Below are 72089 nucleotides of genomic sequence, written 5' to 3' on the forward strand. Positions count from 1 at the left end.
TGGGAGGAAATCTACTTGTTTGTTCTTTGTTATCTTAAGAGAAATTTGAGCTTGAAAGTTTACCCTAATTGTAATATATAGAGTTTAATTGAAGGCATATAGGGCTAGAAACTAACAGGCTAGTGGATAGCCCTAGCAATATAAATGTTTTTTTTGTCAAATGCAGAAAACAGAAAAGAGTTAAATAATAAAAGGACACTAGGGAAGTTAAAAAGATTTGCCAACAGCTGAATGCAGTTGGTGAGGAAAAGAAGATCTTAAACTGTAGTGTAAATGAAAATTACCCTGAGAGCTTAAGAAAAATGCATACATAGTCCATGTTCCAATTCCCCAACATTCTGACTCAGATCTAGAAACTGTATATTTAACACACCTCATTTCTGATTCTGGTTCAGGAGGCTGAGAATCGTACTTGGAGAAACTTAGAACATGGTACACTCTAATTATCTGAAACCATGAGTTTGACTCTGCTATTTCAGAATTACTCAGTACTTTGCATAATCCAGTTACTGGCAAGGGTTTCTGTAGATGTGAAGCCCATGGGAAAAGGATAATGTCAAGATTTTAGGCCTGAGAACTTCAGAGAAGAATAATGGTAGTAACCAAGATAAGGAACATAATAATAATAAGATGTGATATGGTAAGGAATGAAAGATGATGCGATTTTTTAAATGTGTTGTAGATTGGATTTTTTTAAAGGGTAGAGAGGAATGGCATAAAATACCAACCCTAGGCCATGTATGGCTCTGAATATGGCTGTGGATGAGGGAGATAAGAAATCTAAAGACCCACCTATTATTAATAAATACTAGGAAGCTAAAATTAGGGTGTGTCAGCAATGGTCTTCCTCACACTGGAATCCAGCATTAAGATGACCAGTACCTGCAATTCTGCCACACAGGAGCTATCGTTAATCTGTTACCCCTAAGAAGCTCAAGCCACTCACTATTCTGTCCACCCTACCTACAATAGTCCTTTAAAAACAATTTTAGTGTAGATCCCACACTTGTCATTTGTAACATTCACTTCAGCATTCGAAATGTGTCCAATTGTTTATTTTGTTATCTCTGTTTGAACCCAAGTGAAGCAAAGATCACATCTTATTTGTCTATTCTCCAATAGTCACAATTTAGCACAGTATTAAGCAAGTAGAAATTCTAAACAATTTGTTAAGGTTTTTTTTTTTTTAAAGAACAAATATTAACTTTGGCCTCTGGTCAGGTTTTGTTGTTGTTTGTTAGTACCTGCTCAAGCCCAAATTCCATTTTAGTGATGTCAAAGTTAAACAGGTGAGAGAGACATTTTTCAAGATTATCATAGTAATAGAAAACAGAACTCAGAGCTCCACTACCCAGAAACAAAGAACTAGAAGAGACTTAAAGAGATGAAGTAGGGAGCATCACAGGACACTTGTGTTTACAAATTGAACATATTAAAAAGAAAAGTTCATTGTTTTCTCTTAGCTGCATGACAGAAGATAGTTCTACAACTTGGAACAAGGTGCCTCCCACTGAAAGTGGAACTAGAGGTGTTACTGCCTTTGTTCATTGAATTTCAAAACGATGGCTCCCTGGTCCTGAAGAGAGTCCAGGATTGTAAAACTGGCAAAAACTTTTTAAACATTTGCATCTCAAAAGGGCAGAGCATGAGTTTACGATGATAAGTTTTCTAAAATTAATGATCTCAGGTAAGGAAGGTCAGTACCTAGAAACCGGGAAGAAACTTGTCTAACACTCCTAACCTGAGCTGAGAGGACTATCAAGCCAGCCTTAATCACTGATTGGCTGAGTTTCTGCAGTTCTGCACCAAGGAACTCAAATGACGAACTCGCGATTTCTCACGGTTTCTTTGTGCAAGGAGTTGCTGAACATTTCACATTACCCTTTTTGTTGTTGTTGTTTCCTTTTTTTGATTTTGACCTATCCATAGACCTCGACCCCACTCCGGGCTGGGCACGTGCGCAGAGGGCACTGCGCCCTGACGTCACTGCACGCGCCTGCCCTACAAGTTAGCAACCGAAAGCGTCCGTAGTGGCAGTGGCTACAGAGATGTACGAACTTCCGGTTTTTCAGCCGCTGCCGCCCTTGCAACTGCTGTCGTCTCTGCCACCTGCCGCCGCCGGGTCTCTTCCCGGTAGTTGGTCACTTCTTCCTCGTTCCCCATCGCGCCCATGGTCCCTCCTGAAGCCAGGACGGGGGGCCCGGCGGCTCCAGCGTGGTGAGAGGCTGGCCCGGGGACGATGAAAGGCCTGCATTGCCCCTGCTGCCCCCGCCACCTTCTGGCCTCCGCCCTCCTGCTGTTGCTACTCCTACCAGGGCTAAGAGGGCCCTTGGCCGTACTGCTGCAGGCGGCAGAGGCCGCCGCGGACTCCGGCCCTCGCGACCGTGGACCGCGGACTCTGTCCCCCTTGCCGCCTGGCCCCACTGCGGCCCACTCCCCGGGCCGCGCCCGGGCAGAGGCCGCGGCGCCGCGGAGCGCGGAGGGTGGCAATGGCAGCAGCCCCGGGGCGGCGCCTGCGGCAGATGACCTAGCAGGGAAGGCGGGGGGAAAAGGCTTGGTGGGTGGCGCCGACACTAGCTCCGACACCGATGAGAAGTCCACGACCCAGCGGGCCCTGACTGTGTTGATGGTGGTGAGCGGCGTGGTGCTGGTGTACTTCGTCGTCAGGACTGTCAGGTGAGGCGAAGCCTCGATGGGCCGCCTGGTGACCTTCCAGCATGGCAGCGTACTAGGACCTGGTGTTGACCTCTCTCAGCTCCCACTCTCAGAGCTACCTGCCTACCTGAGTGAGAGATGTGAAGATGTCTTAAAGGCCTTTGGTGCCTTTGGGAGAATTTAAACCACCAAGTTGCTCCCTTTCATTTATAAATTATAAATTAGTAGCTCCCACCAAATCACTTTACTTTGCCTCAAAGGGCAGACTTCCCTTGAAGAAGTAGTAATCTTGTATTCAACCCCAATAGCTTGTAACGCTTCTCTCTTTCTATTCTATATACGTTGTCATTTTGCCTATTAGAATGCAAACTTCGGAAGGGCAGCATTCCTATTTAGTAACATAAGTCCCAGAGTTCTTTGTACAATATCACCACTTAATTGGAAATTAATATTTAAGTGGATTAATAGTACGTATTGCAGAAGAACTTGGTTGTTTTATCTAATGTACTTTGTACAATATCTCCACTTAATAGGAAATCAATATTTATTTGAGTGGAGTAATATTGCAGAAGGATCTTATGGTTATTTTATAAAATATAAAGGAAGAAAATTTCTTCCTTAACCGTGGTTTCTTAGCATTGGCCTTTCATCTACCCTCTAAGTAATTAGATTGTATGTTCCTATATTCCACCAGTTTTGACCTGGAAAAGTGGCGATTTTGTATGGTTCAGTCTGTGTCATACTCCTTATTAATCAGAAACATTTAGCATTTACCTTTCATGGCACAAAGTATTTCAATGCAAAGTGTTATCAGCTGCATGGTAAAATGGAAACCTGATAACCTCTGCAGCAAAGGAAGAAAATGTCATAAATATGATCCAGTTTTAATATTAGAGCAGATGTTTAGTACCCTAACAAAACTATAAATATTGATATATTGACTTCAAGTTTACAAATATTTTAGTGTATGGATTGATTTGATATTTCACATAAAACCTTTGTAAAATGAATTCACCTATAAATAATAATTCTGTCATTCAATAATTTATGACAAATATGTTTATGACATTATGTCAGACATAAACATTTTATTTTTTATTCTAGAGAGAGAAAAGAAGGGAGAAAAAGAAATGTCAGTTTGTTCCACCTAATTATGTATTCATTGTTTCATCCTTGCATGTGTACTGATCAGGAATCACAGCTGAAATCCTGGCTTATCTGGACAACGCTCTAACCAACTAAACTACCTGGCCTGGGCCAAAATGAACAGTTTTTAAAGCCTTACTATAGGATGCTCCATTGTGCAGTTATATAAATTTCAGATTTGGAACTGTATCACTTAAATGACACCTTTCCTTTTACCTAAGAGAAAGCTGACTCAGAAGTACAGTTCATTGTTTGCTTTGTTTGATCTTTTTCCAATTAAGGTGCCTGTGTCCTGACTAATGATAAACTTCTAATAAGTAAACCAGATCATTATGTTATAAGTACTGGGTTAAGGATAAAAGTATATGATCGCCACTTATTTTTTCTGCCACCCCAGATGCCTTATCGAGTAGAAAAAGAATTATATAATCCAATTAGTGATATTTGTTATTGTTATCAGTAACCTTCATTTGATGCATTCCTTTTGTAGCTGACATAGATTTATTTATGGCATCATTCAGGATATTAAAATATTCCAATCATGTAATAGGGTTGATTTGGAAAACCTGTAATAAAGTCTTTTTAAGTGGGTTATTTGGGGACCCCCTCTGAAGAGTTGATATATAAAGCCAAGAAGTCATTGTTAGGAGCCAGCCAATAGGAGAGCTAAAGGAGTTTCCTCCTTTATAAAATGGAGTAGATGGTAGATTTGTGGGAATGTACCGTTTATTGTTTTCCAAACTTGATATTTTTTTCATAAGTATTTATCCTCTATTATTTCATACATTTCTTTAAATGTATTTATTTAAACCAAAGTTTCCTTTAAAATCTGTTTTATTATTTTGTGAATAGGTGAAGAGGTAGGTGGCTTAAAGCCAACATCCATTGGCTTAAATAGCTGATTTTAAAAAGTAGTGTGTAAGGCACCGGTTCTAGATACAGGTAATACAAGGAACCCTAAGTGGGCAGGTGGAAGAGGGTTCCCTGAGACCTCTTCAGGGAATCTGCAAGTTGAAAACTATTTGCATAATAGTACATTCTCCTACAAGCTGGTAGGGTACAAGAAGTTCACTGATAGAGTTTCAAATTCCACATTACAACCAGCTTTTAAGAAACTTCCTCTCCTTGAGTTTTGCTATAGTAGCAAAAAAGAATCAACACTAGCATCTGGAAAGGCTATTCAAATTCTCCTTTCTTTTCTAAGTTCATATCAGTGTGAACCTAGATTTTCTTCATATTCTTCAACCAAACAACACATTGTAAATGATGGAATGCAGAAGCAAGTACAAAAATTTAGCTGTTTTCTATTTTTATGATTTTCCATTTTCTATCTCTTTCTATTTTCTATCTAGTTCTGTTTAACATTAAAGGGATTTGAAAAAAAAACTAAATTAGTGCCCTTTTTTAACATTTTGGCTTTCTTTTTGATAATATATTTTTCATGAGGAAATATGTGACCATGCAATGCATTTCTAAAGTTAAATAATGATTCTTTAATCTTTAAAAATAATTAATTAACATATTAAACCTTTCTCTCTCTCTCTCTCTCTCTCTCTCTCTCTCTGTATATGTTCTTTGGGGTCCTAAGTTTTAAGAGTATAAAGGAAACTGAAGACCAAGTGTTTGAGACCGACTGGTGTAAACTATTATCTGAGCTACCTACTATTGCTCATGAAAGCCAGCGAATCCAGACTCACTTTCTCTTAAAGGGAAAGTTTGGAGATGTTTGTGAGGTGATAAAGTCATATAACCACCAAACTGAGACTTTATTCTTGACATCAAGAAAGATTAGAAGAAAACTGAAGCAAAAATTCTTTTTTCTCTCTCTCTGATTGTTATTTAATGCCATCTGTGTACAGTTGTCACTTGAACAACATTGGGTGTTAGAGATGCGGATCCCCATGCAGTAGCAAGTCTGGACGTGACTTTTAACTACCCTGACTACTAATAGTCAGCTGTTTACTGGAAGTCTTACTGGTAACATAGTCAGTCAACACATATTTTGTGTGTTATATGTATTGTACACAATATTCTTACAATAAAGGAAGCTAGAACAAAAAATGTTGTTTAGGAAATTATAGTGAAGGGGAAATACATTTATAGCATATTTTTTTAAAAATCCGCATGTAAGTAGAATTGCTCAGTTCAAACTGTGTTGTTCAAGGATTAACATTAGTTCCTAGAAAGATACAGAGTAGCCTGCGTATTATGTTTTTGTAAATTATGGGTCTATGTTAAATTTTTGGGATGTATACCTATGGGGTGGGCAAAAGTAGGTTTATAGTTTATGTAGTTTTATATACTGTAAACCTGCTTTTGTCTACCCCTGTATATATAAATGTTATTGCCATTGGTTTTCTTCTTTTTAAATTATATCTTATTGATTATGATCTTAGAATTGTCCTGGTTTTTCCTTCCCTACCCAGCACTCTGAACTCCCTCAGGCAGTCCCCCCACCATTGTTCATGTAAATGTGTTATGAAAATAACTTCTTTAGCTACTCCATTTCCTATACTGTACTTTACATCCCCATGGCTATTCTGCAACTACTTATTTGGACTTAATCGCCTCACCTCTTCACCCATTCCCTTATACCCTCCCATCTGGCAACCATAAAAATGTTCTCTGTTTATGATTCTATCTCTGTTCTTGTTTGCTTAGTCTGTTTTTTAGATCAAATTATTGATAGATTTGTATTTTTTGCCATTTTATCGTTCCTAGTTTTGATCTTCTTTTTCTTAGATAAGTCCCTTTAACGTTTCATATAATAATGGTTTCATGATGTTGGACTCCTTTAACTTTACCTTATCTGGGAAGCACTTTATCTGCCCTTCCATCCTAAATGATAGCTTTGCTGGGTAGAGTACTCTTGGATGTAGGTTCTGACCTTTAATGACTTTGAATACTTCTTTCCAGCCCCTTCTTGCCTATGAGGTTTGTTTGAGAAATCAGCTGATAGTCTTATGGGAACTCCCCTGTAGGTCACTAACTTCTTTCCTCTTACTGCTTTTAAGATTCTTCCTTTAACCTTTGGCATTTTAATTTTGATGTGTCTTGGGGTGGGTCTCTTTGTGTCCATCTTGTTTGGGACTCTCAGTGCTTCCTGGACTTGCATATGTATGTCCTTCATCAAATTAGGGAAGTTTTTTTTCATTTTTTTTTCAAATACATTTCCAATTTCTTGCTCTTTCTCTTCTCCTTCTGCCACCCTATGATGTGAATGTTGGACCTCTTGAAGTTGTCCCAGAGACTGCTTATACTATCCTCATTTTGGGGGGTTCTGCTTTCTTCTTGTTCTGATGGGTTATTTTTGCATCCTTGTGTTCTCAATCATTGATTTCATTCTCAGCTTCATGCATTCTACTATTGTTTCCCTGTAAATTGTTCTTTATTTCAGTTAGTGTATCCTTTGCTTCTCACTAGATCTTTTTTCATGCTGTTGAGGTCTTCACTAAGTTCCTTGAGCATCCTTTGTTTTGAACTAGCAGTGTTTTGAATTCTGCATCTGGTAGATTGCTTATCTCCATTTCATTTATCTTTTTTCTTGAGTTTTGATCTCTTCTTAATTTGGGCCATGTTTCTATGTCTCCTTATTTTGACGGCCTCTTTGTTTGTGTGTGTGTGTGTGTGTGTGGTTTTTTCTATGTATTAGGTAGAGCTGTTTTGACTCCATGTCTTTGTATTGTGGCCTAATGTAGTAGGTGTCCTGTAGGGTCCAATGGCACAGCCTCCCCTATCACCCAGACTGGGTTCTCAAGGTGCACCCTTTGTATTGGCTGAGTACACCCTCCTCTTTACACACTCCTCTTTTAGTTGGGCCTTGGTTGCTGTTGGCAGATCAATGGGAGGGATTTACCCAGGCCAGTCAGCTGCAAGGACTGGCTGTGACCACTGACCACCAACCTGTTTTCTGTGGAGGGGTAGGGTGGCAATACTCCGACATAGTCTGTAGCTGTCCACTACATGCACTGCCCCTGGGGTTTCCCAAGTGGTGCAGGTCAAGATCAGCCCGCTCCTATGTTTTTCCTAGGGCCATGCTGCCTGTATTACAAAGCAATCTGAGATGGCTGCTACTTGTGCCAGGCTTGGGGCTCACTGAGGCCAGCTGTTGCTCGTTTGATAGGATTTAGGAAGTTGTGAAGGGAGCTTAAGACCAGCCATGCATATGGAAATGCAGCTTAGGTGGGCCGATAAATTGAATGGGGCAGAGTCTCTGGGGATCTCCAGGGAAGTCAAACAGCATCAGTGAGGTTGATACAGTCTCAGATAAGGCACCAGTTTGTGGGCTCTGGAGGGGAGGGTTTAGAAAAAGGGCAATGGCTTCTGCTTGCCTTGGCCCCAGACACTTCAGTTTCTCCCTGTTTTCCACTAGTAGTTTTCAAGCTGCTACCTCAGTGCTGCAGCTCAGAGGGAGCAAGTCTGAGTAGTTGAATTTGTGTGTGGATTCTTTAAGAGAAACTTTTTTGGTCTTCCGAAGTGTCTTCCACTGACTTAATCCCTGCTGGTTTTTGCAGCCAGAAGTTGTGGGGACTCATCTTCCTGGCACTGGAACCCTGGGCTGGGGTCGTGGTGTAGGTCTGGGATTCCTTGATCCTGAGATATCCCTCTCGAATTTTTATCCACCACACATGGGTGAGAGACCAGCCTGTTCTACATTTGGGTCCCTCCTACCAGTGTGGGTGGATGTGGTTTCTTTAATTCTGTAGTTGTCAGACTTCCATTCAGCTTGATTTCTGTTGGTTCCAAGTGATGATTGGTCTGTATTTTAGTTGTAATTTTGATGTGGTTGTGCAAAGAGGGGAGCCATGTCTGCCTGTGCCTCCATCTTGACCAGTAGTGCCATTGATTTTCTATCTTTATTGTCGTAAAGCTTAGAAGGCTACAGTTGTTTGAGGCTAGTTAGGATGGACGACTCACTAACATGTTGTATGTTAACTGTAAATTCTGAACTACTCCCAAGAAAAACTGCACACTTTCACCAGCATCTATTTATTCCTTCAGTGTAAGTCCTACATTTAGTGGCTGTGTGACGTCCAGAGCTTGAGTGATGCTAACAATGTCTGGGCAGTGTTCAGACTCATACCTTTTGCTTCCAGATTGTGGGGTGAAAAATATTCATTTTGGTGAATGCCCATTTTGGCTCCCCCCTTCCACAGTGTGTGACAGGACATCAGCATTAGTGATAGTTGCCAATGGGGAAAAATACACCAAAATCATAATTTCTTTAACTGATTAGGAGGTAATACTGAGAATATGTTACTTGTAAAATACTTAATGCTCATTAAACTCCCAAATTGTTTTGTTTTCATCTAATCCAGTTATAATGAATATGTGACTAGAAATAATGTCAACTTTGAATCTGGAAATACTCTAAAGAACAACTAGAAATTGTAAAATATATACAAGTAACAGTAGGAACAGATCAGGCTTCCTAAAATTAATATATAATCTCTGTGAGAAACTCATTTTCTGTTTTATTCCCTGCTAAATCCCTATTCCTGAACATTATGTACAACATTTTGTAGGCTCTGCATAAGTAGTTAGCTAATGAGAAAGTGTTCTTTGTTCATTCTTTATTTTGCTATATAAATTAGGTGGTGAAGATTTGGAAATTTAAGGGTAATTGCTACTAATTGATAGAACAAAGAAGTATGAAGATCTCATTTAGTACGTACACTTGCTTCCTCTTTGTAGGACATTTTCTCACAGCGAAATCTATAAAGCAAGAAGAGATTACTGTATAGGGCCATTATTATTTTTAATCAAAATCATAGGTTTAAGGCCAGTCAAATTGCTGAGTTACCATATGGAGGACAGTTGTCCTGGAGGATAGTCCAAGCCTGCAGCTTAATTCTCATAATGGAGAAATAGACTTGTATTGCATTAAGCCATTGAGATTGAGATTGCTACCTCAGCATAACCTTTATGGACCTGATTAAAATACTTAGCCTCTCATTGGTATCTCAGTATCTTTAAAATTATATCTTTACCTCAGAAGTTTTGCCATTTCAGCATAAGCCTTTCACAGTTGTCACAGTTGGGTAAGGGAGACTAAAGAATGCAGAGGGGCTTTGGGCTCGTTCAGCCTAGAAATGAGTCTGATTGTGTAAAGAGCTGGGAAGAAAGGAGTGTGTGTGTGTGTGTGTGTGTGTTGGTGTTATAGATTTGGAGGGTACCAATAATGTCTGCCATGTGAAGTGATAATACCAAAGGTCGAATAGCTGGAAATTGGCCAAGCTCCTCCCGAACCCAGAGTTTGAATTCTACTTTTGGTGTTCCTTCTGTGTTGCTCAGTGATTTCTGAAATTATAGGTTGATTATATTTTTGTTCTTTTATTGGGATGAATTTGCATTACACAGAATAGTAAAACAAATTTTATTGATACTGAAAATAATAAATAATTAAATAATGTTGTAACAGTTCAGTCTGTATTATTCCCCCATGCTTTCTTATAAAGTGTGTACATTATAATGGATGCACAGTGATACCCATTGCAAATCTGTCCTAACTCTTGAAAAAGTAGCACTGCTATATAAAACTAACAAAGTTGATCCATTCTTTAGTTACCTGTTCTTTTTTCTTCTCACTTTGACTGGCTTACTTAATTTACTTTGTATATCTTTTTCTACTTCATAGCTTCTGGCTTCTACTGTTTACTTTCTTATAATTTAGGTCTACTGTGACCTATCTTTCTTCTTACTATGCCTTGTCGTATCTCCAAGAGAGTCCTTTAGTCTCCATTACCCTTTCAAAGTATCTTATTTTCCAGTTTGCACATATGTGCACGTCTTCTCCCACGTGGACTTGCTAAAGCAGATGATCTGATTGGCTCATCTCTGTAGGCTAGGCTACGTCATAGGTCACGATCCAATCTAGAGGTTTATAGGCCTTGTTTAGAAGAGGTGCCCAGCCAGGATCATATTGGCTGTAGCTGGGAATAGGGGAGGTTTGCATAATAGAAGATAATTAACCCTCCTTCCCATTCAGAAGAGCTTATAGGATTAGGGACAGTGGACATGACAGGTCACATGATAACATGCCTTGTGCCTTCTTCTAGTGTTAGAGATTTTCATCATTTTTAGGGTTAGGGCCTCAGTATGTAAAGTAGCTAAAAGCAACACTATATTGATTGGCAACACTTCCACTGAAGCCTGGGACTCTAAGGAGTCCAGTATAAAAACAGTTGTTTTAATAAATTTGGACTTCTGAAACTCTGAGGAGAGAAAAAGATGAGAAGGATATGATAATATAGATGAGGATGGGACCACTGAGCTAAACTGAAAAAATCAAGTCGAGTAAAACTATGAGAAGTTAGTGGTTTGTGTGTGTGTGGCACTTTGATATTTGATTGACAGCTGTTGAGAGAAAAAAAAACAACATGATTGATTTATTCAGGGTGGACAGATTGCTAATAGAAGCTGCCTGAAGGATTTTTAAAAAGAAGAGACTCAGAAGGAAATACATATCTGGGTGGTGGAAGATTGACAGCCTAGTTCAGAGAAGCTAAGATGCTAAGTGCCCTTATTGGTTAGGTTTTCACCCACAAGTAAGGAGCTCCAATTAAAAGCGATTTTAATAAAAATTTTTATTGTTTTTGTTATTTACTTGTCATGAATATAAGCAGGCTCAGGCTTGGTTCAGTGATTTCATGAGGTTAACAAGAGTTCTGCCATTTCCCATCCTTGTCTTTCCATAGGATGGCTACTTCAGTTTTTAGTATTATGTTCTTACACAATTAGTGTCTCAGCCAGGAAAGAAGGAAGGGACCCGGAACGTGGGCTTTCTCTTCCTATATCCTTCTGTTTTGGGTCAGGGAGAAAAATCTTTTCCAGAAACCCTGCTACTGGAGGCCTCCCCCTCTATGCCATTTGTCTGAACTGCTTTATCTATTGAACCCTAGACAAAGATTGGTGAAAGGAAAATTACACTTTCAGGATTAGTTTATACCAATTATTATGATAATTATGTATCTCTTAGGGCTCAATTGCTATCTAAACAAAATTGTGGTCCTGTTAAGGGAGAAGGAGGTTTCCTGTTGGATAAATAAAATGTACTTATTAATGCGAGTAGCTACCAAGTTATTACTTTTTACCACAAAAGGATTAACCAAAAAATACAGTTCACCAGAGCAATATACCCAATCTGGTATAATGTAAGATATTAGGGTTCAGAGGACTGTCTTGGTAGCCACTTTTATGACCTTGATTAAAATTATTTTGATTCAGTAGGAAACAGTATGGTTTAATGTTTAAGAACCCAGGCTTGGGAGTCAAATTGCTTGTATTTGAATGCTAGCTCTACCACAATTTTTTCCAAGCTCTGCCTTTCTGTGTTTAAAATGAGGGTACTTACAGAATTATTATGAGGATTACATCAGGTAATGCTTGTAAGCTCCTTAGCTTAATGTTTGACACATATGTATATTGAGTAACTATTTTTAATGATTTGGGTTTTTTTGTATCTATAATGGAGTTGTAATACATTTGCGGGAGGTTACTATAATATATTTTCTGATACCTCCCCATACCATGCTATGTATGATATCTGACCTCTGAAACTGTAATGGGGAGAGGGCAGATCTAACAAGGTCGGGAGGGGAAAAAGGAGACCGTAAGAGAAATTTGCTGGATGGGTTGGTCAGAAGAATTATGAAGCTTCGCATCCCAAGGCTTATGGCCTAAAAGAGAACACTAGGAAGTCCGTGTACAGAGAGATGACTAGGGCACTGTGTGCCACATGTGCATTTTACATAGGATGCTTAATAGCTAAGCTCTATGACAGCTGCTTAGGATTTGACTTCACCTGGAGGTAACCGCCAGCATACCATCAAATGGGAGACAGATCTAAGCATAAGAACTGATAGTATGCGCTGAATTAGAAGTAAGTGGGTGAGAAAAGGCTATCAGAGATAGCAAGATTGGGATATTTTAAACATAGATGAACATATATTTGATCTTTCTTAACTTTTGGGTATTAGCAGGGAGCATTTTACTGAAGATGGCAGGTGGCGGGATACTTTGTGGGAGGAATCTTCTATTTAATGCTGCACTTGGTCAAGGTTGCGGTAGTGACAGAGCTCCCTGAATGATAGGCCGACAGAGAGGATCCCAGAACAATTATGAAGTAAAACTAAAGAAATTTAACATCACTGTAGTTTGAAAACTTTACTATGGGATCAATAGTTCATGAGAGCACCATTGCCTTGCATCAAAGTAGAATGGTCATAATGATCCTCAGAGATAAAAAACAGATAAACCCATTTTCTCCTGTATAGTAAGGCAGGTATATCGCTAACATTGGGTGTGGCTTCCATGTAGAATGCTGAGAATGTTAAAGGGAACAGCACTAACTCCATTTGGCCTTTGACAGGATGAACTTTAGTGAGTAGACGAAAGATAACTACATGTTACACTATAGTATATTTCCATACCCAATCGATAAAAATGAAACACCACAGAACAGGGTACAAGTTGAATATTGGGGGTTCTAATTTGGATAGTATATGATAATCACCTGGCCTCTACCGAAAACGTCCTAAACGTGAATCCTAGAGACCTGGAGTGAGTGTGTCTTCCATGTAATCATTCTGGTACAGAAGACCATTATCCATATTATGATTTACAAATTGAACCCTGCCTAGTGTGGCTCAGTGGATTGAGTGCCAGCCTACAAACCAAAGAGTCGCTGGTTTGATTCCCAGTCAGGGCACATGCTTGGGTTGTAGGGGAGGTCCCCAGTAGGGGCACATGAGAGGCAACCACATGACGATGTTTCTTTCCCTCTCTTTCTCCTTCCCTCCCCCTCTCTCTAAAAATAAAGTAACAAAATCTTATTAAAAATCTAAAAATAAAAGTAAAAGTTGACTAGTTCCCCTAAATTTTCCTATGGTATGTTCCTGGAGATAAATGTTCTTTCAGACTTCTCTTATTCCAAAAGTGATGATTTTCATATGAAATTATAGATATCTTTGTTTTACAGAGGAAATACAAGATATACTTACTGTGAATCCATATATTTCAGTTAAATAATTTGTTTAACATATTTATTAGGCATCTGTTTTATGCCAGTGCCTGTGTGTTGTGGGTACAGTAGTGAACAAAAACATCTATTTTCTGCTTCCATGAAACTAATGGTCCAGTAGGACAGGCAAATAACTACACAAATAAGTATACGGGACATCTTTGGTAAGTACTTTAAAGGAGATGTACATAGTGCTGTGGAAGCCAGTAGGTGTTTATGATGGAGCTAGGTTGATCAGGAAAGGCCGAGGCTGGAAGATGAATAGGCACTAACATAAGGTGGTGGGTGGGGAAGAGTGTGAGGCCAGTGAGGGAAAACATGACCATTCTGAATGAATGAGAGAAGAAGGCACTGGCTGGAGTGATGAAGGTGAAGTAGATGTGAAGAGCCAGGTGAGGTAGGAAACCACTGGAGGTTTTAGAGGATGGAGGGGAGTTTAGTGGGTGACCAGAAAGTGATAGAGGAAGACCGTTTGCAGCTATTTTAATAGTCAAGGCAATTGACAGCAGTGGTGAGCACTGTAAGTGAACTTCAGTGAATCTCAGAAAGTACAATCAATAGAACTTTGTGTTTGCAACTTTATTTTAACTTGACTGACTTTGTGAAGGCCCTATCTTTGAATAAGATCATACGCTAAAATTTTATCAAGCTTACTTTAGTAATGATTTTTCCACTGTAGCTTTACATGTTATTTTAACAGAAATCTTAACAATCTGAGTGCACTGGATTATTGAGGAATCTGAATCTCTATATAGGATAGGTATTTTAATAATAATTTGAATATGTAGAAGAGATCTGATCAAGATCATTTACATGTGCATGCCATGTGATGAGTGAATAATTCAATATAAAGTTAGGATTTCAACATGTGAATTTTAGGGAACACAATTCAACCCATAATATACTTTTACCTCTTATTAGTGTTTACTTACTGAAAAACTTGAAATGAAAACTGGTAGACTGGGTTTGGGTGATAAGAGATGAAGATGAGAGAAATGATTTTTACTATATGTTATATATACAATTGTGTTGGATTTCTTGATGAAAGTCATAGACAACTAATAATGTGGCTCACTAATTTTTATTTCCTTAAGTCACAGTGGCAAAAAAAATTATTTTCGAAACTGTCATTGCTTACTAATTTATTGCTTTGCAAAAAACTGTTGAGAAAAATTTCATTTTAGTAGTTGTACCTTTATTTATTAAGATTTACTCTGCTCTATCATTATGTCTAATCACATAGGGGAGTATATGTGAATAAAATATACAATAAAATATACCTCAGTCTAGTTTTGAAAAATGCTATAGAAGAAATTAAGGAATAATATTACTTGTATTATTTCATAGTTAATGATACCCTACAGGCATTCGGTTTAAAGAGAAAAAAAAAGAATAAAGCTTGATGGGTACAGCCAGTTATCTTGGTCGGTTTTCTTACTTTCATAGAGTAGTAAAATGAAATGCAGTTTTAGTCTATTGTGTTTGTTTTGTGTGGCATTATACATTTTTACATAAAATTTTATCAAGCTTACTTTAGTAGTTTATTTTATTTTTCTACTGTAGTTTTCCCATATTATTTAAATAATTCTTACCAGCCTGATGTAATGGAACAGTGAGGAATCTACATCTATATAGGATACCTATTTGAATAATACCTTAAATAACCAGCCAGAAGAGGTCTGATCAAAATCATCTACCTGTCCGTGCCACTTGATGAGTGACTATAACTCACTACAATGAACCATGTAGCTGATCTCTTTTGCCCTTTTAGGCCTTCATATTTCCCTCTCTATGCATAAATAAAGTCCAATTTTTGTTAACCAAGAGCCAACAAAATTTGTGTTCAGATTGTGAAATGCATTTACTATGTCAAGTAGAAAAGTGTGTATGTCTATAAATTATGTGTATATAATTATCAACACATCTAGGCAAATTTTGGGTATCATGAGCTTAATGGAAACAATTATTTGTAGGAGAAGAATCAAGCCGTTAAAATGGAATGAATTTAAAGCCTCTTACTTTTTTGATTAAAATAATGACAAATTTAGCCAACAGAACAGAAAGAGACTCAGAGATATAGAGAACAAAGTGCAGGTTGCCAGATGGGAAGGATGTCGGGGGAGCTGGGTGAGAATGGTGAAGGGACGCAGAAGTACAAATTGGCAGTTACGAAACAGTCACAGGGATGTAAATACAGCGTAGGAATATAGTCAATAATATTGCAAGAACTATATGTGGTGCCAAGTAAGTGCTAGACTTACCGTGGCATCATTTCATAACTTATGTAGTTGACCATTATGCTGTACACCTGAAACCAATATAAATAATGTTGAGTGTCAACTGTAATTGGAAAATAAAAAATAATAGAAAAGCTTATGACAGAAGTCTATTTAAGGTTTCTACCTCTCTGCCTAATTTTGGTGTTCCTATTCTTGTACACTTGCTGTGAAAAGCATAGTAGAAGTATAACTCTCTGAATATTCATTTACAAATAAAAGTAAATTTCTTAAAATAATATATTCTGTATACTCAGTATATTTTTATTTGTATTGATTTTTGCACATAATGTTTGTTAGTATTTTAAGTAGATGGTTTATTGAATCAGCCCAGTGCTTTTAAAGTTTTATGTGTGTTTTTGACCTTCCTTGAAAAAACCAACATATAGAGGGATGTATGTGTGTTTTTACAATGTGTTTGGTGTTTCTGGGGCTGTGGGGCTGTCAGGACCGTGTTGCCATCACTGCCTGTATGTTTGGATTTAGGAAAGACATTTTTAGGGAAGCTCATTGGAAGTTTAAATTGTATTAAACAATATACAGTTTTTATTTGACTTATTCTTGTATAAATTAGTAACATTTATTAAAATACTAAATTGATTAAAGTTGATCTGCATTCCCCCATTTGGTGTATAATAATGCACTCACTATCTTCGTATTTGAAGTAGTTTCTTGATTTTCAAGAGCTTGGATTTATGTTTAGAAGATATGTATATACGTGATTAAAGAACAATACAAGCTAGCATAAACATAAAAGTACTCACAAAGTCCAGTCAAATGTTTACACTGTACACAGAGAGAGGAAATCGTATTATTAGGCAAATTTGTTTGGCCACCTATTGAAAGACTGGGAGTTTATTCAAGCTGTGATGCATACCTTGACAGTGGAGAAGGGTGGCCACTGAGATACATGTTAGAAGCCCTTATTCCAAGGTATCCTGTGACTAGCAATGACCAGGTTATTAACATATGGACTGTTTGATACATAATATATAATCTGGAAGAATCTGGTTCAAAAAATAATTTCCCTTGACATTAATTTCAGATTTTGTTGACTGAAGATGAATGTTTAGAAAGCCATGTGGTTTAGAAAATTGAACAACAAACTAGCAAAAGGAAAGAGGAGAAATTATAACTCTGAATATCCTTAACTTTTGTTGCCAAGTAGCTTCCTTAACTTTTCAAATCCAAGGTATACATGCAAGTGTTATTAAATCATGTGGTTCAGAAGAACCAATAGTGAACCATAACACCCTTGTACTTTTTTTATTTCTAATTCCAGAGTCATTATTTTTATCATTTCTGTTCTTAGTTTTTCTGTCAGAATTAGAATTTAGAATTAGATTTAGAATTACTTTCATAAATCTAAATCAGAGGTTGGCAAATGGTGATCCATAGGGTAAATTTAGTTCACTGAACTTTATTTTAAGGCCTGTGAGCCAAAATTTTTTTTTCATATTTTAAAAGATTGTTAGAAATCAAAACAACAAATTGATTAATTGACTATGTGACAGACACTATGATCTGCAGAGTCTAAGATATTTACTATCTGATCCTTTACAGAAAAAAGTTTAAACCTCCGGTTTACATGGCACATGTGTGAGTATGTGTGTGTATGTGCACACATACCCACAGATACAGGCATTCACACAAATAAATATACATGCTTGTTAATTAATAATCTAAATGTTGAATTTTTCACCAAATAAGAAAGACCAGCTTATGCTATTATCAGTCTACCTTACATTGCTAGTTCTTATATTAGTATTAACTTTTTCTTTGGTTACATTTGTAGATTTAAATACTGTACTATTTCTCTTAGGATTTTATTTAGTTTTAGAGAAAGGGGAAGGGAGGGAGAAAGAGAAGGGGAGAAACATCAATGTGTGGTTGCCTTTCCCACACCAACACATGGGGGACCTGACCCATAACCCTGACTGGGAATCGAACCAGCGACCCCTTGGTTCACTGGCCAGTACTCAATCCACTGAGCCACACCAGCCAGGGCAAAATACTGTACTATTCTTAAGTCTGTGTTTTCTGTTTCAGTACCTTTGAGTGGGCATAACGATAGATCTATAGATGGTGATTAGTGGGAATTATCTTGATTTTTATCCCGGAATAGTCATGTTTTTGGAATTTTTATCACTGAGCCCAGGTACTTCATACCCAGAAGCGAGCACAATGCCTGATACTCAGTAAGACTCTAGTATTTCCTGAGTGTATGTTTGTATGTGTAGAACAGTTCATTTCTCAGGGTTTCTGAGAAATGTTTGCAGAGGTTTGTTTTGCTTTTTATAGTTGATGCCATAGTCGTAGAATTTCCTGTTATACTTAATTACATCCAACTAAATGAATCACAATTTAAGTAAACTTATTTGCCATTACTTGCTGAAATACCTTCTATTGTTTTTAAACTGCCATAGATATTTGTGTGACACACGTTCCTTTGTGTGGAGTTAAGGTTGTTGCGTAAAAAATTACTTAGGCATTGCTATGATACCACTCAGACACTCAACAAACACTTAAAGTGTGTGTTAATCAGCCACACACTGTACTAGATGTATTGTAGTCATACAGTGGTGAGCTAGACAGTCATGGTTGCTGCCCTCAGGGGATGTAGTGGAAAAGACAGGCAAATTAACAGTCATATATGTAAGCATATATAAATGCAAATCAGTAAAGAATTTAAAGGAAAAGAACAAGTTATTTGAGAGAAGCTGAGATTATGGTTTTCAAACATGAGACCTTTTCATATGTATACAGATAACATTTAGCATCCTAAAATATTTCCATTGCTCTAGGACAGTAGTTCTCAAAATTTGCATGCATCAAACTCACATGGAGTGTTTGTTAAATGGTGTGTTTTGGGTTTCCAGGTTCAAAATTTCTTATTTACTAGGTGTGGATGGACATGAAGGTTTGTGTTTCTAATAGTTCTAGGTGTTTGTGATTCTGCTGATCCAGGAAACCACGTTTCAAGAACCACTGATCTAGCCCTGGCTGGCGTAGCTCAGTGGATTGAGCACGGGCCTGCGAACCAGACAGTCGCGGTTCGATTCCCAGTCAGGGCACATACCTGGGTTGCAGGCTGGTTCCTTGCAGGCTAACTACCAGCAGGGGGCGCACAAAAGGCAACCATACATTGATGTTTCTCTCCCTCTCTCCTTCCCCTCTAAAGATAAATAAATAAATAAAATCTTAAAAAAAAAAAAAAGAACCACTGATCTAGGAAGCTGGAATCACTTATAGAACTTGAACAAAATATTGATGTTTAGTTACTGTTTTTGGAAATTCTGACTTTAGGTGGTATGGCCTAAAGATGGAGCTTTTTAAAATGCCCCACGTAGTTCTGCTCTACAACCAGGGTTGGAAGTACCCAGTGGGGAATGGAGTACATATGCACATATCATTTCCTAGTGGGGCTGAAAGCGCATAATCCTGTATGGTGGTAAGAATGCAAGGGAAAGGTGGGGAGAAGGTTGGACTAGAGGCTTGGACTAGTAAAAATATGATACCTGAACTAAGGCTTAAAGGAGGATCAGTCAACACCGAACTTGACAGAGGGATGAGGGGATGTCAGACAGAGGAAATGGTGAGTGGGAGTAGGCTCTGTTTCATAAATAACCTAGGCTGAAGTTCTGAAATGTACTTATTCTCATATTGAGAGTCTCCTGTGTCAGGAAGAGAGGGGATAATTAATTCTTAATTTGCAAATAAATATAAGGATCCTCTGCACCATATTCAAATAATTTTTATTCATTAATATATGTCTTTAATAGGATGCGAAGAAGAAATCGAAAGACTAGGAGATACGGAGTTCTGGACACTAACATAGAAAACATGGAACTGACACCTTTAGAACAAGATGATGAGGATGATGACAACACACTGTTCGATGCCAATCATCCTCGAAGGTGAGTGCTGAGCGGTTTAATTTCGTGACTCAGGAGGTGGGTCCTTGACCATAAATTGGAAAAATAAAGTAGAATTTTATTTAATGTTTAGTTTTTATCCTAAAAACTTTCACTCAGTTCTTTTAATGAAGTTCTTTGTAGTCCCCACTCACATTCACATTCTTTTATTAAAATAGTTCACATTGTTTTATTACAATAGTTCACATTCACATTGTTTTATTAAAATAAACATGAACAATAGAATACCATTCTCCAAAGAAATCTTTATTGTACATCTTGCTCAGATATGCTCTTTTAACCGCTGTATCCTGGTAATGTTTATTAAGTGTGTGAGTGTGTCCAAGGGAGATAGTAGAGTTGATTTTATCATTGCATTTTGAAGGTATTTTGGTGTTAGTCTGGGTTAACTCTGCGGTATTTCCTGGCAAAACTGTGGAACTGATGGTAGTGTAGCCTTGTAGTGTAGCTATGTCTTTTCTCAGATGTAGCCTTACTGAGTGTTAAGATCTTTCCTAAGAAGTTTGGATAAGTGAAATTATATGAATATAGAATTTCTTTCAATGCAGATGAATGAAGGAAGGATGCAATAAAGATTCATTTCAATAGGAGAGGACATTTGGATAGAGGGGTAGTTATTTTGATAAAGGAGTTATAATGAGGCACAAATGCAGAGTACAGAAATCTGGGATTTCAGAAAAAGGACTCAATAATAATATGTCTATGAAAGTATATCTGTATGACCTTTTAGTTGCTGGTAGTTCATTAAATAAAAATGCATATTTGAAATGTCAGTTGTACAGTTAGAATAGTGTCAGAGATTGGATGTGTAAACATTAACAAAGCAACTACATCTGTTCATTAAACACTCAGTCTCCTAGCGAAAACTAACCTGAATAAAATACATTACATAAAAATTTAGAATATTTGAATATACATTCTGAAAAGCCCTTAAACTGCCTGTGAAGTATTATACAATTCCTATTAAGTCAAAGATTGCCAGTGGCTCTCTGCTTCTCCAGTGTGAACCAGAGAAAGTGGCTGGCAGCATTTAAGAACTATTGTGTGTAACAAAGACTTATCTTGATACATTAGAAATTGCAATAAGAATAATATAAAATACAGTTGGAAGCAGACTGACAGGAGGAATGGTACATCATTTCTGTGATTTTGGGCTCACCCTATAGAAGGTTCCCATCGAATGAGATGGTAGTGGAGTCTCACTTACATATAATTATTGATTTCTTTTAATTTTTACAGTATTTAAAAAGTATAGTATTTGCAGTATTCTTAAAAACTAAGTGTATGTGGGTGCCTCTCCTATACATGCACTAAAAGGGAAGACCAAAAAGGAAGTTGTTAACTTAGGAAGTCAGGGTAGTTTCCAAAGAGGAACTGAATTTGAACCCCGATTAATATATTTCAAGTAGGCTTGACTAAAGACAAAGTTGGTTGTAGGTAGAAGCCACTACCTAAAGTTTAGTAGTTGTGGAAGATGGTAGCTCAGGAAGTGCAGAAGAAAATGTCCAGAATATAGCCTGTCGTGTGTGCACATGTATTTCTACAGGTAGGTTTGGGAGGACTAGCTGTGAAGGACACAGGCACACAAGTCCTTTTGAGGGAAATACACGTTTTGTGATCTACCAAGGAATTTGGTGTTACATTGCTGTCATCGGAGAACTATCGATGCTGTTTGGAGTGTACCTAATCAGATTATCAGTTTTGTGTGTAGAATAACACATCTTTTTTTTAAGTCCTCCCCTAAGGATATATTTTTTTATTAATTTTTAGAGAGAGAGGAAGGAACCAGGGTTCTGGGAGGGAAACATCCATGTGAGAGAGAAACATGGATCAGTTGTCTCCCATACATGCACCAACCTAGGGATGTGCCCTAATTGGTAATCGAATCCACCACCTTCTGTTATACAGGAAGGTGCTCCAACCAACTGAGCCACCTGACCAGGGCAGGATAACACTTCTTGTAGTAGGGTGGAAAGTGGCCTAGGAGAGATGAAGAGAGGAGAGGCATAAAGAAGGGGTCAGCTTTATTAAGATACAATTACCCATCGCTATCTTTTAGTCTGCATCCTGGCTCATCACAGACCTTCCTCTAATATTTACCCCACTCTTATACCCCACTGTTCATGAATCTTGCATTCTATTAGGGAGCTACACATTATTCAGAGTTACATAAATGGAGAAAGAATAAGTATAGGGTGGTATAAGAACTTATATCAGGGGCATAGAACACTTAATCAAAAGCTAATAGTCCAGAAAGTCCTCTTGGAAGTGATATATAAATTGAGACCTGAAAAAATTAGTAGGAATTAACAAAATGAAAAGTGGATATTTGGGTGGGAATTGGAAAAAGAACAGGAGGCACAAAGTACCAGAAGCAAAAGAGAGTGTAGAACATTTAAGGGACTAGAAAAAGTTAAATAGATGCTATATTACCGTGTGTGACAATGAATAAATGAATGAATGATTTTTGAGCTTTGGATACTAAAGAAAGTGATAGGTAATGCAGAACAAAGAATCAAAAGGCAGATCATGATCCATATTAATGAGTTAGAAATTACAAGTTATGAAAGCCACTTGGAACATTTTATTTATTTATTTTTTAAAGATTTATTTATTTATTTATTTATCTTTAGAGGGAAAGGGAAGGAAAGAAGGAAATATCAATGTATGGTTGCCTCTCATGAGTCCCCTGCTGGGAACTGGCCCACAACCCAGGCATGTGCCCTGACTGGGAATCGAACCACAATTGTGTGGTTCACAGGCCCATGCTCAACCCACTGAGCTATACCAGCCAGGGCTGGAACATTTTAGAACAAACACAATCAACGGCGTATTAAAATTTTTTATTTCATAGTACATTGCAGAAGAGTTAAGATAAGGAATCAAGTGACTCAGAAGACTAGTTAGATGGTACAAGTATATGGGGTGTCCAGTACTAGAGTGAGAGCAAGAGAGGTAGAAAGGGGTAAATTATTTAAGAGGCTTCAACAGTATTATCAACTAGATTTAGGTGTTGTGTTTTGAGGGTAAAGGAGGGAGGAATGGTAATAATAATAGAGAAGCAAATTTCACGGGCAATGATAGTGATCAATGATAATTACCATAGAGTCCTGACTCAATCATCTTGAATTTTTTAGTAGTATGACCATATTTACTTGAAAAAAATCTTAGAAAAAAAACTTTCATGTACAGATGTCTAGATAAAGTAAAAACAGCAAATTATTACTGCTTTCCTATTCACTCACTCCCTTTATTCATTCATTCATTCATTCATTCATTCATTTATACAAAATGAAAGATGTAGCAGCTATTTATATTACAACTTTCCAGTGCCAGGTACTGGTCTAGGTGTTTGTGACTCACTAGAGCAACAAAACAGAAAAAAAAATAAATAAAGAAATCCTGACTTCGTGGCACTTAGCTTCTAGTGCAGGAAAGGTGAGATGTGGAGGTTAACAGTTCATTTTTATGTTCAGTTTTCTTTCTGTATTCTTCTATGTTGTTTGATTTTTGTTTCTTCAAAGAGCATGTATTTGTGCTTTTTAAAAAAACCTGTTGTTTGGGAATAATTTAAAGTCTTCAGAAAAGTTAAAAGAATAAAAGTAGTACAAAGAATATCCCATAATTTTTATGTAGATTCACCTATTAATATTTTGTGTAATTTTCTTGTATATTCTCTCTCATAATATAGATAGAAAAGAATGCATCTCCCTCATTTTATGTTTATCTGACTTTCTGGCGTTTCATCATAATTAAATTCGGGTTATGCATTCTTAGCTGAAATACTATACAGATCATCTTCCTCCTTCTCAGGATACCGTATCTGAAGACGCATGATGTTCATCTGTCCTTCATTAGTGGTGATTTTGATGCACCTATTCTAGATTTTATCCAGTGTCTCTAGTTATGTTACTGCTTTTTTCCCCTTTGCAACTAATAAGGAGATATACTAAATCATGACAATATTCTGCTTCTCATTAAAATTCCCCCCAGGTTTAGCACTCATTCATCATTTTTGCCTGTTCCGATCTTTACTATTATAGTTGCAAAATAATGACTTTCCACCTTCAATATTTGTTCCATATTTACCAATGATCCTCACCTTCTGTAACTTAGAGATTATTTTCTGTGCAGGGATATACAGTCCAAATTCCTTAGTTCATTTGAAGCTGATTCAGTGAGTAGCTCTCTCTGATCTGATGTTGTTAGTAACGATTAAACATATATTATGACATCAATTTATTTAACTGTTCAAATTTATCTTATGGGAAAGATGCATATAGATCTTATTGTGACTCACTTCAATAACACATGATAATCATGTATAATGTTATTGGTTTCTCCCAATAAAGGTGAAAAATCAATACTTATATGGAGACTAAACTAAAGGTTTTTGGGGGTCCTGAAAGAAAACTTTCACCAGGGCTCCCCAGAACAGCCATATAAATGGTAGGAGAAACCATGGCATGGATGATGGTGGTCAAATGCCTTTAGAGGGATAAGGTCCAGGGTCCTGTTACTGAGAACAGGGAGAAGCCTGGGCAGAGATCTGAGTAACAGAACTGCCATAGGGTGATTTAATAGTCACTTGTTAGTAAATACCTACTTCAGCTCAGGATGTACCAGACATTGTACTAGGTTTCCTACATGCACTATATGAAATCAAGACAGTCTTGTGGAGTATTTGCTGTTGCTTTCATTTTAAAGATAGGAAAACTGAGGCTCAGCTAGATTAAATGAGTTAGACTTCTTTCCTGCACAATCTCATTCCATTTATCAAATACTTATTCGATTTATATCTATGAAGATAATAATTATAAATTCTATTCATTTTGTTATCTATACCAGTACCTGCTATTACTCATTTTCAAATGAAGACCCTAAAAAGGAGGATTATAAATGTTTTGTTTTGCTTACCATGCCAATTGCAATACAGAATCATATTAGTGCACATTATAACTGCTGGTAATTCTTGTTGCATCATCTCCTATGGATGCTGCCTTCATTGTTTAAGTGCTTTCTAAAATTAGTTCCTCCTCATTTTCTAAATTCTATCCACAAAATAACAGGAAGCAAGTCATTTCCAGAGATGTAAATGGATTTCCTTGCTTACAATTTTATCACAGTATAAATTTATCCTTTTGTAGTTAGCTCTTTTTGAGAGGGATGTTTTTAACATGCCTTTTAGTATATCAAAATTCTAATCATGATTGTAATTTGTAATTAGGATTGGAGGTAATTTTTTCACTGTTCCTTTTTATTAGGTTGGACAACATGAAACTGGCAATATATGCTTTAATGTAAATTTCCTAGAGAGAATTTGTTATTTCATGTAGAAGGATGTCACAGAGGGGGCTGACTCCAGGCACAGTGTATCAGGGCTCTGACTCCTTTCCTCCACGAACCCAATGGTTCTGCCCATTTTCATGTATTGGCTTCAATTTTAGGCTAATAATAGGATGATGCAAGTAGTTTCTATAATCACACCCAGAATGCTAACTTTCAATGGAAGTTAGGGACTAGTTTTCTTACATCTCTCTTAGAAATGAGAAAAGTTTCCCCCAAAACTCTTAATAGATTTGTTTTTTGGAAATGACTTCCTTCCTGTTACTTGTTTTTGTTTTCCATATCATTGGTCATGTGATTTCTAAACCAAACCCTGGGAAGAAAAATCAAAGTACCATCGTTAGCTCAGAATTATCTTGGGGGATTGAATGGATTTTAAAGAGTTAGCAACCACCATTATCACTATACTTAGTAATTAAGCATTGAGGTTAATACAGTCAAGTTGGGAAAATTTGTAGGTTGTGGAAAAAAAATAACTTGACCACCCTGGTTAATATAACCTACCTTGAATTTATTATTGATATCCTGATTTTTAAGTAGAGGTATTTCTTTTGTTTAGTTATGGAAACATTTTGCATTAAGGAGTTAAAAAACGAAAAAAGAAATACAAGTTCTTTAACTATTTTAGCCCTCTCAGACCAAAAATTTGATGAGGAATCTGAGAGTATATACTGACTAAAAATTACCTTCATTTTTCTTAGGTGAAATATTTTATATATTTAATACAATTCAAAATTACTGGAAACAAATACTCATAACTAGCCTCTAGAAATGCATTTTTGAAACACTGCTTTAAAAGACAAAAAATGGGAACAATGCTTTCTTGCTGTTTTGTTTGATTTCTACTAAACAGTAAAACAGTTAAGCTAGTAATATCACTTCAAGACTATTTTAATAAGTTTTGCCATGTTTGTAATTTTTAAAGAAAAACCTAAATTTGCATTTTAGCTACTTCTGTTTCATTAAGTTTAATATCACATTGTATGTGTGCATTGCATTTGTACTCAATGTTACTTAGCCAGAAGATATTTTATGGGTTTTAATATCAGCATATCAGAATCAGAAAGCAGTTTTAAGTGTTTAACAAGAAATCCTATTTTAAAAAATCTTATTTAAACAACTATCAATTTGAACATAGTTTTAATTTTTAAAATACCACTTTTAATGTGAAGCAAGGCATTATCAGAATAAACACTAAGGTTATTCAGATGTGCTGATGCACCTGAAGGGAACAGTGGTGTCTTTGTCATTACTTAGCCAGGTAAGCCTTCATGTGGGATTTTCTGTACTTTTTACTTTTTCTGCAGACATTGAATTTTAGAAGAAAGTTTGTCTTGCTCCACTAATAATTAGACATCACAGTATGCTTATTGGATAGGAACATGAATCATTTGTATATGATTTTAACAGATGCTATGTAACATCAAATTCTTTTTTAATAGAGCTTATAGTGTAGAACCATTTAATTTTTTAAATTTTTATTGAATTTATTGGGGTGATATTGGTTAATAAAATGATATAGATTTCAAGTGTACAATTCTATAATGCATCATCTATATATTGTACTGTGTGTTCACCACCTCCAGTCAAGTCACCTTCCATTAAATCCGAACTGGTCATACTATTGTCTCATCTCAGTGCGTGGTCTGGAGCTGCTCTGTCTAATTTGATAGCCCCTAGCCGTATGTGACCCTTGAAATGTGACTAATGTGATTGAGGAACTGAATTTCTGATTGTATTGAATTTTAATAAATTGAAATTTTAGTTTAAATTCCCAGATGTGGCAAGTGGCTAGTGTGCAGGATAGCAAAAGTGTTTGATTGATCTGTTGTAAACTAATTGTATTAAATGAAAACTCTTACACAATAGTTTAAAAATAGGTTTCTGTTTACATAGCATTTACTTTATGTAATAAAATGCTTACTTGTTTGGTTCAGGATTTATATTCTACTGTGTTTGTTGGGATTGCCGACTCCCTAAGGAATGTAGTGGGAGAGATGAACATGGGTGGCAGAGCATAACCACCCTGAAGGCTGATTTATGGGAACGGGGTTAAGACAATACAGGAACCAGGACCTCCATTTTATGGGCAGGAAAAGCCCTAATCACAGCTCTTAAGGCATTAACCTTTCCCAGTGCACTGAGATTGTGTGTGGATTCTAAAAAATCCACAGGCATTATACCTACTACAGGAAGACATGGGAAAAGACAAGACTCCAGGAATCTAGTATTTGCAAATTTATTTAAATGAACAAAAAATAACAGTGTTCTTAACTGCACTAGGATAGTTTTTCCTTTCAAATTTGATTTGCTTTTATAACCATTTTGATAGTTTCAGATTTCCAAGTTGACTTTTAAGTTTTCTTGAAAAGAATATCTTTTTAAAATTATTGTATCATTGTAGAATCTTGAAGCTTGAAAAATACTCAAACTTAGGTTTTCTGTAAAATATGTTAATATTACGCACTTGTTTTACCTCACAGAAGTCATGACATTTGTTTATTGTGGAAAGAATATTTAACATGAGATCAACCCTCTTAATTTTAGGTGCACAGTAAGTATTGTTAACCATAGGCACAAGGTTGTTCAACATATCTCTAGAATGTGTTCATCTTGCATTAACTGGTATTTATTACAGCTGAATAGCAACTCTTCTCTCAGCTCATGTCAACTACCAATCTATGCTTCTCTAAGTCTGACTAATTTTCACTGCTGGTCATAGAGAACCTGGAATTACAAAGACTCAAACATTTTCCCCACGTTCTAAGAAGTCTGTAGTAGCTGGCCCCTGGCATCAATTCAATGGCTATTGGATGACTGTGTCTACATCTATACAACTTTCTCAAACATTTCCTCATGTTTTCCTGTCCTGGTTCATACGGCTGCTGTAGTTCTATCCATTACAACCATGTTACAAGCAGAAAGACAGTGGTGGGCAGGGACCACGCCATGTCTACCTGTTTATCAGGAAATCACAGCTTCGCAGAACTGCCCCCTTCCTCCCATAAGACTTTCATACCCCCTTCTGCTGCCCTTCACTCACCAAAAAAAGAAAGAAAAATATTTTTCTTAGCAAACTACAAAGAGTGATTAAAGGTTGAGTAGACAGCCATAGTTATTCAAAGTATTTTCAGAGGTTAAATTGGGTAACTGGGAAGAGAGGAAAATCTGGGTTTGGGTGTTCCTAAACACAGGAAGGCATGATGCTGAGGAGTTGTTGTTCATGAATAGCAGTTTGACAGGGAAGTAAGAGGTGTCCAGGAAAATAGGATTATTAAGATAGAGCACAGAACGTTTGACATTTAATCTTATCTTTAGGTTTGAGATATTAAACCTTACGATTTGTAAGCCATCAAGGCATTAAGTGTTGAGGTTGTATGTTTTCCCATGTCACTGTACATTTGAAGTAGTTTTGTTTGTACCGGTTCTGCATGTCACCAACATAGCATGTAGTTGAGCAAGGATGTAACGTTCTAATTCTTTTTGCATCTTAAATTCTAATGGTGAAGAACTTCAACTTGTCAATTGCAGTAGTTATTTCCAGCTTAAACATTGTCAGTTCAAGATTTAAACATCATCAGTTAAAGATTCTCCATGCTTTCCCTTCTTTTACTCCAAGTTGATCTAAGTTCTGTGGAGATTTGCAATATTAGGCATTTACTCTAAGACATTAATTTTACGCTGTAGTACTAAGAAAGAAAAAATACTGTCAATTTAATTATTAAACAATAGCATGATATTTTTACTTGATATAGGAATCATGTATGGCAGCCTTTCAATACAACTAAAGTATTTGTCAATTTCTTCTGCCGTCATGTGCATTTCTTGGCGTGTAATAGTCTCCTTTAGAACAGAAATTAACAAAGCTATGTCTACCCATATAAAATATCCTTATCTTTCCATTTAAAATAAATGTTTTTTGGCAAAAATATGGAATTGACCCCACTGTTTTAGTGACAGACATTTGTGTAATGACATCAAATTATAGCTCTTTCATAGCTTTCTACATATATAACTTTTGCTTCACTGATGACTCATGATACTATATTTTGAAGGCATTTTAAACATTATTGAACTCATCCCCTATAATAATAATTCAGTGGAAATAACAATACAAAGAGCTTCAGTCAGTTTTCTTCACATAAGGGCAACACCTGTGTGACACAATTCTAAGATACCATCAATTGGGAGATGAATTACAAATTCAAAGATGATAAAATATGAAATATGTATTTTAGAATTGTGAAGTATATATAGTACCATGCATAGGAGAGGGTACACTTGCAGGCCTGCTTGGTCCGGGGGCTTAGCCGCTATCACTGCTTCTTCTGCCAAAAGCCTCTTATTAACAGCTCCACACAAATTACACTGTGTATTCCTGGGTGCATCTCCAATCTTCTCTGATCTACTAGCCGTATACACACATACATGCACATACATACACACACAAACACACACCTACATATATATATATTTTTAAATATTTTTATTTATTTATTTTTAGAGAGAGGGGAAGGGAAGGAGAAAGAGGGGGGGAGGAACATCAATGTGTGGTTGCCTCTCATGTGTCCCCTACTGGAGACGTGGCCTGCAACCCAGGCATGTGCACTGACTGGGAATTGAACCGGTGACCATTTGCTTCACAGGCCCATGCTCAATCCACTGAGCTACACCAGCCAGGGTATGTATATATTCAATGAATACATATATTTATTCCAGGCATCGGGAACTCTTGGGTTTCTTACCCTGTACCATGCTAATAAATGCACTACATTTTTCAAATTGCTCTGAGATCTCCGAGAAACTGAGTTAGGGTAGAAATCTAGGAGATTTCACTGAGGAAGTGATAATTGGGTCATAGTTATTTTTAAAAATATGTAAGAGATTTATCCTGGCAGGTATGGTTCAGCGGATTGAACACAGGCCTGGGAACCAAAGGGTCACCGGTTCAATTCCCAGTCAGGGCACTTGTGTGGGTTGCAGGCCAGTTCCCTGGTGGGGGCACTTAAGAGGCAACCACACACTGATGTTTCTCTCTTCCTCCCTTCCCCTCTGTCTAAAAATAATCAACAAATAAAATATTTTTTAAAAAATGCATGAGATTCAAATTAAGAGTATTACTTCAAGCAGAGCTGAAAACATCAGTCAAGGAATGTCCTGGCAAGAGTTTGTGCATGTTGTGAGCTGCTACAGAACACATGATATGTGAAAGGATCACAGCAAATCAGTCAGATTTTGGGACCAAATCAAGAAGAACATGTTAAAAAGCAACATATTAAGGATTTGGGTTTTGCTATTTGTAAAAATGGTCACAAATCATCCACTGCTTTGGAGTGAAGGAGTAATCGCATGAAATTTATTTTCTAGGAAAATGATTTCATTGACCTCGTAAACATGAATTAGAGTTAGAAATAAACTAAGGTCCAATCTGTTGAAGTTGTTCAGTTGTTCAGTTGAGAGATGTCAAGGCAGAAGCAAAGGCTAAAAGGGAAAGGATTGTATAAAATGAGGACTGCGTATTCATTGTGTGTTACTAACCTTCAACTTCTTTTTGAAAAAGCTTAAATTACCCCCAAATTAAAATATATTAAGAATCTCATTAGCCTATAACAATCTAGAGGTTTATTATAGATTGCTTACTAAAGATTTAAATAAAACAGCAAGTGAGAAGAGGGCATTATTCATTCTCAAACATATTTCCCATGTATTTGTAAATGTTGGTGATTGTAAAAGATTAAGTTCGTCAAATTAGCATACCTATGGTTATTCTTTTAGTTTGCCTAAATGCCTTTGGTTGTACTAGCTCTAAGTAGCAGAAGTTTCTTAGAAGCTATGATTTCAATTAAGTAACAGTAAAGCCTGGTGTATAATTAGAATTAAGGTCTATAAAAATGTATGTGATAAAAGTAGGAATTCTTTTGACCATAAACTAGTCAATAAAGGAAGAAAATGAGCAAACTCTCTCCATTATATGTTTATGGAAGACCTTATTTTTGGTTTGGATGAATTCTGTTACTGTGTTACAAATATTAGAAGCAATTTTTTTATTTAGTAGAGTATATACTTCTAGGCCTGCTGCTTCAGTTGATTCTTCTTTCTGAAGATCTAGAAATACAATCGATTAAGAATTGTATTTACAGAAATTATAGAAACAAATAACTGTATTTTATACTTAAGTCAATTAAAGTCATTTATGGATATTATATGAGAGTGTAACTTGGTAAAACTATGAACTATTCTTTTTTTTAAGATTTTATTTATTTATTTACCTTTAGAGGGGAAGGGGAGAGGGAGAGAAACATCAATGTATGGTTGCCTTTTGTGCGTCCCCTGCTGGGAGTTGGCCTGCAGGGAACTGGCCTGCAACCCAGGCATGTGCCCTGACTGGGAATGGAACCGCAATCCTCTGGTTCACAGGCCTGTGCTCAATCCACTGAGCTACACCAGCCAGGGCTGAACTATTCTTTAATTACCCACACTCGTTACATATAAAATCCCTTTGAAAAAATTAGAATTACAATGTAAACTATAGTATCTGATATAATTAATATAGACAAAGCCATCATCTCTTTTATTGGTGTCATTCATTATAATTCCCTTAGATTAAGTACTTTCATTATCTTCTTGCCACTTGAAATGTTTGGGAATATTTTAAAATATGATCAAATTTATTACAGGATGAGCATTTAATGGTGTTTTATTTTTCTTGCAGATAAGACTGTGCCTTTTGCGAAGATTTCATCTTTCTACAATGAAGAGCAGAATTTTTATGTTTAAGGAATAAGAAGCCACTTTATCATTGGGGGGGTATTTAAGTCACATATATTATGACAGCTCTTAATTTGTTATTGCCATAAATACTATATTGTTTTACTATGTTTTTGTATATATATATATAAAAGTGCTCTTAATGGGCTTAGAGTTATTTGAAGTAAACTGTACTACAGTAGACATCTGTTTTAGAGCAGGGTGTTCTCTGGTCAGTTTTTGTTTTCCACTTACTATATTATTGGAAACTGTTTGATATACTAATGACTTTGTTTGTTTTGATTTTGCTGGTTAATTATTTTTTCCTGGAACTATAAATTCCAACAACTAAATGCTGTATAAAAAAATTTTAAAATTTCTCTATTAAGATATATTTCTCATTATGGTGAGGGGAAAAAAGCCAAATTTATTACTTTGCCTTTGGGTCTTTTAAATATTGATAAGTGTGTGAGTTGTATGGAAAACAATAAATATGCTTTAAAATTATTTTAAGTGGTGCAGAGTATGTTTATAAACTAAACCCATACTATTGAATTATTATATATTAACATGCATTTTATATGATTTCTAAAAAAATCTGTTAAAGAAGGGTCATTACATTTAGCAAATTTCTTTTTTTTAAAGATTTTATTTATTTATCTTTAGAGAGGAAGGGAAGGAGAGAAGGAGAGAAATATCAATGTACGGTTGCCTCTCATGAGTCCCCTGCTGGGAACTGGCCTGCAACCCAGGCTTGTTCCCTGACTGGGAATTGAACCTCGATCGTGTGGTTTGCAGGCCCGCGCTCAATCCACTGAGCTACACCAGCCAGGGCTGGGAAATTTCTTATCGAATCAGGTTATCTACTTCGATTAGATATTTCAGAAACCAGTAAATTTCAAAGCCAATATTTTACTAATTGTACTGAGAAATAAAAATAATGACAAACATTTTAATCATATTACCGTATAGGAGAGTAAGGAATTAAATAAAAGTAAGTGCATAAAGAGATAGACCTGGATGCAAAAAGTGATTTTATCATCTCATCTCTGAACAAATTATTGAGCTTCAACCTTATTGAGCTTCAGTTTTTCACATTCTAAAAATTAGAGGAGAACTTACAGCAAAAGCACGGGTCACGCACTCAGTTTCTTACGGAGGACAGGGGAGTCATTTAAATGCGTGTCAGTCAGGGTAGGCTCCGACCTGCCGCCGGTGGGTCGCATGCAGCTCAGAGCGGCTGTGGATGCAGCCCAACACAAAATCGTAAATTTATTTAAAACATTATGAGATTTTTTTGTGTGATTATGTGTCCCAGTATTTAATGCATGGTCCAGGACAACTCTTCTTCCAGTGTGGCCCAGAGATGCCAAAAGGTTGGACACTCCTGTCTAGAACATGTAGTAGTCCCACCTCACGGTGGGTTACAACATAGATTTTTTCCCCCTCACTTACCCTGCCCATTTGTTATGGACTGTGATTCTGCTCTTTGTTGTCTTTTCTCAAGAACCAAAGCAATTCCAAACTCTGCCTGGAATATTGCCTCGTAGCTGGTGTCCAGCCATGGTGAAGGGCATGCCAGTTCATAAGTTTCTGCCCTAACCATTTTATCTTAAGGCCACATCCGAGTTATACAAGGCAAGGATGGTCCATCTAGCAATGAGATGAGTTGGAGATTTGGCCACCCAAAATGCCTACTTAGTTTTACCTATATAAATTAACTGGCATACCACGATGAGTCGAGTCCACCGATGTCAGTGTGTTTGTGTATATTGGTTAAGCAGGGATTAAAGCAAAAATATGTTTCCTCTTCTAAAGGGATCAGCTTTTGTTCAGCTCTCACCAATGGTTACTAAGAGAGAATACTCGCCTAGTGCTGCTACATCTTTTTTAATTTTCAAGAGAAGTTAGACTCCATATTTTCTATATGAAGTTTCCTTATTTAAAAATATTATTAGAACATATTTTTGAATTACATGTAGCCCCATACCTACCATTTTGTTATATTTGAAAAGCATACAAGATAGTATCTTAGAAAGTGTTTATTAACATCATTCATTTAATAATATTTGTAAACTAACTTTTATATTAAAAGTAAGTGTAGGTAAGAATTAAATCTGCTGGAGAATAAAAATCCTAATTATTAAGATAAAGTAATAATTATTTTCATAAATGATTTTTAAGTTGGGTTTAAAGAGGATGTTACCAAAATGTTTTAAGCAGTGGGGACACTTTATTAGAAATACAATTTCTCTTGGTGACTACTTCAACTGAATGTGGAAATTCTAGCATGTTTGTTGAAAATGCTTTTATTTTACTGCTTTTATATAGTCATTCTTGAACTGTAAATCCACTATTATAATCATCATAATAGGTCATACTTTGATTAAAGTGCTAGACAGTATGCCAGATTTTAGCTTCATTAGATATGGTAGAATTTCACCTACAAAGCTATATGTACATTATGAAGTAGACGGTGTTAGATGTTGTGAAAATGTGTTCCTATTCTTTCTTCCCATTTTGTACTTCCTTATGGCTATTTTATTGGCAAGAACCTAACCTGGAAATTAGAAGTCAGTGGACTAGTGTAATTGTGTTCTAGCTCAGGAGACAAGTAATGGAGAAAAAGGGTAGTTTTTAAGTAATTTATAGATATTCTACACTTGAACTGGAAGTTTCTGACCAACCACTGTGTGGGGCTAGTAAAGCAAATTGCTCCTTGCAGCCTAATTTCTCTTGATTATTAGATAGGTAACCACTATGATGAAAATTAAACCCTTGAGCTGGGTGGGTGCTCAACTTCCACCTTGCCAGCTTCTAGCTGGTTTGGGATTCAGTTACCTTACCAAGTGTGTAATCTGTTACCTTTTGTCACTTACCCTCTCTTTATTTAATTTTATTCTGCTACCTTAATTTTAATTTTATTCATTTTCACTTATTCAGTATAGCTTTACCTAATTTACTTTTTTAGGGGAGCATTAAAGGAAAGGGAGTTATTTTCTCTCCTGTTAGGAGTTATAAAGATTGAAAGAATGAGTGTAGTAAAAGAATTCATTCCATAAACATGTAATTGGAATAGTTATTTCCCTGAATACTCCTCTAGCTACCCCATCACTTTCAAGGGTGGCTTTCATAAACAGCTTTACTTCAGTGCCTTATAAGAATCAATACAGATGCTGTGCTTGTTTTACTAAGATGTGTTTTCATTTTTCCTTTCATTTCACAGTATCAGTCCTTAGACATTGAATGTTTCAAAGCCACAGTTTTCAATATGCTTTGCCTGCCTGTGACAACATCATGTTACAAGAAAGGAATAAAGGTAGAAGGGAAGAAATGAGGGGAGGGACGCTCCCCAAAATTTCCATGTCTGGCTGGCTGAGAAAGCAATAATGTTTCATGTTCCATGAAAAGATCCTCGCACAGAGCCACAGTGTAGGATCTCTAGCCAGGTTTCTGGCTCTATTTTTGCTTCTGACTTTAAGTATCTGTTTTTCTTTGGGTTCTCTGTATTCTTATAATACAGGTTCCTTCAGTACCCATGCCATATCACAGAAATAAGCAAAATTACTCAGATACCTTTCTCAAATTGGCATTTGAACCACATTAAACTGAACATCTCTGATAGTTATTTCTCTTAATCTGCTATGCTCACCCTCTTGCCTGAAGAAAGTTCTTGACAAAAAGAAGTGCAACTCGGGCTGTTTTATTTTTAACTCCCTACCCCCATCCTTCCTCTTTCTCTCTCTCTCTCTTTCTCCACCCCCCTCTCGTTTTTTACCTTCAAAACGGAAAGGATGGCAATCTTTAAGCTTCAGGTTTTTCAGACTTTAGCTCTTATCCTTTTGTTTTACCCATTTCCCACTGAATCTATTATTACTATTCATCCATGCAGGGTCTAACCTCCTTTCCTAAAAGAGACCATACTCCCTCCCTCTTTTTTTTTTCTTTGCAGCTGGATCAATTGTACCTCCTACCAGCCTCCTAAAAATATGTCTATGAAACTTCTCCTAACTAGACCCTCAGACAAATTTTCCAACTATATTTTACCCAGTAAGTTTCTCATGGACCTATAGCTTTCTCTGGATAAATCAGCTAAATTTTAGGGAGACTAGCACCAATGTGGTCAGAGAGGCCTAGGAAACCTACCGATTTCTAAAGCAACAGATGTGTGACCTTTAATTAGTTGCCCTTGGATTGTCATATTTGCAGTATACTGTGGGGCTAGAAATTTAACAAATCCTAAGATGTAAAGTAAAATCAATAGGTACAATCTTTCAGAAATGATCAACTCTGGACAGTTCTGCTGGCAATAGTTGTTTCTTGGAATATGGCAAAGCAGGTTCCCAAATTAGTCATCCCAAATCTTTATTTTGTCCTTTCTAATAGATTTTAATTTCTGTTTTCAACATATGTGAATTTTATTTCACGATGTTCCATCAGGGTTTTTTTGCCTTATCTGACTCTGTGGTAAAATAGACTTTAACAGATAAGAGAGGATTAATCAAGCTTATTTCTCATGTCCACAGCATTCTGCTGCTTATTGCTCCTGAATTAGTTGCCTCTCATGGTACTTAATATTCCTAGCAAAGGCACCTTCTCTGGATATTCATGTAAGGTTTTATTTTCTTTTAACTTCCTTATGAGGTACATGATTAAAAAACTATTTATATCTAGGGGCTTGAAACCCAATACTGTTAGCAGAACCAAAGAGACTCTTCTTAAGCATATTGAGGAGCAAAGATTTCTCTTTTTTTGCAGGGAGTGTAGCGGTTCCTAGTTTATGGAAATTTTTTAAAAATATACATGTGCTCATCCCACACTCAACAGTTCATTTTATTTTGGCATAGGAGTGGCCTAAGTATCTGTATTGGACAGCTCCACAGTGATTGTGTCCTGAACTCAGGACGAGGTCCTCTGCCCGTCTGAAGGTTAACCACATCAAGAGTGAGAGCAGAGTTTCAGAGACTAACAAACCTTGCACTGATTCTGGCTCCTTCATTTTCCTCAACTTAAGTATCTTCAATACTTCTGTTTTCCAAGCATATTCTCCACATGTGATTCATAATCCAGCCTAATTGAACAGTAATGTATTAAAAGCTTTACATTTGTTCATTTGTTCAATCCTTATACTACCTCTCTGAGGCAGAGATTGTTCTCGATTTGTGGATATCAGCACACTGAGGCTGAAAAAGATTAAGGAATTTGCCCCCAATGAAACAGCTAGTAGTAGCCGAATGGTCTATTGAATCTGAGCTCACGAAATTTATTTTTACTAATGTAGATTTTAGTTTGTCTCCAAAGAAAGGATAAGGTTGTTTATGAATGTACATATAATGAAAAGATGAAATCAAGTTGAGGAAGTGAAGGAATTGAGGCTCAGGGAAATGAAAGGTAGAAACTAAGGTCATGCTATGATTTTTATTGTTTCACATCTGTGCTGTGAAATCCCTCACACTTGCTGTAAATGTGCTATGAACGTCACTCAGGAGAGAAGTGAAGTTGTTCTGTTATTGCTCGTGCAGGGACTAGAGGGATATTTCTTTTACCAGGTTCTCAGAGAGTAACGTAATTGAGGTCCTCTGGTATAACAGTAGTGAACATTTTTTTTCAACAGCTTTACATTAAACCTGCAAAGTATATCATTCACATCTTTCTTATGATGTCCTTTAATACAGACTGGTAGCATCATACTATAATATAATTCAGTAAAATTAATTTCACAGTGAAAAAGTTCTGTTTGTATACATCATCTACTGATTCGTATTATACACTAAAGGGTAAATTTTAATAGCATCTAAGGCAGTCTTTCCCCATATAGTCTATAAAACAACTTATAAAAAAGAATCACTGTTTCTCCTTGGCTTCCCTGATATCCTTTGTTTGTTTTTCTTCTTCTCTCTTTTTGATTGTAGCTCTGTTTTTTGGTTTTGCCTCTTCACACTCTGATCTCTCCCTAGGCACAACTACTCATGATTTCATATATATATATATATATATATATATATATATATAAAATGAAAACTTGTACTAGATAAAGTAAAACAGGCAAGGAAGATTTTATTGAAGGCTACTGTATTAGGGGAGATAGGCCAGAACTAAATTTACACCCAACTCCACTGAAACAAAAAGCAGAAGGGTTTTTGAGCACTGTGGGGAGCTAGTTGGAAATGGAAAGTACTGGATTGGAGGTTGTTGGGGGAAGTCATGCCATCTATTTTCTAACTGGCTTTATCCAAAGAAAAATTAAACCCACGTCTTCATGATAGGAGATAGTTTTGCAATGTGGCTCCTTTAAAGTTAGGCTCTTACTCTCCCATGAAAACTGGGAGCTATAGGTACAGTCTCCCTTGAAATTTATTTATGCTCCCAACTGTTGGCATTCAGGTCCCCAAGAAAGACATTCGTGGATTGTGAAACTGTGAAGAGTTGTTTCGAAAAAATTTACATCTCAAAGGAACAAGGAGAATCTTCAAATACAAATTTTCTAAAGCAAATGCTTAAAAAAATGGGTAAGGGACCTTAAAGGAGGAAATACGCCAAGAGGCATGGCATGCGGAGGCCATTTTGCTCAGCAGATTACTCACGTCTGTGTATTTCCTTACATTTTCTCTGACAAGACCTATATATTGAACTGCCACATATTCTTCCCATATATGCGTCTGACACCCACATGGAGAGTCCATTGACCCCTCAAGTTAAAGATCATTCTCACACAAACTAGGCCTCGTTTGTTCTGTGTTCCCAGTCTTAGTGATGGGTGTGGATAGGCATTGAAGTATACAAACCTGAAGTCATGAATCTTCCTTAGTACCTTGCTCACCTCACATATCCAAGTCAACACCATGTTCATATATACACACAGTCAAAGAGAGCATTTGGGATTACCCAATTTAATTTTGTCCAAGTTAAAATTATTGGACATATAATCTGGGCTAAACCATTAGCATCTCTAATTTTATAAAATGAACAGAAATGTTCTGTTAGAAAACCCTTACTTTGTTACTCGGCTGCTATCTCAGCCAATCTCCAGATTAAATTAGAGTCTTCCATCCAGGCAATATTCTAATTAGGCTTTCCTGGTTCCACAAAAGGATGCTAACCATGTTTTTATTAGCATTTAAGGCCATCTTTAATTAAATGCAATATTTACACTACTGGGTTTTATCTGATTTATCAAAAGCTTACTACTATCTTTTTAAAAGATAGGTAATAACAATCATTGGCCACCAATTCCTCTGTATTCTTTATTTTATTCTTTGATTAATTCAGACTACCAACAGCTGTAAAACAGATATATTGTTTTTGATTTTGTAAAATTGCTTTGGACTATCTGGCATTATGCCTTTGTTGACGAGATGCTCTAAAATATGTAATCTTGAATGATAAATTTGTATTTGTTAACAGTGGGTAAATGATACCGTATCATATTATATCTTTTAAAATACATATCTAGGAAGCATATGTTTACTACAGTTTGGTATAAGAAATATTTGTCTTGCCATCGAACAGCTAATATGATTGTTATTTTATACACCCTGACAAATTTATAATTGTATGATTATTTTTTTTCTTTTTCCACAAAACTCGAAGCTGAAGCAGCATCCTCTGTTTACTGAAGTACACACTTTATGGCATTATTTTGTACATTTCTCTCATCCCTGCAGTATCTGGTTACATGGCTGTGTGTGACCAGAAACAAAAATAGGAAATTATATTTTCTAATATCTTGAAGTTAGCAAGCTTGTGATTGCTAGCTTCTTTTATAGTTTAAGGAATTCAGGGTCAAAGTCCCCAAAAATGTCTTGATAATTTCCTTCAAGATCTCAAGATGATTGTTCCAGCTATAGGCCCCATGCCTTTGTTTGAAAAAGGAGGAAAGGACCAGAAGAAAAGTATTTCTGAACACATGTGTTCTTGCCATCTATTTTTTTTAGATCAAAACTTAGTAGCTTACAACAATTCCTTATCATCACATATGGTCATGTATTGACTGACTAGGCTCAGCTGGCTGTCCTTACTTGGGATCTCATGTGATTGCAGTCAGACTGTGTCGGGGCTGGAGGCTTCTGCAGGTTTAACTGGGCTCAGAGTCCAAGGTGACTCACTCTGTGGCTGAGTGGATGCTGGCTGTTGCCTGGGAGCTCGGATGAAATGCCTGCCTGTGGCTTCAGCTTCTCACAGAGCGGCAGCTGGGTTCTGAGAGGGAGCGCCCCGAGAGTTAGTGCTAAAAATGAAAGCAGGAAGGCTTTTCATGACCTGGCCTTACATATTTGAGAAGATTGCTCCTCACATTCTAGCGGTCAAGAAAATAACTAAAGTGTACTCAGATCCAGGGGAAGGAAATGAGAGCCTACTGTGTCACGTGACAAGCAAGGCATCAATACTGGCCATTTGAGGAGACCAGCACCATCTGCTGCTCTCTGGCTACCCACATGCATGCGCCTTCCCCATGGAAAATAGACTAACCTCTTCCCAATATCCCTCAAGCTGTATTTCACTATAGCTTTGGTTTAAATTGTAGGATTCATAATTTAAATCAGGTTCAAGGGAAGATGAGGATCCAATTTTTCAGGTGCAGTTTCTCAAGCATGGATTTCTCTTTAATGGAAAATTTTTGACCTAAGAGAAAATGTGCCTGCTCGATAAACTTAATAAACAATAAATATTATAGCAGTGATATAAGAGTATAAGATTTGAAAAAAAAAAAAACAATGTGAAAGGGGTGGTGTTTCAGAGGAAGCACATCACGATCACTCATCCACAGGAGTCTGACGTCTAGCTGAGCACATGTCACCAGTTTCTGACTGGAGCTGAGTTCTGCCCCCTAAGAATAATGTTCTGTGCCCCTTTCCTCTGCCCCCTGGTTTCTCACTCTGTGCTCTAAAACATCTTTTCTTTTAAAAACGGCCTGTGTTTGCTGCTGCATAGCTTCTCAGCCTACTCTCTGCCTTCAGAAGCTTGGAGTTGTCAAGGATTCTTTTTTATTTTGAACTGCCTCTGTCCCTTTTAGTCCAGTCTTGTTGGGTGGGTTTCAATTCATTAAATAAAAGCCATCCCACAATTTTTCCCCCTCGGAGAGGTTCCTCTCTGCTTTGGGCTGAGAGTCTTGATGATGTGGGATTACTCCCTTAAGGTTCTTTGGAGCCCTGTTTGCTGGTGGTGTTTGTATGTCACTCTGTGTGTACGTCACTCTGACATTTGCAGAAACCTTTGTGTCTGGTTGAAGCCCTGCTGTCACTGTTTCTGAGGTGTGAGGAACGGTGCTCTACATGCACCATAGAACTTTACCCTCCTGTTGTACGTCACTGGAAATACTCGGGGTAAGTTTTGTCCTCAGGCCGTTTCTTGTTTTGAGAAATCTTTTGCTGCCTGGGAAGACCAAAGATGATAAATAGTTCTGTTTTTGAGTCCAGTGAGTCTTAACTCTTCTTTTTCTTCTAAATTCTTCTGTAAAACTGATTTTTTTAAAAAAGCTTATTTTTTCTCTATTTGTATCTTATTCTATACATCTAACAGAAAACAATAGACACTTTCAACATTCTGCCTGGGAAATCCATAACCTGATATATCGGTTCATTAGGACCATTTTCTATTTCCTACGTTACTCCAGTTTGTCATCACTAAATGTTCGGCCACTAAGAGATTTCACATGACCCAGTTTGAAAAATTCTGATGTGTCACTTCTGCTCTATCCTATCTGCCAAACCAGTCACTAAGGCCATCCCATGAAAAGAAGAATTAGACTTCTCTTCCTGATTTGTGAAAGAACATGCCTATAAAGAAAAGGGAGGAACCTATGATGGCCATCATTGGGGATATCTACCACATAAGGAAAGTAAAATTTTTCCAGAAATCCTGAGCACACTTTAACTTTTCTCATTTGTCAGAGGTATTTCAGAATATATTAAAGGAAAAGCACATAGACTAGAAAATACGGTGCTTTATTTTTTTCTGGGCTCATTGCCAACTCACAAAAAAGTAGGTGTTCCCTTAGTAGGAAGAAGAAAATGGTTATTTGGTGGAAAATTAACATTTTCTGTAGTCTATATCTTGGCTACTTAATATTTTTTATATGTTATTCTTCCAAACAGTAGAATGTAACTGCTGCTTTTCCTATGGAGACATTCTCAAGTTCTCTTGTAGTTACTGCAGCCACCTCAAAGTTCAAGGTGTGTGATCTTCATGACAGGTAATCTCAACAATGGGCCCACTTGTAGTTCCTGCTTCTCTGGCAGTTTGTTAACCAAAAGACAAATTATATGCCTCAAAAAAAAAAAAAAAAACTTGCCCAGTGTGGAGAAGACAGATTGGCTGTTATGAAAACTTCCATTTGGGAAAAGAGGATTAAAAAAATAAAGAAAGGAACATGCATAGCAATTTTCAAATCCTGCCAATCAGGAATCCCTGAACCGGCAGCAGAGAAAGCTCTGGGTCAGCTGGTGTTTGACTCTGTCGTTCCATTTTAGTGGTCCCTGGCTCTGCCCTCTGAGACACTGCACAAATCTGTTTTCAAAAGAGATTGTCTGTGGCTGTGTGTTGAGGGACCCTAGGAGTTATTCTACAACTTTCATGGTGGAGCAATGGCAGTCACAGGATTGTGTGATCCAGACTAGGGGTTTGGCTGCTGTGCGGTTCTGCCAGAGTGTCAGTGGGTTACGTGTGTCCAGTCAGAGTCCCACGCTGGCCCTTACATTTTTCCCTATCTCCCTCCCTTCACTGAATGGCCATTGCCTTGGGGTGACTTAAAGTAATATACTTGGGGGAAGGCCAAACCTTAATCTTGTTTTTGCCTTCAGACAGGCTGCATTTGCCTGGCTTACTTTAGCAACAGTTTGCCTCTTGCTAAGGCTGCTGCTTTTGCTGCCCTTCCCATGGTTTCTATTTAGAGTAAGAAATATGGTTTTATTATTTAACTTTTTAGGTCTCTGAATTTTAGCATTCTATGACAATATAGACATCAAACTGCAGGGAGAGAGTACTTCTCTCACCAAAGTGTCATTTCCTCCTATTTGTGCTTCCACGCTTCTACATTTCACCTGAGTTCCTCTAGCTCTTACAGAATTTCCCTAAAGGTGATAATAGAGCCAGCACTAGCCAACATCCGGGTCACTATGCCCCTTTCCAATGGTACAGCCTCTGTAGTTCATTAGGTGACGATTTGACCAAATATATTTCATTGTATATAGAGAGATGTGGCCAGTTTTCCAGCATCAGTATCTCACACTGAATTTTCATCTCTCTACTTGCTTCAGTAAGTCAATCCCACATTTTAGTTTCTGTTACTTATTGCAACCTATTTCTAGTAACAGGTACTGAATCAACTATGGCACAAGAACAACGCATTTCTTACTAATTTAAGTAGCAACCGTTTGTAAAATCTACAGAAGAGCCAGAGAAAAACACTGTTCAAAGGAAACATGAATGATGCCATTCTTGTCACCTAACACTTATGATTCTAGGAACTGAATAACAGAAACTACAACTTGCCCCAGAAAAACAGACCTCTGTGAGATCTCCTTGCCAAAAGCTGACTCATTTTCCATTTTATTGACAGATCTCTGCTTTGTATTGCAATGCAGTCTGGGCATTACAGTTTTTAACTTTACAACCTCTATTTTACAGAAAGGCAAGCTAAAAAAGATGCAAGAATGGGCATCGGATAAGTGAGTATCTAGAGTCTGCTACACATAATTTTTATTCGATTGCCCTTCCTGTTGAGAAACCACATAGTGGCAAATACAACACACAGCACTCAGACTCAGTAGCGTCCATACCGTGTTAGCTGTGTGGCCTTGGATACTACTTACCTAATTTTTCTGACCCTGAGGATCCCCATTTCAAGAAATTAGGACAATACCATAATATAGGCTTACTGTGATAAAGAGAATGGGACAGTGCAAACTGGTATTTCCATAGTATCTACATGAAGACAACTCTTAAGAAGCAATAGTATGTTGCTTTGGTATGTTTGGTATTATTGCTACAATGTATGTCATCTCCGCTTTGAAGGGGTCTGTGTTAGCTTTTGTCTCAATTTGAAATTTACATTCTATTTATCTTGAAAAGGTAATTCATGGTTTTGATGTTTCTCTTTGGATTAAGGCATGGCTTGAGTACAAATAATTCTGAATATTAAAATATTAAAAGGTCTGCATGAAAATTTAAGACAAAAATTAGAAAGTATCTCAGGCCTTCATTATAATTGTTTATGGCCTCACATTCCTCTTTGGATTATGGGTGATGTTATTGAGTTGTAATATTTAGTCACTAGTTTCAAAAAATGTGTTAAGTACCTATTATGTGTTAGTGTCTACACCTAAAAGTGAGAAAACCTGACAAAACCTCCACCTACATAGAGTATATTTAAAATAAAAGATAGTGGGCCAGTACACAAACATGGGTGAAATGATTCCTCATTATAATAAGTAATCTGAAGTAAATACCCAGTTGCTATGCTAGCCAAGTATTGGTAGGGGCATGGCAAACTACTTAACAGATTTCAAGAAATATTTCTCAAAAAGGGTAGATTTAAAATGAGACCTAGAGTAATGAAAAGAGACAGATGTATGAAAAATCAGTAGGAAACTATTCCTGGGAATTAGAATCTCAAAGTTCCCTAAATAGAAACTAATTTGAACAATTAAGGAAACTGCGAAAACACCATGGTGCCTGGGGTTTAGCGAGCTAGTGAAAGAGACAAGTGCGAAGTCAGAAAGCCAACACTGGCCAGATTGTGCAGAGCTAGAAAGACCTGGCAAGAATTTGGGGGTTTAATGGAACTGAAATGCGATTGGAAAGCTATGGAAAGGTTTAAACTAGGGAAGGAGTCTCATTTAAATTCTAAAAGATCCCTCTGGCTATTATATAGAGAATAGACTGGAGAGAGTTAAGAGAAAAATTAGAGCAACCAGTTAGGATGCTTATGAATAAATAAGTGGCATATGGGGGTAAGATGGTGGCAGATGACATGGATCTACATGGATGATACCTGACAAAATTTAGACTCATAGCCAACCAACTGGGCCTACTGATGGATTGGAAGGGGGAGATAAAGAAAAGGAAGGAGTCAAAATGTGTCCCAGTTTTCTGACTTCAGTAATTGGGTCAGTTGTACTACTCTGAGATAGAGAAGGTTAATGAAAGGTTAGCTTTGAAGGTATCTTTTTGGGATAAGCAACAAATTAACATTTTGTTTTATTCATGTTTAATTAAGATTTCAGTGAGATGTATAAGCAGAGATATCAAGGAGACAGGTAGGTATGGGTCAAGAACACAGAGGGGGTGAGCTGTGCATTTGAGTGTTACCAAAATGCAGTGAGGGGTATTTAAATTTATGACTTTTATCTAGAGATTTTAAAAAATCTGTGCATTATCAACAAAAAATAGTATTCATTGTGGAGTAAAAAATGACCTGGTGAGATTGTATAGATTTAGAAAACTCACTATCTGAAGAAGCCCAATGTAAAAAATTATGAGTATTCTTGGCCTATTATCTTACAGATCACAGAAAAAGTACATATGTGTCTGTGTGAGTGATATTTAATTTTGAAAAAAATCATGGAATGGATGATGTCACTGGTCACTTAGAGACAGTGTACAGATTTAGAAGGCCCCAGATTGAGCTCTGAGACACTTGAACTTGTAAAAGTTTAGTGAAGAAGGATACACAAAAGAATTTTAAAAAGCATAAGAAGGAGAGAGAGAGGAAGAGGAAGAAAAGAGAAGGAAAGCAATAAACTGAAATAGAAGAAAAACCATGGCCAAGAGAGGAAAATATTTTATGAAGGATGGAGTGAGTAGTCCACTGTCTCAGATGCTGTTGTAAGTTTTAATAACTGCATAAAAGCATATATCGTGTTTGGAAACATGAAATTTATTGGTGGCCTTATAAGATTAGTACAAATTTAAAATGATGGAGATTTAAGCCAGAAAAAGTAAGTTGAAGACTGAATTTGAGATGAAGTAGGAGCGATATAGAAAACTTAATTTTCTTTTTCAATGAACATGAGTGAAGAAGCGGGGTCCAGACCCTGCTCCCCATGCCCAGTGTGGAGCCCACTTGGAGAGACATAGAGGTGGGCCGCGTGGCGGACACACGCCTTTCCGGAGCTGATGTGTTCTCCCTCTCAGCATCTTATCCACCAGCCTGTGAGAGCACGGCTGGGCCAGCGAGGAAGGAAAGGAGTCAGCAGGGACTGAGAAGTGGCTGCAGTCCGAGGTTGCATCCAGAACCTGAAGTTGAAGGGGCTAAAGTATTAGGGCGAGAATGACCATTTGACCTGAAGGAGCTCGGACCTCAGGCTCATGCACATGACCCAGAGAGTAGACAATGTCTAGTTCCCGCCCTTTTTCATCCGGGATGTCAACCACCTGAGCTGGCTGAGTTACAGCACCTCAAAGGGAGCCGAGGCCCTGATCATCTGCAACACTATGGGCACTGTGCTTCAGACCACAGTGTCTGGTGTGCCTGCACTACTGCCCTCTGAAACGGGCTGCACTCCCAGAGACTGCAATCCCTGCTGGGGGTCCTTCCCCTGGGTTTCGGCTACTTTTTGCTCCTGGTGCCTAACACTGAGTCCAGGCTTCAGCAACTGGGCCTCTTCTTCAGCGTTTCCATCATTAGTATGTCCCTCTCACCATTGGCTGATTGGCCCAAGTTATTCAGACTAAATCAACCTAGCATCTCTGTTTCTCACTGACTGTTGCCACCCTCTAAACGTCTGCCTCCTGGACTTTATGTGGATTTCCACTCAGAGATTCCCACATCATGGTGGCCAACATTCCAGGAATCCTGATCAGCTTCATTTAGCCTCTAGCTTTTCTGAAAGTACCATCAGGAGCAAGATAGGAACTGTCACCTCCTACAAACTGGAAGCAGTTTACATGGCCATGGGACGGCTCTTAATGCCAATGTGTTACCAAAAAGATTCAAACCAGCAGTTCAAACCAGCCTATTTCATCTGTTCCTGCTGACCAGCTACACGGATGCCATGGATTGTGGGAAAGAAAAAGAGAAAACTTTGAGAATCTGGGGACCAAATAAACAACTTCAGTTGTAAGATTGGGGGCAACTTGGAAAACGAAGCACTTATTTTTTAGACATTATATTTTTCAATTTTGGAGGTTGGTGTGAAATCTTTAGAATGTACCTTAGAATAACCTGTTCCCTACCCCGTCCTTCAAGGCTCATTCTCTATCCAGTGATTCTCAACCTGCCTGGTTTGGTGAAGGGTAGAGAGGCATACCGCCTGATCCAGAGTTATTCTCAGGCTGGTAAGGCTGGCTTAGAAAAGGTATCTAAAAGAATCAAAGCAATCTAGGAAAGACCTAGGAAGACCTTTAAAAGGACTTGGATGTTATAAAGAAGAATGTAAGTTAGGCTTCAAGAAGTACTTCCTGACAGGGTTAAAAGGACCAGAAAAATACATTTCTGTCCTGGTAGATCTTGAAAATGGGTCTTTGCCTCTTTTGGAGTAAAAAGAAGGAATACCATCAGGATGCAGAGACAAAGGTTCAGGTAACCTTAGGAAGGTGGCTGGTCTGCTTCTCACTTCTTTACAGTTGGTATAGACACAATCCCCAGTTCTGATTCTCCATTAAAGAAGAAGGAGAAGGAAGGAGGAGGAGGAGGAGGAGAAAAGAAAAAAAAACAGAAAAGGAGTCAACGTTCTTTAGAAAACAAGGATGATAGGCATCTATAATTCAAGAGGAGGGTTTGGTATTTTGTAGGAGCACAAAGTTTTCTTCAGATATAACTACAGGAACGAAGAAGTTACATGCAGACACTGATAGGATTGAAAAATTAGTAAAAGGAAAATGAGGATTTCACATCTGGCTTTGATAAGGTTATCAGTAATAATGAAGCTAAGAGAATTATAAGAAAGTCTGTTTAAAAAAAGATGGCATAAAATCACAATTTGAGTCACTAGAGAAGAAAAATTAGAAGGTAAGATAGGGGATTACTCAGTGCTCAGGAGTACAAAGTGTTTATTCAAAGTTATTGTTCGTAATTTGTAAGGAAAATGAGGTACATAATTACTTGCTAGTTAGTATCTTAGGTTCCTCACAATACTTTGGGTCACAGTAAGACAAAGTGCAAAATCAACCAGAAAGGAATATTTATTTTCTCAAGTAAAAAATAAAAAAATCCTAGCATTGCATCACTCGAGTTGTTTGAGTCAATGGTTCACGGTAATCCAAGTTCATGAAACTGTCTCTTGGCTATTCTTGAAGTGTTTGCCTTTTCTAGGACTAACTCTCCTAATTGATGCAAAATAGCCACTATAGTTTTAGTAGCAGGTGTAGACATCTAACCAAAGACAATAGACCATAACTCCATTATCTCTTTGTGAGTGTGAAGAAACTTGTTTTAGAAGCCGCTTCCCAGTGAGTGGAATGGGAAACCATGGTTGGCTTAGTGTAAGCAGAAAACTACATCTGGGATTGAGTCAGCCTCCCCTGTATTACTTGGCATGGCTATAAGGAAATAATAACAATAATAATAATAATAATAATAATAATCGAATTCTGTCTGAAAGGAAATGGGGAGTGACTTTTGTGTAGACATTAAACTATTTATGTTACAGTTGAGTGGAACTGGGTTTAGGTTTTGCCAAATGGGTGCAAAAGAAAGAATGGAAGACAAGACATTTAGGAGTGTTTTCAAATGAAATAATAAAAATAATATATAATTTAACCATGGAATTTAAGATAAATGAAAATGTAGTAATCTTGATGGATTGTGAGAAAATGAAAATATCAATGGGTTGATCATCTTTAATAAATTGAAGGATCACAGAATTAATGAAGATATTATTAAAAATAATCTTTCCAGATGGAAAATGGTTTGGGGTTGTGAGGTATTTGAAATTGCAATTGTGAAGATAGTCCGCTTTGTGGTGTTAATTCTGGTTAATTTTTGATATTCCTCTTGTTATGATGGGATGTGGTTTTGAAAAATTGGTCATAGGGCCCAAGACCATTTTTCCAATAGGCTACAAAAATTGGGCTGGAAGACACCTTTCAACTCTTACAGAGCAGAGATCACTTTCAAAATGCAGTTAAGATTTTTCAGGTGTCTCAGTTAATAATAGTGGGAAATAAATACATATTTAATGAGAATTGTAAAAATGATATAAGATACATTCTATATAGAATGTATGAAAAATGTTTATCTATGTAGACATAAAAGTATAGTGTATAAATAAATCACCATGGGCTTAATGGACCTATTCTGTAGTTTGTCACCAATACAATCCCTTTAAAACATAAAAGTGATTATACAAAATTTGTTGTTAATTAAAGAGAATTAGAAATAGTGAGGATATTTGGTGCGTTAGTTACCAGGAAGAGACCTCTAATAGACTGCATTTCTTAGTGGAGATCCACATTTTATTTTCTGTTCATTTCTTTCATCTTTGTACCCGAGCAGCCTTTGGCCCCTAGCGTGCTCCCCTGCAGAGTGAGTGCGGCCAGACTCCACAGCACAGCTGTGTCTGGCCATCAAAGACGAGTGGCTCATGTGCTTTAAGTTCGTCTTTCCATGGCTAACAGGCCCCGTTTTATGCAAAAATATCTGTTGGCTGAGTGTGTTCGTAAACATAGTTGCCCCCTACTTGTTCTCCATCCCCTTCATCTAAAAAGCTTTAAAAAACCATTACTGTCTCTAAAGCTTAGGGAAAAGGCAGCCTCATTGGGTAAGCCCTCTCATGTATGTCAGTTAAATTCTATGCCAAGATACATTAATTATTTATGAACTTTGGATTTTTAAAATGCTTCACTTTGAACAAAAATATTCATTTCTACGCCCATTGTCCTTAGACTTAAAAAGGGAAAGAGTGAGTAGATGGCACAGGAAAAATTAAAGCAAGGATACATCTAAAACACAAGAAATTTTTAATGGGTCAGGAAAAATTAAAGCAAGGATACATCTAAAACACAAGAAATTTTTAATGGGTAGTTTCATAAAGAAATATTAAATAAAGAATAAAGTATTTATATAAGGTAAAAGATAGGTTTTCTGAAATTAACCTTGTCATTTTTCATATTTATATAATTGGTTTTACTACTTTTGCTTTTGGAAATTTCAATCAATACAATTCATTAGTGATTTAATGATCACTTATTACATGAAGAGCAGAAAGATGAGGCACTGGGAAATAAAAATGAGAGTAATTTTTTCAGTCCTCAAAGAGCTTAGATTACATACAGTGTTTTAAAAGCAGTGGTGTCCAGTAAGTTTTTAATTGCATAAATCCTGTAGGTTTTGTTGCAAAATATCTTTTTAATACATAGTTCACAACAGCAATTTATAAATTAATTTTTTTCTAAAGATACACACATCAAAAAGCCATTATCAAAGATTCAAACTCAGAAAAACTAGCCACAATGTACAAGACTACACCGGATGTCATCTTTGTATTTGGGTTTAGAACCCATTTTGGTGGTGGCAAGACAACTAAATTTGGCACAATATACGTGAAGAAACCTGAACCTAAACAGACTTGCAAGACATGGCCTGTATGAGAAGACAACTTCAAGAAAATAGGAGTGCAAGAATAGCATGAGCATAGTCAGGGGGACTTGGAAAGGCCAGGTTTGGTACGGGCAGAAGTGAGCTGAAGATTAGACAACAGAAGGGGTAAAGATTCTGCAGTAACTCTATCTGTGGTGGTTGTGCAGATGTTCAGGAAAGGATTAATAGACTAGAAACTTTTATGCAAAATATATTAAAATTAAATAAAAAATAAAAATATGATACCATTTCTAGGGGGATCTCAGCCAGCTGCGGCTGGTATTTCCCAGGGACGACACAGTTCCTACTCCACATCCTTCCCGGGAATCCAGATACGCAGGCACATGCCGTCAGCTAACATGGAGGCACCGGGATGACAGCTCTTTTCGATCCCTTCCTTATCTGACACCAGGAGAAGGCCTCCCTCCTTGCTGCCTCCTTTATCAGCACCTGTCTAAGGGGGGCCCACCTGCTAAGGAAGGCAGCGCGGCCTTGGGCAGAAACAGCTCCATTCACTTTTATAGTGGCTGCCTGTATGACACGTGCTACTGCGTTCCCAGTTACGGTGATTACATAAAGTTCCTTTAAAAAAGGTATTTGTTTATTTATGGTTTAAAAATTTTTTCATCACCATTTATCCCCCCATACCCTTTTGCACCACAACCCACACCCAGCTGCCCCCTGCAGTCATCACACTGTTGTCTTTATTCATGAGTTACAAATATATTCAAATAAATAGACCAAAGCAAAAAGGCAAAAAAAAATGCAAGCTCATTCTTTCTTGATACTACACTCTATTGCTCTGATTTACCTCATATTTCTCTTAGACTTTTTAAAGGAATATACATGTAGGTTGGCAAATTTCTACTGGTTTTTAATCAATTTATTTCTTTTATATTCATTGGCGTTTTCATATCGCCACCAACTTAGTACCCTTTACACATTTCATTAATGTGCTGATCTGTCAGGTCATTAATGGAACCATAAAGACGTTAACAAATAATTTACTGCTTTGCTTGAAAGAGCCCAAGTTATTTGGCCCTGGGGGCACGATGGAAACCCCATCTGCCGATCAAATGGATGCCAAACGAAGCAGCATGCTTAAGATCCAGGGTCTAGCCTTGGCGCGTCATGAAAAAGCAAAAGCATTATTTTTACGCCCGAAGCAATAGAGTGGACAGGCTAAACAATATCTTAATTATATGTTTTTAGGTACTTTGCCAGTTAACACCGACTCTGTTTTTGACTGTGAAAGTCAAATATGACCATTCAAATTTCAACTTTTTATCTTGTATTCTGAAATACGCATGTGTTTATCACAAACACTTCATAAAATATAAATTTACAGTAAAAATTAAAATAACTTGATTTTCTATTACTGGAACATGTTGTATAGAGACATGTACTCAAATATGTTAATGTATTACTACACATATATAAAATGTAGTATAAATGGCTATTTAAAATTTTAAATTAATATATGTTGTTTTGTCAAAGTCCTCAACATAATTATTTTTACCGACTACATACACCCTATTTTGTGAAATAGTGTAATTTATTTAATTAAACCTTATTGTCAGTCATTCATTTATAATTTTTTATAAAGAATGCTAAAATAAATCTACTTGTATATATAATCTTTGGATAGATTTCACTGTTCAGGAAAATTATATCAGTTATGACATTAGATTAGATACACTAGAATAACTGTTCTTCTACACATACATGGAAGTTGTCATAATGCTAAAAAAAATAGTGACATAATGCTAAAAAAAATACATGAATAGCCCTGGCTGGTATGGTTTGGTGGATTGAGCACCAGCCTGTGAACCAAAGGGTCACCAGTTCAATTACCATTCAGGCACATGTCTGGCATATGACTTAGGAGTCCCCAGTAGGGGCCACATGAGGGGCAAACACACAGTGATGTTTCTCTCCCTCTCTTTCCCCTTCCCTTCCCCTCTGTCTAAAAATAAAGAAATAAAATCTTAAAAACAATACCTGAACAAAACTTTGGGAAATCACAAAAATGAAGTTCTATGGCTTCAGTGATGCTGGGCTCAGAAGCAGGAGTTGACTCTAAAATCTTGACCCTTGCATTTGAACAGAGACAGCATGTCTACATGAATGCAGTAGGTAACGTTTTGCCCACTTGTAGGAGAAACGTACTGCTTGTATGTGGTAGAAGAAATGACAGCACAACTCAGATCCTGGCCAAGCCACATGCCAGTTTTAAGACAGGAATGCTGTACTGTCATCTAGAGTTCTGAACACTTATGGATGACCTATCTCTGAGCTCTGGATCCCTGAGCTGTGCTGAGATGACCTCAGAAAACACTGCACAGAAAGGGGTGATATGGTAGAAGTGAGAAACAAAGCAGGATTAGCTTTTCAATTAAGATTTGCTGACACAAAGTACAAGAACTTTTCTTTTTCACATAACAGAACAGGGGTGGGAATTTTAGTGTAATGCTGGCTTTCAAACGTACAGTTGTTCAGTGACCTGGACCCGTATGTAGTTCTTCCGTCTTCAGCTCTTGGCTTCAAAAATTGCTCTAATCAACATTTTAAAGGCCATGGGAAAATGAAAAGAGCTTAAGAAAGCATGAGTAATATCTAAGATTAGCAGACTCAAATGAATTATAGAATAAAAGTGTTCACTTGTTAATAAATAACAGGGTAATATAAAATTAAGCAAATATTGGAATTAAAATGTAACAGTTGATATAGTAAATTTCAATAGAAAAGCTCTACAGTAGATTGGGCATATGCAAACATATAATTAATGTAAAACTGATATAATCACTCAGAATTTTAGAACAGAAATAGAAGAATATTCAACAAGTGTGTAATTGAATTTCTAGGGGCAGTACAGAGAGGTAATTGGAGAGAAATACAAGTCAAAGTTATAATGGCTAAAACTTTTGAGAATTGAAGAAAGTTGAGAGTACTAAATTAAATAATAAATCAAAGCATGTGGAATAAAACATAAAATGTACATTTCATATATTCTAATAAAGCTACTTAGTGTCAAGGACAAATAGAAAAATGCATAACTATGAAAGAAAAAAGAATGATTACTAAAAACTGAACAGTGAATCATAGAAGACCTCGTATATAATGAAAATGTCTGAAAATAATAGAATTATATTTTATGACTGCTGAGGGGAAATTGTTATGAAACAAATTCTTTATCCAGCTAATTTTTTGCTCAAAAGTGAAAGTAAAGTATGTGTTAATATATAAGCAAAATAGCAAAATATGGTAGGAGTTTAAAGGCTTTGGAAAGTCTAAGAGGAAACTATTAGAAGATGTGCTTCAACAATAACAACAAAAAAAAGTGATACCAGGAGAGAGAAGAAAGCAAGCAAAAATGGTGAAAAAATTAATTGGTAATCTAGGTTGTTAAATACAAATAAGTTTAAGTGTAGAAGTAGAAGATGGAAGAATGAGGTGTATGGGGGAGAGGTAAAGTATATTTATGTGTTGGCTTTGAAGGTTGTCAGAAAACATTTAATGTTAATAAGTTTGTTCAATATACAAAGCTAATAATTGCAATTAGAATAGAACTTATAACTTAATGATGAATAATAGAGAGGAAGGAGGAACTTAAGAATTTAAAAAAAAGATGAAAGGAAAATAAAGACAGGATAGTATATATGAAAAACTGCAAAACTAAGACCAAAGATATATTAGTATTAAGTTTAACAATAAAAATAGATGCAATCAATGTATTGTTTATGAGGCCCTGACAAGGTAGCTCGGCTGTTAAGAGTATTGTCCCAATGTCTCAAGGTTGTTCAATACCCAGTTAGGGCACATAGAAGAATCGACCAATGAACGTGTAAATAAGTGGAACAATAAATTGATGTCTCTCTCTCTCTCTCACCTCTCCACTATACCTCTAAAATCAACCAATAACAATAAATAAATAAACTTATTGTTTATAAAATTAAAAGATTAAAATTATATAAATACAATTATCTCCTCTTCACAAGGAACATCTACATTAAAATAATAAAAAGAGGGTCAAAATAAAATGTTAGAAAAGGATTCAGTAGACAAGGACTAACAGAGAAAGGTAGCAGTAAATGAAAAATAGGATTTAAGACTCATTAAGTGGAATATAAATGTAAGAGATTACTAGAAATTAAAGGAAGATATTAATCATAAACTTGCAGGTACCTAAAACATAACCCAGAAAAACACAAGGTAAAAATCTGAGAGAATTACAGAAGGTAAAAACAAAACCATATCAGGTTTTCTATAGGGTAAGGTCCACAGTTTTGAGTATGTAAAACACAGAGTTTATTCATGAATGATTATTTATTATTTAGTGTACTATTTTCCATACAAACAACTATAAACCTACTTTTGTTCCACTCTGTATATTCGTTTCTAAAATCAAAATAAAAGGTAACATTTTTTTTTCTTATTTGGTCAGTATTACAGTGAATTGGCGGTATGAAAGACCCTATAACTTCAAAACAACTACATCACAGATGTGACACACTCTTAGAGGCACTGTTGGTCTCCTATGAGGCTATCATTACTCCAGGTCAGTATCTCCAAAGATGACCCCTCCTAACAAGCGAGCAAACATGACAGGAACTGGTGTCAGTGATGCAGGCATCAGGTAGTGTCACAATAGGTGGCAGTAGCTAAGAAGCTGTCTGAATACCAAGCGGTCAGCCAGAACTGAGGACAAGAACGGAGGCTGGTACTTTTTGGTAAAACTGCTCACATGAAAATGGATGGAGTGCCACCCATGGGGAGAGCGCTTCCTAGCCACCCAAAGGAGCAGAAGCAGATTTTAACTTGAGGAAGGCTTTTCCAATTTCAGTCCACAGGACTCCCACAGATTAAAGGAAATCAATGAGCTCATAATCAAGATATCAAAATATAGGAATTCTCAAAGCCACATGTATAAGAGTCAGTAAAGATAAAACAGTGTGTTTAGACTACTAAGGGTTTACCAGAAGGTAATTTAGAGGACTTAGGAGGCTTTGTATAAAATGGCAAAAAGAAAAAAAAGGACAATCGCAAAGGTGAATCAGGTTATTTGACTTAGAGTGGTGAGCGCACAGTGCAGTATATAGATCCTGTGGCATAGAAATGTTATCTGGAAACCTTCATAATCTTATTAAACAATGCTACCTCAATAAATAGTTTGATAAAATAATGGTTTAACCCAATTTTAATTCTTCTATTCCTCCCTAACTTTTTGAAACCCCTTATTTTACCATTGTGTTAGTTGCCTCCTCTTGTATTGCTTTCTCAACAGTAAGCCACAAATTCTTAATCAGAAGAAAAAGGCAAAACAGTCAAAAAAAAAAATAAAAATGAGCCCTGGCTGGTGTAGCTCAGTGGATTGAGTGTGGGCCTGCAAACCACACAATCACGGTTCGATTCCCAGTCAGGGCACATGCCTGGGTTGCAGGCCATTTCCCAGCAGGGGACTCACAAGAAGCGGCCATACATTGATATTTTTCTCCTTCTCTCCTTCTCTTCCTCTCTAAAGATAAATACATAAATAAATAAATAAATAAATAGCTTTTTTTTAATGAGCTAGAAAAAATGATTTATAGAAATGTATGGGCATATTCGAAAAAAATGAAACTGATAGAAAAATTTTTAGGACTAGAAAAATCAATATATTAAGCAGCAAAATACACACAGCTAAAATATATTTCAAATACATTTGAAAAAATTACCTGGTTATGAAGTTCTGAACATTTTTTGAAGTATAGCTAACAGAATTTGCCCATGATTTGGACACAGTTTGTGTAAAAAAGAGAGAGAAGTCAGGAATAACAAACAACAAGGTGTTTTGCTTTGGCAAATGGAAGAATGGAAATTATGTTTAACTTGGAGTTGAAGGAAGACTACCAGTATTTCAATTCAAAATGTAAGTTTGATATATCTTTTGGACATTGTCATTATTAAATAAATATGCAGTCAGGGAATGTCTGAAGATCAGAAATGCACTTCGGAGTCCTCAGCCAGAAGGAGATGTTTAAAGCATATGATGAAACATGAAGACAAAGGGTGGCGAAGAGAGAAGTTTCCGAGATCAAGTCTTGGACCATTCTAACACTGATAGCTAAGAGAGCAGAGAAAGGAAAAGGACGCTGGAACTTTTGAATAGGATGCAATTATATCTAAATATGCTAAGAAGAGTAACTTAGAAATATTGAGTTTGATTTTAGGCTTTATTCTAACAGGATGGTTAGCCTTGGGCAAGTTAGTCATTCTAAGAAATTCTTTCCTAGTTCTTCCCATAGTTAGTCAGATACAGCCATATTTAGGCCAAATTTCGGTGCCACTTCCCCGCAAAAGTCTCTCCCTTGTGCATTTCCACCCATCATTCAGCCCCGTAGTTACTCCTTATTAATGTTTTATTTCATTTGCTTAATCCCAGCCTAAAATTACGTTATGTATTTACTTATTATATTAATTGCATATCTCCTTCTCAACCACCAGCAACACAGAAATATAGTGAAAAAAGTAGGCTTATGTTGCACATATGAAAACAATGTAATAATTAATAAATAATGTTACAAGTTGCATGTACTCACAACGATGAGCCTATTTTGCCCATCCCTGTGCAGTATAAATCTGCCCAATTTTTACTGCACATCATTTTTTATTTGCTTGTTTTTTGCCTTGTTTATTAGTTTGTACTCAGATCCTAGCATGGTATGTAGCATATATAACAGGATTCACAAATACCATGAAGTAATTGAATAGATTTCCCAAGAATAAGAAACATTGAATTTAAAACTTGCTTGTATCTTAATGGACAGTTTACTAGCTAAGCAAATTACTTAGATTCTTAGGCAGAATTAAACATTTAGTATGTTGCTTAAACATGCTCCTCAATAGCCTGAGAGAAAATAATTTAATATTTTTAGAAGTACCCTTTTCGTGAATTATTTGTGTATTCCTTGTCATTTCTAAACATATCTACTTGTACCCATTAGGTCCATGTAGTTTCAAACATTGAGCAAAGATTTGCATGCCATCTGCATAGGAGAAACAACAGCTCTAGAGAGGTTATTGGATATTAATTATCCATCCCACAAGCATGCACTCATGCACATACACACACACAGGCACTCACACATGTGCATATATTATGCTTTTCCCTTTGCATTTTGAAATGTGCTCCAGTCATAGGTTCAGATGAATCACTTCTACATACCTTTAGAATTGAAATGTTATTACATGTACCATGTCTAAATTTCTAAGAAAAATTTACATTTCTAATTCAAAATTTCTTTGAATTGCTCCTATCCCCTGTCCCCTTTTGCCACATATATTCAGAATTACTGAAACTTTGTGTTTATTTGTAATATAATCATAACAAGGAATTTCTGTCATCTCTCCTATTTTTGCTGATCTGTCTCTGTAAAGACATGGGAAAGAAACAGAAACAACTTCTGAGGACTGGAATTTCCTGAAATTATAGATGTAAATATGTACATTTTATTTTTACAAGAACTCAGAGAAACAAGAATTTTATTAAGCTATGATAATCAGAAATCTTTAAAAATATTTAAATTAAAAAATAAATAAAACACAAACAAGCAAAAGAGAAAAAAGTGAGACAATTCTCACAGGAAATCGAAACATTCTCATGAGGAAACCATACGCTTTCTTAGCAAAGATTGTAAACGACATATTTGCAGCTTCCTAAGCGACCACCCAGTAACAGAGACTTCATCTTGGCTTTTAGAGCTAAATAAACTATGGGAACACTCGTACTCCCTTTCATGTCCTTGCCATAGATTTACGATCTCTTCGTGCCAGAATAAAAAAGCCTTTTAATTTGCCAATGAATTTAACAGTCTCTGATTGTATTGTTTATTGGAAATAGACAAATTCAGTATGAAGGATAAATCTTTTAGAATTCTCTTCTGTAATCTACTTTGAACAGATACACAGTATCTGTTATTAATTTTTCAAAGTATACCCCTAGCATAATACAAATATCAATTTTTCTTATTTTTATATTAGACTGTTTATTAAAGTAGTTGTAATTATTATGTGACTTTATTTTTAAGCTATTATAATTTTATTATAGAGTTAATATTTTTTTAGGTTTTATTTATTTATTTTTAGAAAGATGGGAAGGGAGGGGGAGGAAGAGAAAGAGAAACCTCAGTGTGCAAGAGATGTATCAACCAGTTGCCTCCTGCATGCCCCCAACTGGGGACCCAGCCCACAACCTAGGAACCAAACCAGAGATCTTCTGGCCCACAGGCCAGGGCTCAATCCACTAAGCCACACCTACCGGGGGCAAGAGTTTATAATTTTTTAATATTTCCAATAAATCATATACATTTAATTCATCTTCTTTCATAGTAAATTTTTAATGAACCAGTATTTATACCAGTAGAAAATATAAATAAATTTTAATTTCTTCTATGTATACAAGTGAAACTTTGTACAACTTAGGTAGCAAAGTACATAACCTATTATTTTGGTGAATTAAAAATTTTAACAGGTAATATCTCTCGTATTTATCAGAAAACTAATTTGTACATTTCAGAAACCACTTCTCTCCTGAATATAGTCAATACAATGATTGCATATTTATTCAATATTTATATAGTAGTATAATATTTTGTCATATATTCTGTTAGATATGTGTACATTTTATCTTTCCCATATTTTAGTGTCACAATGAATTCATAGATTTTTATTTATTCAATGCTTTACCTTTAAATTCAGTCACTCAGGTTGCTTTATTAACCAGTGGGAACCTTTCAAGCTGACTTTTGTATCCTTTGACAACATTTCTTGTTAAGCTGCCTTGTTTTCTTGCAAAACATAAGTCCCAGGCTCATGTGTTTTCTCTGTTCTAATCCTGGAATGTGTCCAAGACCCTTTTATTTTAACAGGGTGAATACGGATTTCAGGGATACTGATTCTGCTGGAGTTTCCAGACCTTCCAGTAGACTAAAAATCATAAGATCATGTTGACATTTCTAACTTAAATCCATTATGGCAGAATTTTTCTTAATATCTTCGATTTTATAATTTCACCTCTTTTTTCATGTGTGAAAAATCTAAGTCACTTATATCAGTAATGCACTTATTTTCTTTAGCCTACAATTTGAATATAATGCACAAAATTACAATACCACTATATATGATTTTTACTAATTGATATTTTTACTAACAATAAAGCTGCTGAGAAAGGCTTAAGATTTCTTTGCAACTCTTTTTATCCTTAAGGACGTTTTCACTGAAAATATACAGTCTGAGCTGTGCTCAAATGCTACATGACATTTTTTCCCTTTGGTTATAGTAATAATTTGGTATACAGCTAAGTTTTATTCAAGTCATCCCAAATCTGCTTTCCCTACTTCCCATGTTAGTGTTCCTTCTCCAGGCTCACCTTGCCAATACCTAGCTCAAGTAATCTTTTTTAATATTTTTATTTATTTTTATTTTTAGATAGGGGAAGGGCAGGAGAAAGAAAGGGAGAAAAACCTCAATGTGTGGTTGCCTCTCTTGAGCCCCCACTGGGGACCTGGCCTGCAACCCAGGCATGTGCCCTGACTGGAAATCAAACCTGTGACCCTTTGGTTCACGGGCCAGTACTCAATCCACTGAGCCACACTAGCCAGGGCTAGCTTAATTAATCTTGATTATTTGGTTTCTCTTCTCCTTCTATGACATTGCTGAGTGTTATTGAAAGGTTATTGTAACTATCCTTGTTAAGTTCAATATGTATATTGATGTTTTCACCTGAAATACACTCTTACTTATGTTTTATAATTATTTTTATTCACATGTGGTTGACTTCTGATTATAATTCCTAACATTCTCTCCTAAGTTTTTCTGTTTATGGCTCCACTGAACTTCTGTACAGCAATTACCTTAGTTTATTTTATCAAGATAAAGTCAAGGAAGTCTTAAGGGAATCATTAACATATGTGCTTGTCATGACTTACCGGGTCCTCTCCTATAGGTTATCTAGGCAAAGGGAGGCTAGTGACCTCCAGAAAGGATGGAGCTATATTTGAATGCTCAGAGGGTTGCATGCAACAAAAGATTCAAGCTTGGAATCTCTCTACAGATAGATCCTTTCCAAGTTTCGGAGTCTCACCAATTCAATGTAAAGGCTCTGACTTTAGGAGACTTGCTGATGACGTGGATTACACCTTCCTTTTAATTCTGTTACTGTAACAATTAATTTTGTGCTTTATTTTCTACCTAATCTTCCTTCCTACTTCAGATTATAAAAGTCTCTTTATAGGCCTTCTGGCTTTCACATCATGGCTTAAGTTTGGCTATTGGCTGTATTGAGTTCACCACTATTCTTTCATTCACCATTCAATTCTGAAGTCTTTTAAATTATTATTACCATGATTTCTCCCCAATACGAGATATGGCATAAACCAGTGCTTTGCCTATTAACTGTATCACATCTAGTTTACCACAGCAATAATGAAATTCATCATGCCAGTGATATCAACACCCAGTTCACAATCAGCAGTGGGGGTCTTGTTGGCATGTGACTGGTGTATATTCCAATTTCGTCCTGCGAATCTGATTATGAAGACAGTTTCTGGTACCAGGTATCTTAGAATGGGTCTTCTCAGAAGCTGATTCTAACACAGGAATTTGAGTGTAATAGCTTATTTGGGAAGTTCAGCAACCACTCCTAGGGACTGAGAAAGTGATTCAAAGAAGGAGAAGGAGATAAAAAGTATTCAAGGCGAGGCTACTTGAGCTTAGCCCTACATTAAAATTGTGGGGGAAAAACAAACAAAAAAGATGAGCAGTTCTCAGGCTCTCCTAGAAATAAAATTTAGTATCCTCATCAATTTCACAGTAATACTCAGATATAATATAGTTGGAAGATAGGAACTCGATCACAATATTAATTACAGGTAGTGTGCTTGCATGCTTTTATTTATTGTTTTTTAAAAATATTTTATTTATATATCTTTAGAGGGGAAGGGAAGGAGAGAGGAAGAGAAACATCAATGTATGGTTGCTTCTTGTGCATCCCCTGCTGGGAACTGGACCCTGCTGGGAATTGGCCTGCAACCCAGGCATGTGCCCTGATGGGGAGTCAAACCGCGATCGTCTGGTTCGCAAGCCCATGCTCAATCCACTGAGCTACACCAGCCAGGGCTATTTATTGTTACCTAAAGAGAAAAGTGGCATTTCACTATAATTTTTTCATCATATTAATAATAACATGTTTTAGTACATGTTTTTAATAAATACATAATTCAAAATGTCTTCCCTTAGAATTGTTTGTTTTATGAGGAAATTATTGGTAAATTTACTTTCAGAATGTTTTACATTCTGTTGAAAAAGTACTTATGATCAATAATTATGGTAACCTTTCTTACATTAATTTAATTTAATCATTGATTATTGGTCATTTACAAATGCTTTATGTTTGCATACTCAACATTGTGTGGGTTCATAGTCACCTAAAATCTGTGTTAAAACAAAAGTCAGAAAATGTGTGTCTGTGTGGGTATGTGTACTTTATCTAAAACATAAGGTTGCTTACTTCATATATACCTTTTCACTTAATTCTCTCATTATTCATAAAACATGACAGGTTGATGAAATTGGATTATGTGGGATAAAGGACTCAAAGGATAATATTGCATAGATTTGCTGATATTTTACCATATTTGGCAGTATGTTTTAACAGAAGTGCTTTTTAAGCCAGTCAATTATTGTTTTAAATCCCAGTGATATTAAATTCTTCACCTCCTAAAAGTTGAAAAATTGAAAAGCTTTTGGCTACACTTCTAGGTTGTTTAGGATAAAATGAGATTATACATAATTTTATATTTAACTAAATATTTACTTACCTCCAATTCCTTTCCACGTGTGCTCTTGAGACACTTTCTTTCGCTGAGTGAGCAAATTCTGAGTGAATGAATGAATGAATGAGTGAATGAATGAGTGAGTGAATGAACAAAGGGGAAAGCAAACTATGAATCATTTAACAGGAAACTCTCAGATAATATCAAAAGACAACAAACTTGGAAAAAACCTTGGAATGCATGTGACAATATAATAATTTTCTTAGTGCTTATTATTCAAAATTTTTGTATGAATTGAAAGCATAAATATTTGAGAAAATGAGGAAAAGATGTAAAAAGATAATTAAAGAAAAGAAAATCTATTTTATCAATGAACATATGAAAATATATTGACTATCTCTAAAGAGAAATTTGAATAAAAACTTGTAATTGCTTCTCAAATACTGTTTAATGGCCCTCCTAAACACTTCTGAAGTTGGACCTGTTGGTTCTACTCACACTGGCAGTAACTACATTCAGTTCACCTTCATCTTTTTGCTGGGTTACTGTAACCAGTGGTCCCCAAACATTTTGGCACTGGTTTTGTGGAAAACAATTTTTCCATGGATCAGGGTGGGGTGAGGGAAACATGGGGTGGAACTCAGGCAGTAATGCTAGTGGCCTCCTTGAACCAGGAGGAGAGGGGCTTCTGAAATAATGACTTTCTAATGGTATTTCTTTTTCTAGTCTGCTGATTTGCAACTGAAGCTATCTTCCTATAAAATTTTATCATCTTACCAACCTAATTTTTTTCAAGATTTTATTTATTTATTTATTTATTTATTTATTTATTTATTTATAGAGGGAAGGGGAGGGAAGGAGAAAGTGAGGGAGAGAAACATCAATGTGAGCGAGAAACATTCATCAGGCGCATCTCATATGCACCTTGGGGCCAACTGGAGACCAAAGCCAAACAGGAAACCCGGGGATGTGATCTGACCTGGAATTGAATGTGTGACCTTTTGCTAGTAAAGATTTAATCATTGAGTGGATGACAAATTGAATGACTGTAATATATAAAATATATTAGGAGTAATTAAACATTATAATCGATAGATATAAAATATTTTGTTTAGTGCCCAAAGAATATTTATATAAATTAGTTATATATTATGTCAAAAAAGGGAAGTTTAGTATATTCCACTAAGATAATATTATATGGGCTATATTTCATTACCAAAATGCCATAAAACTATGAACAGGAATAATCTAATCTTCTAAAATGATAAAATACAATAGATAAAAATCTCTTCAGTTGAAGAGGAAATGACAATTGAAATTACAGATCACTGAAAATTAAGTTTAAATATCAAAAAGTATGAGCTTTAACTAAAGCTATACTCAAACTTACAGCTATTTTTTGAAATAAGCAGAAAGGGCATTACTAAAAAAAAATTGGATTCCAAAAGCTTTAAAAAGAATCCACAGAAAAATAACACTATAATAAATTTATAATGTAAGAGTTAGAAAAATAAAATAATAACTTAATAAATTAGAAAATATTGTATTTTATTAAAACTAATATTTGGCTATATAAAATATGATTAAAAATATTTTGACAATTTTAATCAATATAGAAAGAGAAATAATATTAAGCATGAAATGGAGGAATATAATCACAGATACAGTACAGACTAGAATTAAAAAATACTGTGTTCAATTTCATGAATGCTGCGTTTAATTCTACATTAATAATTTTGAGAGTTTTTATTAAAATACAGTTTATTTTTAACTTTTTATTATGAAAACTAATAGATATTTTGAAGTGGTATTGTGAGTCCTAAGATTCTGGGAAGAAACTAGATTCAGATAAATTTTATTTATGCTGAATCTCTGGTTTCACCTTTCATTACCATGCTGTGTATGGCATGGGGAAAAACAAACATTGTTCTAAACACTCAAATTAATACAAATGTCACTTTGAGAATACGCTCAAACTGTTTTTATCAATACCCAACAATTAAACCTTTCAAACTGTATATTCAAAAAGGTTTGTTGTACATTAAGTATTTTTAATATGTGGTATGTATAGTTGTATGACTGGAACATTTAAATATATAGTCCAACATGACTAAAAGTAAGTAATTAAAAGGATACATCTTGCGTCATCAGAGGAGGAAAAACTAAAAACACTAAATACTGTATGGTTTCCAATGAAGTATGTCAGTAGAAGTAAGGAGAAGTCACATCTGGCTTCCATAAGGACAAACCTGAATAAAATTTTCTCCTAATAAGGAAGTAGAACTAAACAAGGAAATAAAATTTAGAGTGTGACCAAACTGCTAGTATCTGTGTTGTATTTATGATTACTGAATGTATTGGGTTCAATGAAAATTCTGTTTAGGTTTTTCCATAAAATAAAAGATGCGTTTTTCATTTTCATCCATGGATTTACTGATTTGGGTATTTTGAGTATGTCAGCTATCTCCCCTGTGGTATAACACTGATTGTTCTCAATTAACGTCTCGATTTGATTGTTATCAATTTCAACTGGTCTACCCAACCATGGAGCATAATCCAGTGAGAAATTTCCAGCAGGAAACCTCACAAACCACTTTTGACACTTCTGATCAGTCACAGCACCTTCTCCATACACTACACAAATCTTTTTGTGTGTGTTTCACTTGTGTTTTTACCTTTCTTGAAAAATAAAGCATAATATGCTGAAAATATTTTGTATTTTCTTCCATCTTCAGTATTAAAATGGCTATACAAAAATTCAACAACTTGATCATTTTTTTCTTTTTTAACGCATACCAATATGACTGTTGTCACAATACAATTAAACAAAATTAATTTGAATGAAATCTAAGACAATTAAGCACTACTATAGCCATGTTATAGAAAAAAACAAACAAACTTTATCGGCCAACCCAATAGAAGGTGAAGCAAAGACTCTGGAGAGTTAACCGACTGAATTTACACTCACCTTTCCATGTCTTTTCCTCTTCTCTGATGGACAGAACACAAGTAGCTTGCTTGGGTCATTAAATCTCTGATTTAAAAGGGGAACAACGGGCAGACTTGTTCTTCATGTTTTCAGGGCCCTGAGTAAGAACACAAATGGAAGTCCTGGCTTCCCATCATTACTTTCCCACCCCCAGCTCCAACAATACTAACTGAACCCAGTGAAGGCTGTGTAAATAGGCCCAGGGCTGTTGAGCCAGTGGATAAGTGGCCTCACGTTTTCAGGGTGTGCTCTAGAAGGAATACAGGGGTGAAGGCTCATTGGCCTGTTAGATTTCTCATCCTAAAGGCCCAGGTGCAGCTTTGGGGCTGAGGTAGTCTCTCTAAAATTCTAAAATAAAGTGTCAAGGTGCTATGAGAGATATTAACAGGAAAATATAAATTATTAAATATAAATGTTGGCCAATGTGTTAGAGAGGACTCCCCAAGGAAGTTGTTATGACTCAAAAACTGAAAAGGATATAGACATTAGGCATAACAAGTTGGATTCCAGAGAATTCTAGGAAGATTCAGTTATTTGAGCAATGCTCTTTTACACCCTGATAAAGTTGTTTTAAAAATAAATAAATTATATTTCATGATGGATTAGTGTAAAGGAAGAGATAAAAGAGGCTTTCAAAAAATAAAACCATGATCACTAGAAGAAGCTGAAAGATTTTAAATGCTGTCAGATAAGACGATGAAATGTTGAAAAAGCATGTTTTGGATGGGAACAGTTGTGAGCTTGTATTTATAGATATTATGTTTCATATCCTTGTGAATTATACAAGTGGGTACAGCTCAGGGAAGATGTCAAGTTGGAAGGTATACACTTGAGAGTTATCAGGATATATATGGAATCTGAAGCCATATATACATGGAGAGATTAGAAAATAGTAAAAGTACCCAAAAAGAGATTCTGGTACTGAACCCTGAATTATTCTAACACTCAAAAGATAGAAAAGAAGTTAGCAGAGGAGACTAGAAGAAAACAGAGTGAGAGGATTAGGAATGATATCACTAAAGTTTAGAGTCTTGGATGTCAAAAAGAAACAGGAATAAGAAGGAGGTTAGGAAGGGGTAAAGCAGAGTACATACATGGTATGTAAAGGGGAAAGGGAAAGGGTAAAGCAGAGTACATACATGGGAAAGGAGAAGATTTGACTGTGGGCAGTGGGCACACAATGCAGTATACTGATCATGTATCAGAGCTGTGCCTTGTGAAATCCATACAATTTTACTAACTAAGGTCCCCCCAATAAATTTAATTTTAAAAAGAGGGGTGATAAATTGAATGCTTTGGAACAATATATAAGGACAGAAAGCACTCATAAGATGTGCCAACTGTGAGATGACCTAAGTAGGAACAGTTTTAGTATAAACACAAGGAAAGAAAGCTCTAAAGTGAGTAATAAATTAGTAGGCAAAGACAATACTGCTTAAGGACTTGGATTTGAGTTTGAGATAACCTGTATTATTGCCAAATTATTCAAAGTTTTCCCTGCCAAACCCCTCCGTAGTGGTCCTGCGTTGTAGATAGACATCAGGCAGCCGCGTGATTGCTGTAGCCAATGAAATGGGAGTGGAAATGGCGCTTGCTATTTCCAAGCAGAGCCATTACATGTGGTTTTTTTCTTCTTTTTTTTTCTTTTAAGATTTTTTTTATTGATCTTAGAGGGGAAGGGAAGGAGACAGAGACAGAGAGAGAGAGAGAGAGAGAGAGAGAGAGAAAGAGAGAAATATCAATGTATGGTTGCCTCCCGTGCCTGCAACCCAGGCATGTGCCCTGACTGGGAATTGAACCGCGATCGTATGGTTCACAGGCCCACGCTCAATCCACTGAGCTACACCAGCCAGGGCTATGGTTTTATTATGGCCCTTTTGACATTGCCACTAACTTGACCTGTGAAAATGGCTGCTCCATCAGCCTAGGTCCTAGAGGGAAAGAAAACCACCCAAGATGGAAGTATAACATGAGACTTCAGAATAAACTGGTGAAAGATAATTAGAAGAGAATACTGTTGATTTTGCTCTTTTGGTTTAAACTTGGTGATGTGTGATCTTCATGCAGCCATTTCCTATAGGAAAAAAGTGACTGTGTAACACCAGATGTGGATGCAATCCGCGAATATGTCGAGTTATATTCCTAATGTAAAACAGGTTTATAAGAGGAAAAATATATATTAAAACAAAATTATATAAGATAGATATATATAGACATCCAACATAATTTAAGTTATTCTTAAATGATTCCCTGAAATCATACAATAGTAGACCCATCTATTTTTCTAACTTGTTCAGGATACTTCTAGTTCTTCCATTACTACTTGGTCCCCAGGATCTAACAAGGAGCCCTTAAAAGACTCAGAACACTCCCAAATTTTGCTTCTTACATGATTTGATTATATGTAAATTCAAATATGTGCAAGTGAGTCTAAATAATAACTTATTTTTAAGACAGGCATAGATTTTCTTCTCTAGTTATGCTCATGTTTATCACTAAAGCATGATTATTAATGAAGCCTAATTTTGTTTTATAGCAAGGAAATTAATTATGGAGATTTATACCTCTGATAATGTGTTTCAAAATATTGAACATTTTCATTGAAAGCATTTTTTAAGAAAAACACATTTTATTCAAAAGTGCTGTACAGTAACTTTCTAAAAAATATTTCTATGTGATCTGATGTCTTTAATTTAAAGTGCAGTATTTCCAAATATGTGATTCTATAAAGCTGACACATCTTAGTGTTCTGGGTTTCTTCCCCATCAGTAACTTTCCTATCATATTCATTCAGTTACCAAGTTTTTTAAAAAATAATATAGTCAGTAGTGAAAGCTTATTCAATTATTAGAAAATCAAGTTATGTTCTTTCCACTTCATACATCATCACCAGCAACAAAAATCCTGAGATTAGGGTATTTCTGGAAGCTTTTGACATTGCATTAGGTGGAAAAAGTCCAACTTGTTTTTTAGAAGCTCACAGCTCAGCACTGATGATAATAGTGTGATGGTTTCTTCCTCTGTGAAGTATGCAGACCTGACCTATCCTTAGGCGGTGTGCAAAGTAGGAAAAGGCTACCGGTGTGTGACAGGAAGCTTTTCTGATCCCAGTTCTACTTTTCTAGTCATATACTTCACGCATGATGATAAAACTTGGAACGCCTTTAGGGATCAGGGAGAATTTTTGTTTTTAAAAATGGATTAGCTGATACAAGCTATTTGTATGTTATATGTTTCATTCTTTCATTTTATTTGATAATTAGAACAAACTTTTCTGTCCTCCTCACCCTCTGTGTTTCTTTCCCTTCCCACTTCTGGTTGAAAATCTGTTTTGTTTCTATTGTTTAGAATAATCATATGTTCACATTAACAAGAAAATATTTTTAAAGATTGTTGCAAGAAGATCTTCATGGTTTCCACTTATCACATTGCCCCAAGGACAGCATCAAGGCATGGGGTAAGATTGAGGAGGGCAGAAAGATATAAAATAATAAGAGAACGCAGAGGAAGAAACCTGGCAGAAACTAGGAGATATTTGAAATGTGACCCTAGATTGAAAGGTACCCAAGAGAAAATCAATGCTTAGCTTAATCTGTGGAATTAATGTATGTCGATGAACAACAAATAGTAAGGCAGTCTACTAATTGTCAGTTTGATTTAGGTAATGGACAGTGTTTATATGTAAATATAATGAAAGGGTTGCATATGTAAGAAAATCAGATGCATATATATATAATTTTGTTTTTAATTCATATATAATTTAATATATATATATATATATATATATATATATATATATATTCCAATTCTTCTGTTTCAGCCATTCACAATTTGAGACATTCTATCCCTCTGGCACAAATACACAGATATGCAGGAATAGCATGAAATAGCAGTATATATTCATTCTTCAACAACCAGTTTAGAAATTGAATGAAATTATAGGTCACAGTTATATGTGTGGATCACTAGAGATCTCTGGATTCTTTTTAATATCTTTCTAGAGGATAGTTATGACCTTGAAGAAGAGAAGACTGTGCACAATTTCTTCTATCAAACTAAGGAAGCTTCCATCCTCAGAGGAGATATATATATATATATATATATATATATATATATGTAGTGGCTAGTGAAATACATCATACAAAGNATATATATATATATATATATATATATATATATATATATAGTGGCTAGTGAAATACATCATACAAAGAATGTGCTTTTAAAAGGGAGCCACCTTCATTTCTTTATAAAACACGACATCGAGAATGTTAAGATTTTTAATGTGCGTAAATGTGCACTGTATGAATGATATTTGATGATACATTTATAAATGAATAAATTAGAATCAGTATGATTGAGTTGGAGAAATAATGTTTTCCTGGGAATATTTTATGAAGTCCTTAGAGATCAGCCATGTACAGTTACGCAGGTTGTGTGCTGCGCAAAAATCCCCACCTGAATACAGTGAAAAAGAGCTGACGTATAGCATTTGTGCTGTGGTGTGAGCTGAGTTTTCCCAAAAGGAATGTATTTTGAAAATATTCATCAAGTTGTCATAAGGATTAGTGGGAGTGATATTTATGATAATATGTTTAATCTAGTTATCTGAAATTTTTAAGCTAAGACTCTTTTCCTAGCATGAATTAGAATCAGGAGAATCCTATAGTCATGTCAAAAGCACCCAAAGTATAAAACTTCTAGGTGTTTATTTTGCACAATTAGGAGCAGGACTTTATGAATTAGCCTTGTAACTTGTAAACAGTTTTTCTTTCTGACTAGCATATGCATATAAAATGAAAACTGCATGTAGAGATGCTAGAGTCAAGTTTTGTTAAAGCCTACAATTAAAAAAAAAACCTAAATGAAACTCTGGAATATGAGAAGTATCCTCTACTTTATTTATGTTGTGAGGAAGTTGCGGAGTGGAGGAAGCCAACTCTAAAACAATTACCCACACTCCTGCTCCTACTTTATGTATTTATAATTTGGATGTGAAAAGCCTAAAATAATGAAGTCCTATAAGTAAAGATATACTTTAGTAACAGAGTCAGATCTCAAATGGGTCAGGACCTCAGAAGAGTGATTTTCAACCAGTGTGCCACAAAAATTTTTAAAAAATAGAATACCTGACTATCTAGTCAGGGAAACTGACCTCTTTTTCCTTAGGTATTAAATTAGAAAATGACAACAGCCAACACAACATTAGCTATCTGGCATGAATGAATCAAAATTGTACCTATTTTTGTCAGATTGGCAAAAAGGATATATTTTTTTGTGCCACAGAATTTTAGTAATTAGCTGATGTGCGTCATGAGATGAAAAAGGTTAAAAATCGCTACCTTAGGATGTCTCATTATAGGAAGCCCTCACTTCGTGGTTTCACATCTGTGATGGTTCATTTTTTATGTGTCAACTTGACTGGGCCAAGGGGGACCCAGATGAAACATTATTTCTGAGTGTGTCTGTGAGGGTGTGTCCAGATTAAATTAGCAGTTGAAATAGTGGGCTCAGTAGATGGCTCTCCCTGATGTGGGCAAGCAATGTCTAATCCAATTTAGGACCTGAATAGAACAAAAATATAGAGAGAGGAGGAATTCAGCCTTTTAGTCTTTTGCTTTCTATCTGTCTGCTTGGGCCGGGACATCAGTCTTTCCTGTCCTTGGACCAGGGTCTACACTGTTCTCAGGCTTTTAGACTTGATCTCAGTTACGTTATGACTTTCCTATGGGACTTCTCAGCCTTCATAGTTATATTAGCCAATTTCTTTCTTTTTTAAAAAGATTTTATTTATGTATCTTTAGAGGGGAAGGGAAGGAGAGAGGGAGAGAAATATCAATGTATGGTTGCCTCTCATGCGTCCCCTGCTGGGAACTGTCCTGCAACCCAGGCATGTGCCCTGACTGGGAATTGAACCATGATCCTTTTATTCACAGGCCTGTGCTCGATCCACTGAGCTACACCAGCCAGGGCCAATTTCTCATAATAAATGTCCTCACATATATAAATAATATCCTACTGGTTCTGTTTCTCTGTAGATCCATGACTAACACAACATCCTAACTCCTTTCTCATTTTGGTCTACCTTTAAGGTAAAGGGGACACCTATTTTCTCTCCCAGCTACCTGGCAGGAAAACTTGTTGTTATGTTACCAAGGTACACCCCATGAGACAATTATTTTTGAACTGCGAACTTTTAGGGGATAATTCAAAAGAACAAGCAAGCTTCTGACAGCTTTGTAGAGGCCGTGCCAGAGATGACAGCATCCAGGTATGGCTGTGGCCCAGTGTTCTCTCCCCCAGGAACTGAAGCGTGGACGCATTCTTCATGTGGCAAAACCTTGTTTGTTCTCATTGCCGTCAGTTTCTGCCAAGCTTCTGTACACTTTCCAATATTCTTCTTGAGCTTCTGAAGCTATCTAAATTCCTTCCAATAGATAACCTTGTGAGAAATGTTGTGTACTAGAACCTCTTATTTCCATTTTACAATTAAAACCTGGACTGAACAGTTATCCTGAAATGGGTAGATGAGGCCGAAGGCCTCAGTTTTAATGGTGGTAGCTGAAATCCCAGATTTGTTACTGAAATTTTTGGTCTTGATCTCAGAATATAACTTTATTCATCCTCCTGTTATAGCAAGAAGAGGTGTA

At 36.3% G+C, this 72089-nt stretch overlaps 1 protein-coding gene and 1 pseudogene across 2 annotated transcripts; both read left to right on the forward strand.

Moving 5' to 3' along the window:
• The first annotated feature begins 2024 nt into the window (after nt 1-2024).
• Nucleotides 2025-32479, forward strand: FAM174A (family with sequence similarity 174 member A). 2 transcript variants are annotated; one of them, XM_037032245.1, is made up of 3 exons: nt 2025-2676; nt 19881-20026; nt 32088-32479. In XM_037032245.1, exons 1-2 carry the CDS (start codon nt 2240-2242, stop codon nt 20017-20019), a joined length of 576 nt encoding a protein of 191 aa, XP_036888140.1. In that variant the 5' UTR covers nt 2025-2239; the 3' UTR covers nt 20020-20026; nt 32088-32479. The 2 variants fall into 2 exon arrangements, with proteins under 2 accessions (XP_036888140.1, XP_036888139.1); XM_037032244.1 differs by having other exon boundaries at nt 2027-2676; nt 19881-20015; nt 32092-32479.
• A 13722-nt stretch (nt 32480-46201) lies between these two features.
• Nucleotides 46202-47185, forward strand: LOC118977463 (sugar transporter SWEET1-like; annotated as a pseudogene).
• Nucleotides 47186-72089: the final 24904 nt, after the last annotated feature.

The sequence above is a fragment of the Sturnira hondurensis genome, unplaced genomic scaffold (genome assembly GCF_014824575.4).
Source record: "Sturnira hondurensis isolate 20B ecotype Veracruz unplaced genomic scaffold, ASM1482457v3 Scaffold0021354, whole genome shotgun sequence".
In the NCBI taxonomy this organism is placed as follows: domain Eukaryota; kingdom Metazoa; phylum Chordata; class Mammalia; order Chiroptera; family Phyllostomidae; genus Sturnira; species Sturnira hondurensis.

What these genes read in the sequence shown, in the direction of transcription:
- FAM174A (XM_037032245.1), top strand. Translation starts at nt 2,240, where the DNA reads ATGAAAGGCCTGCATTGCCCCTGCTGCCCCCGCCACCTTCTGGCCTCC. An exon ending in TTCGTCGTCAGGACTGTCAG is followed by an intron (nt 2,677 to 19,880) that starts GTGAGGCGAAGC and finishes TGTCTTTAATAG; the next exon opens with GATGCGAAGAAGAAATCGAA.